Source organism: Emys orbicularis, chromosome 14, assembly GCF_028017835.1.
Source record: "Emys orbicularis isolate rEmyOrb1 chromosome 14, rEmyOrb1.hap1, whole genome shotgun sequence".
Classification (NCBI taxonomy): domain Eukaryota; kingdom Metazoa; phylum Chordata; order Testudines; family Emydidae; genus Emys; species Emys orbicularis.
The window spans coordinates 16,683,825-16,755,913 of NC_088696.1; the positions used below are offsets into that span (position 1 = coordinate 16,683,825).

The 72,089-nt window shown below is 39.1% G+C and overlaps 1 protein-coding gene across 1 annotated transcript; it reads right to left on the bottom strand.

Annotated features, from left to right (window-relative positions):
• Positions 1-7,784: 7,784 nt before the first annotated feature.
• On the bottom strand, positions 7,785-32,485 carry CDH11 (cadherin 11). Its single transcript, XM_065416663.1, has 11 exons — positions 32,258-32,485; positions 30,811-31,105; positions 28,223-28,342; positions 27,539-27,706; positions 24,645-24,832; positions 20,963-21,216; positions 19,816-19,952; positions 19,500-19,621; positions 18,549-18,666; positions 9,337-9,588; positions 7,785-8,281 (listed from the first exon to the last, which is right to left on the bottom strand). The coding sequence occupies exons 1-11, from the start codon at positions 32,483-32,485 to the stop codon at positions 7,785-7,787; spliced, it is 2,379 nt and encodes a 792-aa protein (XP_065272735.1).
• Between the last annotated feature and the right edge of the window lie 39,604 nt (positions 32,486-72,089).

A 72,089-nucleotide genomic window follows, 5' to 3' on the forward strand; every position in this document is an offset into this window, starting at 1 on the left:
TCCACACACCGCACAGTCAACCTGTGGAACTCTTTGTCAGAGGATGTTGCAAAGGCCAAGAATATAATAGGGTTCAAAGAGGAACTAGATAAGTTCATGGAGGAAACGTCCATCAATGGCTATTAGCCAAGATGGACAAGAGTGCAAAAACCACGCTGTGAAGTGTCCCTAGCCTCTGTTTGCCAGAAGCTGGGAATGGGTGACAGGGGATGGAGCACTTGATCATTAGCTGTTCTGTTCATTCTTTCTGAAACACCTAGCATTGGCCACTGTTGGAAGACAGGATATTGGGCTAGATGGACCTTTGGTCTGACCCAAAAGTATGGCTGTTTTTATATTCTTATGTCATAGCTTGTTACAGGAAGGGGGTTCTAAGTTTTACATAAGCTTTGGAATCTAGTTGTTGTCTGCCTCCTGTTTGATGAATTGGTTTCAAGGCTATGTACCATGAGGAAGAATCAGAAGAAGCCATACTGCAAACCCCAAGTAGTCACAAATCATGCCAAGCCTCTAAAAATCATCAGTGGCTTAAAAATCATGCAATTATTTTTTTAATTTTTTAATTTTTAATGCTGTTTTGGGTTCCTTTTTTGGAGAATTCTGGTTTTTGAGATTTTTTTTAGGGTGACTGTTTTCACGCTCATCTCTGCCCCTATGAAGGCTAGAAACCTACTTTAAAAAAAGAATGAACACTGAGATTCTCCTGAAATCACACAAATGCAGGTGTGATGGCTTTAAAAAACAATCAAATAGTGTTCAACTGTGATAAAATCATGAGTGTTGGCAACACTGAAGAAGTTGGATGCTCTCTCTTCTCAAAATGTATGTCCTCTAATCATAAGGGTCCCCTGGCTCATGTTGTGCTGTAACAGCTTGTCTGGCTGCTGCTCCTCGGCAGGAATGCACGTTGTAGTTCTGGCAGGGTGGCAAGCATGGTATGCTAGCACCGGGCTGGAGGCCTTGTAAAAATTAGTACATGATGATGATAATTCTCTTTGCCTGGGTTCTACCTGCATGTCCTAATTGAAGCTTGATGAAGCAGTTGTTCTGATGGCAACATGCGGTATGGCAGAGCAGACAGGCAGAGTTTGCAGACAGTGACTGAATTGCTAGATTTTGTAACATATTAAAGTACAACTGATGGGTTTAATTTCTACCAATGATCAAATTGGGGTGGGCTGAGGAGAGGACTTAAATCACGCTTGTGGGCTGGTTGGTGAAGAGGCACTGATGTTCACATTGATGGTGGTGGAAGGTAGTCTCTCCCCGTGTGTGAATCAGCACTCCTTACCCAAGGACCTTTCAGAAGGCACAGGAGTCTAGATTCACAGAGGTACTCAGGGAAGTCATAGTTCCACAGGAAAATACAATACACAGGAAAAGTTAGGTGCCTAAGCAAGTGATTGGCAGAAGCCAGCAAGCTGAGCAGTGAGCTGTCTAAGCTAGCCAGCAGAGAAATGCAGAGGAAAGGTCTGGGGCTTAGGGCCCAGATCCACTACTGGCTGTAGGTATCTGACTAACAGGCCAGAGGGAGGTACCTAACTGCACAGAGATCGCCCCCCATCAATAGCCCAGTGGTCAGGGCACATACCTGGGATGGCAGAGAGATTCTCTTTCTGATTTGTTGGAGGGACCTAACCACCAGCTTATTTGGAATTCTGGGTGGGGCTCTCTCTGCTGAAGATGTTCCACTTTGTATAAATAATTAAATAGTCATTGAGCCAGAGAAAGAGACAAAGTGAGAGGCTGACTCTGTAGCCCAGTGCTCAGGGCACTCACTTGGGATAGTGGAAAGCCAGGTACAAGTCGCTATTCCAACAGATATTTAATTAGTTATATACAAAGTGGTGCAGCATCAACAGGGGAGGTTGAGAGATGGCCATGTTGGAGTACCTGATAGTTTGTTGGTTAGGGCACTCTGCTGGAATGTGGGAGAGCTGGCTTCAAGTCTCTGCTCCAAATCAGGCAGAAGGACTCAAAGCTGGGTCTCTCGCAGGAGAGGGCCCAAATTACTGGGCAGACTGGGACACATGCATGCCACCCTCACCGCCCAAATTCTGGTTCTGCTTACCCCTGCCTGTCTCCTGTACCCTGTACCACAGCTGGCCCTGCAGGCAACATAGGTGGGACAGTGCCTACTCTGAGAATCATGGTGGGGCCTGCGTGTGAGTTAGGGCTCCAAGTTTGGTTGGATCAGGACTTTAGGCACCTTTGCAGATGCCTACTGGTGAAAACGTAGGCACCTACTGCATTAGATGGCAGCTGAGCAGGAGCTTTGTGAATGTCAGTAGCACTTGGACACCTCAATCTTCTTTGTGAATCGAGCCCAGGGCACCCGATTCTTTCCATGGCGGGGAAAAGGTTCAAAGCAGTCACAGTGTGGGCTGGCAGCACTGCAGGGGCTGATGCCTTCCCTCAGCAACAGCATTACCTCTCACCAGCTCCTCTCCTCTGTTCTGGTGACCTAAGGCAGCGACAATGGAGAGAACAGAGATGCTGCTGCCATACACATGCTTCTTGGAGCACTGGCAACTCAGGAAGGGATCGGCAGATGCATTATGTTCTCTCCTTAGTAGGGGCAGAGAAGGAGGTTCCCTGCCTCTCCTAAAAATCTTTTTCTGTCGGGGGGGTTTGCTTTTGGTTAAATGGTTAAAGCCTGTGATTAACTCCACTGCCAGTAGGACAGATGTTTCAGGAATCCCATAGCATCAGGAAGCTTTCAGGTAGCCTGATGGGTCTCCTGACTTCCTTTCAGCGTGTGGCTGTCCCTCCCGCTCCTTCACACCAATTGCAGAATTCTGTTTCTCTCAACAGACCCCTGTGCCCTGGCAGAGTGATGGGAATGTGTTACCTTTTATAGTCTCCCTAATACTACCCCGGGAATATTTTCTATCTGTTCTGGGTTTTTCTAGCGCGGAGAGAATAACTCCAATGAATCTAACCCAGTGTTTCTCAAATTGGGGTCGCCGCTTGTGTAGGGAAAGCCCCTGGCGGGCTGGGCTGGTTTGTTTACCTGCCCCGTCAGCAGGTCCGGCCGATCGTGGCTCCCACTGGCCACGGTTCACCGCTGCAGGCCAATGGGAGCTGCTGGAAGCAGCGGCCAGTAAGTCCCTCAGCCCGTGCCGCTTCCAGCAGCTCCCATTGGCCTGGAGCAGCGAACAGCGACCAGAGGGAGCCGCGATCGGCCGGACCTGTGGACGGAGCAGGTAAACAAACCGGCCCAGCCCACCAGGGGCTTTCCCTACACAAGCGGTGACCCAAGTTTGAGAAACACTGATCTAACCTGTTTCTCTTCTAAAACAATCTGCTGGAGACGTTATACTACATGGCAAAAGAGCAATATGTGAGGGGAAGTACAAAGAATGATTAATCACATAGGAGTTAGGGCCTTCTGTTTAAGTGAACTTATTAGGCCTTGGACAGTTGAGATGCTTTGAACAAGTGGCAAGTTTGGGAAGAGACTAAGGTGGGTGTCATTTCCCCATTTTTACTCCAGCCAAGATATGTTGCCTTTTGGAGTTTGTTTTGGTTGTTGAAGCTGTAATAAAGTTTTGGACACACAGACAAAATTATAACAGTAGTGTCCCTCAGTGGATCCCTGCCATTTCAATTGAGTTTATAAAGATCAGTGGGAATATAATAAACTGTTAGCACCACCCCTCATGGCCCAGTTATATATTTTATCCCATAAATCACACTGAAATCAATGGCAAAACTCCTATTGACTGTAATGGGAAGAGTATTAATAGCACTAGAAACTTAGAAAGATTCAGCTCCAGTAAATTCAAATTCGTTACTCTAGCAACCAAGGTTTCTGAACATTCAAGTCATTCATTCAAATTTAAGTGATTTTTTTCTTCAGCTCTGATTGTGTCCCTTTTGCATTCATTTGCTGAGAGCATTTGAATAATCTCACTTAAATGTGCCCAGAAAGCAAATATTTAGGCACGTGCAAGTTTGAGTATTCACATCTGAAGTAGTATCCTTTACATGGTAACAGGAGGTCAGGGCTCCCAAATCCACTCACCAGAACCCTGACATGAAGCAATTAAAGCAAGCAGCCTAGGGTCTCACAGCTCCCTTAGCAACTAGCACTATCCTGGCATACACAATTACTTTGTGCTGTTGGTGACAGGAGGGGACAGACCTCTGCATGGAATGCACTATGGATATTTTATAATCAGAATAATACCTGACATAGCTGGCATTCAGTTTTTCTGAAAGGCCTCATCAGAACCTTGGCACAAGCACAATCATAGCAGCCAGACAAAGATCTGGCTGCACCCTTTGCCAACAGGAGAACACATGCATGTGCTTAGGTGACTGCGATGAAGGAAAATTAAATGTAAACACTGCACGTGGCTAATTGATGTCACAGTAGCCTGTTTTTCTAGGAATGATGGGTCAGGCAAGGTTTGTGTGAATTAAAGGGTTAACATTTTCTAAAATGACCGAATCCAGTATATCTGCTATGCTTCCTGCATCACTCACTCTCTCTAAAATACTCACAGCCACACTGATTTCTTCAATCCCTCTTCTAGACTGAGACTCCAATCCAATGCTCATGGAAGTCAATGGGAATCTTTCCACTGACTTCGATGGATGTTGGGTTGGGCCCTCTGAGAATGTATACCAGGGGTCGGCAACGTTTGGCACACGGCTCGCCAGGGTAAGCACCCTGGTGGGCCGGGCCAGTTTTATTTACCTGCTGACGCGGCAGGTTCGGCCAATCGCGGCCCCCACTGGCCGCGGTTCGCCGTCCCGGGCCAATGGGGGCGGCGAGAAGCCGCGGCCAGCACATCGCTCGCCCGTGCCGCTTCCCGCCGCCCCCATTGGCCCGGGACGGCGAACCGCGGCCAGTGGGGGCCGCGATCGGCCGAACCTTCCGTGTCAGCAGGTAAATAAAACTGGCCCGGCCCGCCAGGGTGCTTATCCTGGCGAGCCGCGTGCCAAACGTTGCCGACCCCTGATGTATACACACCACACTGTGCATATCATGTAAGTAACTACAACTAATGCCCATGTTCCTCAGCTCCTTACGGCCATTGTCACAAATTGCAGTAGCCCACAGTCTGCTCCAGCACATCAGGAACTCCAACCCAATCTACAGTCACCTCAGGACTGAGGAAACCGATAGGCATGAGCTGCACAAGCTCTAAGACACAGCCAACAAAGATCTGGGCTTTAGAGTCCAGAGAACAGCAGCATAGACTGTCACAAAAATGCCACTTTTCCCCCCCGACAAATGAACCATTTGTGGGAGTTCTGCAATTGTTAGCTAATTAAACACCATTCCCAGAATTGTATAGGTAGCATCAGTTAACCAATAAAGAACTATGCTAATTTCATATTCACTCAGAGGGGTGGGGGAAGAGGCCAAATGAAAAAGGACAAAAATCAGCAGGGAAAGAAAATTTATTTCCAAGCTTCTAAGAGAGAGCTACAAACAACAGAGACTAAAAACCAAACACTTAAAACTATTTTTTTAAAAATTAGTTGACAATGTCCTTTTAAAAAAAATTAAACATAAATGTAGAAAATGCAGTTATTAATTCTAAAACTTGCCCAATAGTGAAATAAAAATACCAATGATAAGGATGGAAACTTACCAATAGTTTTATTTTTTTCTATGTTAATTTGTAAATTGCTATTTATTATTAATTATTATTATTATTATTTAAATTTATGTTGGAGAAATGTGCAAATCTAGCAAAATATTCTTTGGATTATAAACATAGAAAAAATCAACAAAAAAGGAAATTTGAACCAAGTTAAGAAGTAATAAACTATGTAATTATATAGAATGCATATGCATATAATAAAGTGAAATATTACAATAAAACATTTTATAGTGAATTTGCTCCTTCAGCAAACTAAAATAGGGTTATAATGGGAAAAGTGAATATTTTATGAATATATGCCTGAAAATATATATATTTTTAATTTTTAATAGTTAGATTTAAATTTAACTACATATGGGGATTTCAGTTAAGGAGTACATCAAAAAAATAAGATTTCCTCTAAGGTTATGCAGTTTGGTACCTGACTGCAATTCAAGGATGGGATTTCTAAAATTAAAGATGGAAAAATTTATATCATTGCTATTTATTGCCTCTTCTCATATTGCAGTTGCTGATCGCTGACCCTTACCAGCAAACTATATTAAATTTAGCAGAATTACAGCTGCACACAGATGTTGAAAATGTTGATGCACAGAACATATTTTTGTCCCTTGCCCATTCCAAACTAATATAAAAAAGGTTATAGATCAATTTTATTAGATTAAAAACATACATTACAAAGACCAACTCTGAAAATACTCAATATTTCGCTTATTAAAAATTAAAATATCTTGTTAGCTGTAGATGAGGCAATTCTACTGAAGTAAACTAAAAACATTTCTAAGTACCAGAACCATAATTAATGCTCAGGTAAGGTAATTGTCAGGTAGAACAGTGTTTAGGGAATTACTAACTAAAGTGGGTCAGATTTAAGTCTTTAGCAACTCGCAGAGCTTAGTAAAGATATTATAATTAACAAGTGTGGAGTATACTGTAAGTACAGTGCACTCCTGTTCATGTATGAAGTTGTTTCTGAGATCCATGGACTTTCTAGGCTATAAGATAAATGCATATTACATGGGAAATATTTAAAAGGATTAAATTTAATTTACTCCCAGAGTACAATAATTTTGTATGAAAGGTATTACTGTACTCTGGGAGCAGCCACAAACTGTAGATAGAGAGGGTACAAAATGTTCACCAGACACTACAGATTCTTATCTAAAAACATTTGTAAAACATCTTTGATTTTAAATAATCACTTAACAAGGCAATAAACCAACTACAAACACATAATAAATAGGGCTATTAAAAGGTCACAATTGTAGTAAATTAGTTAGAACTATAAATGGAACATTAGAAACACTACATGTTTTCTTAAATGCTTAATAACCAAAACAAGAATTAAAAAAAGAATCATTTTATTTCGAAGTCTGCTTCTTATATTGAAGCACATATTAAAGCAACAGTACAATGTTCATAAAATATAAGTGTGATGTTGTAACATTTCTTACATGTCAGAATACTGATATTTGTATGTATACTAAAATAAGAACTTTAAAATTGTACAAATAGATACATTAAAAATGACATAGAAATAGGGCGCCTCCCACTGCAACAAGACAGAGTTTTATATCTGGCACGTATTAGTTCAAGATGAAAGTATAAGCAAAAAGATTTACAAGAATCAGCAGTAACAAGTTTGATGCTCAAGAGACATTATAATTGTACATTGTACTGTACATACATCATATGGGTTTAAGCTGGCTGAATATTATATATTTCAAGTTTAAAAATGCACTACATATACGAGTGTCCATAGTTTAAGGCGAAATTACAGCTCAGAACTGTTATCTTTTTCTAACGTGTGGAAGCTTCTTTGACATAAAAGATTTAGATGTTCATAATACATAAAAGATTTCCCTCATTTGTAGGTTCACTTTTAGAATTTTCCTTCCCTTAAATATTTTGTACTTCACAAGTGGTTTTTTTCTCTAGTGAAGTTGATAACCAACTTCTATATTTGCCTTTTGTAAGAAAAGGTACTTCACAGTATTTACCACTTTTATGTCCTTTTCATTATTATTAAAGGAATCCTCTTTGTCAAACTTAAATGTTTTAATGAGCCTTTTCTTGATTTTTAAAAAAATACCTGCTTACATTTCTTCTGGATTCTTCAAAACATCAGACACAGTTCTTAAGGCCAAATTTGTAACTTTATTGTTAAGAATCATCATCAAAAGTGTCTTTGGACCCATACAAGTCTGCTAGTTTCTTAAAACGAGGTCCCCAGTTTTGTAGATAGTCATAGTCCAAATCAGAATCTGTTGTTGCCGACTCTAACGAGCTAAGTGAACCAGCCACTGAGCCTCTTCCTTCATAGCCATAGATCTGAATAGAGTCATAAGGAGGAGCAGTTGGATCATTATCAGCCTCTTGTATTCTTGTGTTGATGAAATCATCAACATCAACGCTGTTAGGAGCTGGCCGAAGCCCTGGTCTTGGCATATACTGATACTCGGGTTTTATGTCTTTACGAGGAATAAACCCATTGATGCCATCAGGGTTCTGCAAAGTAGCAATGTCAAAGGCTTCAGTGTCTTCCTCTCCACCACCTTCATCATCATAAGTTATAATGTTCTCTCTGACATCTTCTTCTTCAAAAACAATTAAAGGTTCTTTCTTCTGCCTTTTCAGTGTTACAAATAACACTACAATGACTACAGAAAAAATAAGAAAGAATGTAAGTTAGGTTAATTTCCAAACAAAGTCTATGTTTATAAATGATTTTTCTCTAAAGAGAAAGATCATGCAGTGACTAAAGCATATCACATTCTTGTCATAATTATTGCATTTACTATTAGCTACTCTTGATGGCTGTGAGACACAAAGTTTGGATACAGATGGGATATTTCCCTAGTTCTGAGGGGTTTCAGATCCAAGGTTTTGGACCGGGCCCATTTGTTGCTGGATACCAGTGCTTATTACGTGATTACTTTAAGGCTCTGATTTGGGTACCACACTGATGGACTCCTAGTCTGCACAGATCTCAGATCGCAGATCTGTGACTGTATGGGAAGCCAACTATTCAGAAGAAAGGTGTACCTGCTTGAGATATGAAGCCCAATCAGCTGCATGACTGCAAGGTAGAAATGAACCTTTGCTGTCCTGCAACATCCAACACTGAATTCTAATTCTACACCCTGCTGCCACAATGAAATAGGAATTATTCTAGCTCCAGATTTCAATAACTTTTCTTTGATGACATGAATAGGTGAAGGGGCAAAGGCAAACGTGACCTGTTCTTTGTCACTCATTTTTTTTTAAATAAATGTTGCCTTGTAGAGTCATCTAGTGATTTATATAGCTACTTTTAAATACTCAGGACATTTATGATGCTTTACAGCTCTTCTCTCAATGGCAGGTCTTCTAAGTCATCAGTTTGTCTTTATTTCTCCTTCAACAGTAGGGAAGTTAAAGGCAAAGAGCTGGCAAGAATTATTATTCCAGGCTGACCTCAATAAGCAATGTGTCATCCAGCGAAGGGCACAAAACCAAAAACTTTGTGTCATGGAATTAGTATCACTCTCTCAAGCTGTTATATAGAGTACTTTACCTGGGCTTACTCAGGGTCTCAGCTCTAGTGAAAGGGAAGTGAAGAATACTAAATAAATTCATCTTTATGAGGGAACATATAGTATGTCAAATGTGGCCAGGTCAGGGTTAACATTGCAATATAATCAAAAGCAGATAAATAGGTAGGGAATTTCCTTACCTAACAAAATCACAATGCAAGCGAGAATGGCAATTAAAGCTCCAGTGCTAAGTCCAGCATTGAGGATGTAAGCTTCAGCATTACATGAGAGCATGGAACCATTGCTGTCACAGCCACAGACTCTAATAGTGAGGGTATTGGTGCTGCTCATTGGAGGGATTCCACCATCACTTATTACAATAGGAAGAAGGTATAAATCCTGCTTTTGTCGACTAAAGCCACCACGTCTAGCATAAATACCCGCTGTATTATCTGTTTAAACAAACAAGACAATCTTTAATCATCCAATTTCTTCTCAGACTCATCTTCTTCATAAATATTGAGAAACTACATTTTGCTACAATTGCTTTCACTGTTTTAATGCTGTATTTATATACAGTAAATTGATTGTCCCATTTCTAATGACATGAGAAATTAAATATCATAGTTCCTATATACAGTAGTGCCCTATTTATTTAAATTATTCCAGGGCGGGATATGGAATACAAGGAGTACAATACACCCCTGGCCTTTTTTGGTTGCATTTCACATTTCTTTTCCTGCATAAATTACTCTCATTTACAATTTCTGTATATTTCTGTTCACCTTTTAATTGTCTACCATAAGGGAATACAGCACCACAAGGAAAATCAAAGCATTTATTTATAAGGCAAGAGTATTTATGACAGTTTTAAAAGAGGTTGCAGATACTGCTGAATGCTTAGATTATTAGGAACATATAAACCAGCAATTCACGTTTTCTGCAACAGTGGGTACTTGCTAAAAACAGTGTTTGTGACAAAAAAAAAAAAAAAAAGAGGATCCGATCATGCAAACAATTACTGCTGGTTGTGGTGCTCAGTATAAAGAGAAGCCATAATGGACCCCATTGGGCAATTCACAGTACTAAGCACTATGCCAAGTAGTAAACATCTCTAGAATTAGGCCTTGACATTGTACCTATGCTGATTCTGGGCCTGACCCAAAACCAATGGAGTCAGTGGAAAGCAAATTGACTTCCATGACCTTAGGATCAGGTCCTTTGTACTCAGACTATCCCCTTAAAAAATTATAAGGATTAGATTTTATATAGATATTGCCCAAAGATATTCTTATAAGAGTGCAATTCCCACTGAAATCAAAGGAAAATGCACACAATATATCATGGCAGAATTTGTCCCTGATATTCCACATGGCCATTTCACTAGCACATATTTAAGTAAACAATATTCTGACAATCAATATCTCCTCAGCACTCTTTGATCCCAGAAACCAGAAAGCTTGAAAGTGTATATTGATATAAGATGCTTCTTAGTGTATGTGCAATGTGCCTTGGGTGGCACATGATCAAGGTTCACCACTGAATTTGGTCTGCTGCTTGGATCATTAGTTTCCCCGCTTGGGTCGGGTACTGATGGGGAGTGCAACTTGACCACTGAGCCGTGCCCCCTTATAAGATGCCTGAACACACACAATGAATTACACAATGATGCTCAAAAATTAACAATTTTAAGTGGGTTTGGAGCTATACTTTACACTGAAAACTTGCTCTTTATCCAAGTTTCAGTTTGAATAAGTACCCCAGCGTTTGGATATTTATTAAAATTCCTTACGACAAAAAAATTAGGCAGGAGAGTATGTAAAAGGAGACCTCCTGATGAGATTTCCAGTGTTTCCTGTTTCTGGTCAGACAGGAAATACTAAGAAAAACAAGAACAGTGCTTCTTTGTGGCATTTCTTGTGCTTCCAGACCCAGGACACTCAAAACTCAAAAACACTGCGGTGAGTGGAAGAAGCAATTTTATCCAGCTTTTTCAGATCCTCAGAAAAGTTTAGTTTGGTTAATGTTCAGCTCAGATCTCACTTTACCCAAACCTCTTCGCTTTCTGTTTCTTACTTTTCCAAAAGGAAAGAAAAATGAAAATAGGATGATTCTTTTAGTCTTCTTTCTTAATCAGGACAGGTTAGTCACCTTCTGTGACATCCATTTTGCTGCTGCTTTGGGATACAGCAGAACGGAACAAAGACTAATCCTTTTCCTATTGAAAACTCAGCATAAATTCCAGAATAATGCCATTCATAAAACTTCTTTTAATGATCTGACCAATGTTATTTCCAGAGAAACCTGTGAATAAATTAGACCTAATGGGGCAGAATCTTGCTTCCTACATTCAAAGCCCATGCAGAGGGAATTTTTGGAGGAAAATCTTCATGAGGACTTCCTTGTGGAAATCACCCCACATTGTCCCATGTGTTGGACAATGTTTGCTGCAACCCCAAACCTGGTAGATATGTAGGGATCTGTGGGAGATTAGGAACATATCTGGACCTGATATGGACCTCACCCCAGCTCTCTGGAAGTCTGACTGCATTACAAAACAGCATGATACGTTTGAATTTTGACAGTAACTGGGTGGTAATGTTTTGCTTGAGATGGAGAATATCATAGAATCATAGTCACATAGGGATAGAAGGGACCACAAGGGTCATATAGTTTAACCTCCTGCCAAGATGCAGGATTTGTTGTGTCAAAACCCTCCAAGAAAATGGCTATCCAGCCTCCTTTTGAAAACCATCAGTGAAGGAGATTCCATAACTTCCCTAGGCAGTCTTTTCCACTGTCCTACTGTTCTTACTTTTAGGAAGCTTTTCCTGAGATTTAATCTAAATCTCCTATGCAGTAGTTTGAAACCATTGCCTCTTGTTCTGCCCTCTGTGGCAAGGGAAAACAATTTTCATCCATCTTTTTTATGGCAGTCTTTAAAGTATTTGAAGACCACTATCATGTCCCCCTTAATCTCCTCTTTTCCAAACTAAACATAAAGAGCTCCTTCAGTCTATGCTCATGCGGCTTGCATTCCATCCCTCTGATCACCTTTGTCACTCGCCCCTGGATCCTTTCCAGTTTCTCGACATCCTTTCTATCCATTGGTGACCAAAATTGGACACAGTACTCCAGCTGAGTCCTAACCAGCACTGAACAGAGTGGTATTACCACCTCCCATGACTTGCACACTATGCCTCTGTTAATGTAATTCAACATTGCATTTGCCCTTTTTGCAACAGCATCACACTGTTGACTCATGTTGAGGTTGTGATCCACCACAACTCCCAAAGCCTTCTCAGCTGTGCTGCTGCCAAGTCAGCTATCCCCCATTCTGTATTTATGCATTTTTCTTCCCAAAGTGTAGCACCTTACATTTGTCTGTAGCCCAGTTCTCCAATTTATCAAGATCCCTTTGAATTTTAGCTCTAGCATCCAAAATGTTGGCAACCCCATCTAGCCTTGTGTCATCTGCAAATCTGATCAGTATGCTCTCTAGTCTTACATCCAGGACACTAACAAAGACACTAAACAACACCAGACCCAGAATAGATCCCTGTGGAACCCCACTCAAGACCGCCTTCCAATCTGCTATCATTCCATTAATAGTTACTCCTTGCTTATGGTTGTTTATCCAATTATGTATCCACTTAATGGTAGTTCCACCGAGCCCACATTTCTCCAGCTTTCTTATCAGACTGTCCTGTGGGACTGTGTCAAAAGCCTTACTAAAGTCCAGGTATATTATGTCCACCATATTCCCCCTATCCACGGTTACCCTGTCAATGAAGAAAATCATGAACAAAAATGTACAAATACAGGGTCTGATTTTTTTAGTATTTGTAGCTTTGGCAGATACTGTTTAATCCATTTCAAAACCCATTTGTGCTGCTAAATATTTACACTTTTATCATTTTATAGGTGGCAGTGTCTGTGTAATAGTCTTCAAATTTCAGGGGGTTAGAATGTAGTCATAACAATTTGCTGTCAGTTGAAATGTGGCATCCAATGTGTATCAGCCTTGTTTAACTCCTTTTCACATTTTTTAGTCTAAAAAAGTATCCACTAATATTAGTCTAATGTACAGTATTTTCCACACTAGGAATAATAGTCCATTTCTTCTCAAACAACCAAATAAAAGCTCACAAGATATCAGATCATCTTTATGGTGAAAGAGCTTGCAGACTGATGGATGCAGGGCTACCTCTCCTGCAGTGGACGCAGTTGCCTGGAGATTCCAGAAACAGGACAGAAGAGACTTTAAGAGCCCTGCTTCCAACCCCAGCAAATGCCAAAATGGTACTCTGTAGACAATCAAAACTCTGACAACTGATAACACCCGACTGTCCCGTTACTTTTCTGATTTGATTATCTTATGCCAAGATCACAACAATTTAATTACCAAACAGATCTGCCTAACCCCAAACAAGCCTAAATCTCCTTTCCCTAGTATGTCATAATGTGAACTGTTTAGACTTGTTTGCTTGTTTTCTGCTAAGTAAGAAGTAACTAAGTTTCAGACAATTTAGGCAATCTTGTATGTTTTTCCATATTTGACCAGTGATCAAAGGCAAAGATTTGGAATTTGCAAGTTTCATAAAAGAATTGGGTGAATGCTTAAAATAACTCAAAGATACAGTAATGCCTTAGCAAAATAGTTTTCAAAACTATACTGGAAGCCACACAGTAGGGATTTAGGAAAACTCTGATGCTCATTTAAATGACAGATAAAAAGGGAAGCTACTCAAAAACACCATGTGAAATATTATTAAGTCCACTACCTGTCACTGCTTCCTCTGCTCTAGTTGTGACCAACTCTCATATCCAGTATATAATGTCTTGGAGACAACAAAACCTTAACCTCTTAGGATAAAGGTAACATGTAATCCAGGGTAATATTTTCATCCTTGCTTTTTCATCATTTTCATGCCCTTTGATTCCAAAACAGAGCCTAACTGTAATCCGGGTACACGGTATTAGGACAAGAAACAGACGTTAAATATCCATGCCAGGTTAAAGTTGGATTCTTTACTCATTCCGCAAGAACCATACTGCAGCTGCTTGGCTGGCAATTTCAAGGACTACAATGTGCCACAACACGTTACAGAAGGAGGAAAACATCTATCCCAAATACCTTTGCAGTCCGTTCTGGAATATACATGTTTTCATTTTCCCAGTTGCTATTCCCTGGAGAATCCCTCTAGCTAGATATTACTTCAGGTGACTAGATCACCAATGCTTTTTGTGAAATGGCTGTGATAAAATTGTATCATATCCACCAATATTTATTTTTCCATTTTTGATTTTCTTCTTTGCTTCTTGCAGTCTTACCAAAGCTTTCCAAATTTCTTTCTCCATGAAGGTAGCTGTTGATTATTTTCTATTATGTTGTTTATATGCACACGCAGAAAAGCAAATAGTTGTTTGACAACAGAAGCTTATTGCAGAGTGAACATTACGAGCTGCTGCACCAGAGGTGAAAGTGTTGACAGAGCAGGGAAGACCAAACAGACTTCTGGTTGTAATTGCCTAGAATCTGCATCAGGCAGTGATTATTACTGGGTAAAATTCCATGGTAAGAAAAAGGAGAATTGCACTGGAGCCCATGTCTTTTACTGAGGGCCTCAAAAATCATTGATCAGACATGTGGCACTGAAGATCAGAACATGTTGCCATTGAAATAAAAGCAGCAGAACTGGACCATGAGTCTTCCAAAAGTCATCTCTTATATTTGGGCATTCCAGAACATTATATTCCATCAGTGACAAGCATTAAGAGGAAATTCCCCCACGTGTAAAGGGCCCAACATAAGGCCAATGAACCAGTTTCAGACCAACTAGCTTTGTGCTTGACTCTGCACAGGGTGAATCTCTGCCTAACAGTACCTCAGTGCAGGATGGAGCGGGGATGAAAATAAGGAAACATGTCTATTAATAATCTGTCACTCTTTTCTTTTTTTAAATATTGTGGACTGGCTACTGCTCTTTTTGAAGTCAATTTCAAAACACACACTGACTTCAGCAGAAGTAGGATTGGACACCAAACGTATACATAGTCTGGGAAAATAAAGTACTGTTTATTTACATGGTATAATGTAAGTAAAGACTCAAAGCAAAAGTAATTTGATGCTTTATCACAGCATGAGATACCCCATTATCTCATGTTTTCTATGGAAAATACCCTGAGCTGAAAAACTTGGTAACACAGAAGGCGTTTAATAGGATGTAGAATGTGATTACTTTTTCTGGATTACTGCAATATGTAATTACTTTTAGGAGTCAGGAGAAAGAAACTCTATTAAATGATAATTATAGGACTGTATTCACTTTAAAGTTCTGTAATAGACCTAAACATTGGAGTTTTCATTAACAGTTCTCCAAAAGTTAATAAAGCCATTTTTTCTTGAAACTAGCAATTCCCTGTGAAAGAGGTGGCATGATACAAAGATTACTCTGATTTACAAATGAAAAAAGAAACTTTAAATGATTACATAAGTTATTTGACTTGCAAATTGTAACACACTCTGAAAAGGTTTACTATCTAGAACAGGGGTCGGCAACGTTTGGCACGCGGCTCGCCAGGGTAAGCACCCTGACGGGACGGGCCAGTTTATTTATCTGCTGACGCGGCAGGTTCGGCCAATCGCGGCCCCCACTGGCCACGGTTCACCGTCCCGGGCCAATGGGGGTGGCGAGAAGCCGCGGCCAGCACATCCCTCGCCCGCGCAGCTTCCCGCCGCCCCCATTGGGCCAGGACGGCGAACCGCGGCCAGTGAGGGCCGCGATCGGCCGAACCTGCCACGTCAGCAGGTAAATAAACTGGCCCGCCCCGCCAGGGTGCTTACCCTGGCGAGCCGCGTGCCAAACGTTGCCGACCTCTGATCTAGAAGTACCTACAATTTTAACCTTTTCACTTTCATCTCTAACTCCACCTTTTTTAATCAGAAAAGAGTTAAATTAACCACTCTGTTCAATTTGTCTTATAAAATGTACATGAATATATTAAGGAATGTACGAAAATGATGGAGAGACAGTAAAGTATGAAAAAGAAAAAATGAAGGAAGGATTGCATTATACTATGTATCCTTTCTAAAAGAAAATTATATGGACAGAGATTCAAGTGACCTAAAACAACATTGTCTTGTTGAAATAATGTATTGCAGTGGTGTCATATAAAAGCACTGTATTCAGTGGACTATCTGCATTTCCATTATAAAACCCTTTTTTATCTGGGTTAACTTTTTCATTAAAAGACAAAAAAAGAAAGAAAGATTACTTTGATGCTTGTAGAAATGAAGGACTAATAGAACTGGCTCAAACCAGAGACTACGCTAGCTTCGCCCTGAAGCTGTTTCAATGTATCTCAGTTCTGACATGGGATGCCCATGCTATATTAGTCCTGAACCTCTCTTGAATAGACTGCAAGTTATGCCAAATGGTGCCAAACTCTGTGGTGGGTTTCTGATGCACACTAATATCCATTAGAGATTTAGCTGATATTACTAAACTCACTGCTAATCTCAGTTTGCAGCTAGGTCTCCAAAGGTGAAAGGCTAGTCCAGGGGTCGGCAACATTCGGCACGCGGCTCGCCAGGGTAAGCACCCTAGCGGGCCGGGCCAGTTTATTTACCTGCTGACGCGGCAGGTTTGGCCGATCGCGGCCCCCACTTGCCGCGGTTCACCGTCCCGGGCCAATGGGGGCGTCGGGAAGCGGCGCGGGCCGAGGGATGTGCTGGCCGCGGCTTCCCGCCGCCCCCATTGGCCCGGGACGGCGAACCGCGGCCAGTGGGGGCCGCGATCGGCCGAACCTGCCGCGTCAGCAGGTAAATAAACTGGCCCGGCCCGCTAGGGTGCTTACCCTGGCGAGCCGCGTGCCGAACGTTGCCGACCCCTGGGCTAGTCCATTATCTTTCTATGCACTATAGCCTCTGTTGATATACTGCCCCTAGAATATCTTTCAAGGTGAAACACAGCCTAGAAGGAAAAGAGCACATTTTCATTTTCTTTTTATTGATTTGCTTATTTTTCTTTAAAATATATGCTTCAAACTAATTTTACGTTCCTTTTTTTTCTTTCCTTTTTTAAATAAAGGAAAGTAAATACATACTTTCTATGGGGTCCTTTACTCACTTCGTTTGAGTGTACAATTGCTATGTTGAGGAACCTTGCTGTAGATATCCATATTACTTTTTTTTTAATGCATCAGAAATTTGGCCAGGGAGTTCTGATAGTTCTGATAATTTTCTTCAGTGTTCAGAAAGGAAAAAATCATGCCAAAATAATACAGGAAGTTTTGTAAATGTTATAATGTTTGAGATAAAAAGTTCATGTTGGATGTAAGTAATCAGATCCTGTTCTCTTTTATCCTGATGTCAATCTGGAGTAATTCCATTGGCTTCATGATTTAAACCAGTGCAACTGAGATCAGAATTTGGGATACAAGCAAGTTTCTTCTCAAGTATTAAAGCTCATTTTTAATAAACAGTTTCCTATAAATTGGAACAATTTTGCTTTTACAGGGAAATTACCATGTTAAAATGAATTTGCTAAATACTTATTATTACAAATGTATTATGCTCTATGCACTATTGTAATTAAGGAATTAGCATAGAGATATTTATAAAGACTGGATATGCCTTTGTTCTGTTTCTCTCCCCCCTCCATCCACAACCTTCCCATGGAGTTTTTGCTAGGGGACACATTGCTAGTCCAGGATTGATGGTGTCACACTCGGAGATTAAGTGGGATTGTGGAAAGACTGGTCCTGAGGATTTCTCTCATCTTATTGTGGCTAATGTGGATACAAGAACATCCCACATTTTGTGCATTGGAGGTTGGAAGTAAAAGGTGGATTTTTGTGACTGGTCCTCATCTAGATAATGGATCAGACTGAAAATCTGGATCTGCACTCCCCTCCCCTCAGACAACCTTGCAGTGGCAGGCTTTTTACTCCAGATTTAAATCCCAGGAAATCCACAAATTGACAAACATAACTGAATCAAAAACATCATCCCATACCTTCCCCCACAACTGAGCCTAGGGTCCATGCCAAGCCCAGTATGGGTCATAGTGAACTCCTAAAGTTGTGGTCTACCTATTACCTTTAACTAAGTAGAATTGTGAATCTTCGGTTTATTGCCTGTTCTTGTGGCTGTAATGCCAATGCATTTATCATATAGAGTATCATGTAATTTACAAAATATATTTATGAATCTGAAGGCCAGTGAACATGCACTAAATTATTCCAAAGAATGTCTCCGACTGTCAGTTTTATTTACTGCTTTTTTTGCAAAACTCAAAAGCAATCAATCAGTCAAGGTTAATGAAAATACTGTATGAAATTATAATACCCATATGTTTTCTACTTTCGCTGCTCTGAACACTAATATATGGTGAACCTTGATACAAACCTCTGTTGTCTATGAGCGTAAAATTTGGATTGTGAATAATTTCAGGTGGTAAACTGAAGATAAATCTCGGTCCATTGGCTGCATCATCCTTGTCATCAGCAGTAATTGTAATAAATGCCTGTAAAAAAAAGGTAGCTTGTAAACAAATAGTGCCTTTGTTGGGTACATAATATTGCATTCAAATAGGGTTTTTTTCAATATTGTGATTTTTGAGAGCCAAAGGGAAAAGAAAGAAAAAACATCATTTACTCTTATAAATATACTATGGGTATAAAGCTCAAATAGACAACTATTTCTGTTACTATATTTAGTCAATACAAATGTTTTTATAATATTATATAATAATATAATATTGTATATAATATTGAACTTAAACGTGGGTAGGTCTGAGGAAATAGCATAACCTCGCCCCTCCCTTCCCCCCAAACTGGCAAACTTATAGGCAACAAAAGTAGTGTTAATCAAATAATTTAAACTCCCAATTGGAAGTACTCCTTTGCTCCAGCTACTCCTAGCAGTAGGAATATCTGCACTAGGATAATACATACACAGGGTATGATTGGATACATTTGTGGGCTACACCCTGTAAGCCCCATTCTATGCTTCTTGTTATAGAAGGCAGAGTGTCTCTCCAATATTTGATGTGTGCCCATGATTGTGAAAACTAACTCCTACCCTTGCTTCTACTGTAAATTTGCTGGTATACACCTATGGCCATGGCCAGCCAAAACTCAAACCTTGAAATATTGTGTGTGCATGTGCGTGCACCCACACATTAATTTAGTTCAATTTTGATGTCAAATTAAAAAAAAAGTGCCTCTCTATTTGCTCTAGACACCTTTGCCAAAACTTAAAAATAGCAACCCAGCTTCCAACTTCCAAACAAAACTGAACTCCAACCCAGGAATAAGGAACTTCCCCCATCGGGGGAATGTAACAGATAGAAGATACCTTGTTGCTCTGACCATTTTCACAAATAAATGCTTCATAGGTTGATGCAAATTTTGGAGCATTGTCATTGACATCAAGGACCTTAATTGCTACAGGAACTTTGGCTTCCTGATGTCGGTTGTCTATAAGAATAAATGAAAAACAAAACAAAAGGGAGACAAAACAAAGCTATAATACTTTTATTAAAGTTAAAAAAGAAACAACCAAAAACAAAGTATTCCTGCTATGTATTATTCCAGCTGTTATACCCCACATAAACAATGTGAGGAGTATAGTATTTATATCACTGAGTTGTAATCCTCTGTGGAATACTTACAGACTTCAGTTGCAAAGACAGAGATGTTATGCCAAGCAATTTCTTCCCTATCCAGAGTTTTTATGGTCTTAATGTAACCATCTTCTGGACTGATACTAAAATATCTTTCAAGGTCAGTGTGACGATCAATTGAATACCTTGAAGGAGATGAAAATTGAGTATTAGACAAAAGAATTACATTGCAGCCTGATGTTTCAGTGTTTGTTCAACAGTATATTTCATATTATTTTAATATAGTTTTTCAGTAGCATGCTTGCAAGATGGACATATTAATGGAATTTATCAAGCAACTTTTTAATGGAAATGTATTTCCATTATTTATTAATGTCTATGTATCAGAGGCATTTTGCACTGTCAAGTTCTTATATAGTATATATAATAAAAACATTTATTCTTTGAAGACCTTAAATGATAACCTTTGAAAAGTGTCTAAATTCCTTTAATTTGTATGGAATATTTTGAGATATTTATATTTTCCACCTGTTCCATATTTATTTCTTTTAATTTTCAGAACACTCATAACATTATAAAATTTATCATTTCCTAGATTATTTAAAATTATTAATTGATTTACTAAACATCTCTGTATTCTTATACAACAGTATGTTTTACTATGGCTTTCAGACATTCACTTTGCAACTCTTTGGAGCATATGTTATGACAACAAAGCATTTTAAATAGCTTCATATCTTAATTAATAGTAGCAAGATGACACCAGAAAACACACATAGCAAATGCTACTTTATACCTCTCTCACTGTATGTGTGTGTATGTTTGTGTGTGTATATGCAAAGACACATAGTGGTTGTCATAAAAAGTTAACAGTTGACAATAGTAACCACACAATAGTATCTGAGCTATTGCAGTTATTTCTATTCTAACTTTATTGAAAAATTGATGTCTTTGATAATATTGTAGTAAATATACCTTGTAATAGTGACCAATATGAGTTGCTATGCAGACATAGCTATAACAAATTGTACATGAAATATGTCCTAAATATGAGAAAATGTGCAAAACGAATAGCTACAAAAAGACACTTGCAAATAAAAGAAGATAACTGACTAGGTACCATTACATCATATTAACTAAAATGTTATCTTGATTAGTTCTATATAAACAATAGGACTAGATTAATAAAGCGTACCTTATAGCACTATTTGCAGCATCAGGGTCTTTGGCATGTACTCTCCCAACAACAGCACCAGCTGCCGCGTTCTCTTGTACTTCAAGAATATAACTTGGTGCTAAAAATATGGGGGGCTCATCAGCATCCTCAACTGCTACCTTTACAGTTACAGTATCCTTGAATGGTCCATTGCTGATGAACTTAGGATCAATATGTACATTGGCTGCCTCTACCTTCAGACTGTAGGACTTTTTGGTTTCATAATCTAGGAGCTGTAAGAAATAAGAGGATGATGCATCAGTTGGACAGTGCCAACAACATTGAAATGTAAAAGCTAGTTCCTTAGACTATGATAGCAGAATCCCTATAAACCAGATGTTTGCATAGCACTTAATATGCAAAGACTCAAAAGTCCGAGACCTTTAAAACATGTGCTAAATAGTCAAAGTGAGGAGCTACCCACTCCATCTACAGTAGAGAAAAAAACTCAACATACTGGGCCAGATTCCCTACCATGCCCTGTGTCTGTTGTACTGCTTAGGAAACCACCCACATCTCATCAGCTGGGGATTTCTCCAGCAGCAGGAGTCCCTGCTGCTACTCCAACTAGAGCCCCAACACAGAGAGCATGTTGGGGCAAGGAGCAGTAAGGAAGGGATGTGTCTGGAGCATGCTGCGCTCTGTCTATCCCCAGCTAGCAGACAGTCCCTTGGGGATAGTTGGAAGGGAGCCTACTTTAGGGCAGGGGTAATCAATTATTTTTTGTCAAGGTCCAAATTTCTCAGTCAAGGTATAGTCAAGGTCCAGACTCAAGAGAAAATAATATAGTAATAATAATGATGATGATTATAATAAGTAAATAAAAGGATTTTTGGTCCATTCAAAATCCCACTTTGGCCCGTGATCCACCTATTGACTATCCCTGCACAAGGGGCTGAATCAAAGATACAGAAGTGACCCTTTTACTTGAGACATGCCTTCTATGGTCATACATTATGGTCAGGTGGTAGCGTAGGAGGTGCTATAGTGGCCCTACACGAACTAGGAATTTCCCCACTGGAAGAATTCTCCAGAAGTTGGATCTGTCTGCTTTATGGACACGGTGTGGTGGTCAGCTGGCACCCAATGGCCATAGCAAGGGTCAAGATCTGGCCCATAGGAAGGAAAGAGAGGTTGATGTGAGTCATATGACATAGTGAATAAATTATATGAGTTCAAGTTGATGACAAATATTGTACTAGAATTACACTTGTATTTGGCATAGTGTCTTTCTAACTCATCTACTGAACAACCACTTTTCAAAAAGTAAATAGAAATAACAATTAATGAATAAATATCATAAACATAATGGTGGGGAAAGTGTGAAGATTATTCTTTGCACTTCTATAGCTCTTCCATCCAAGGATCTCTGAGCACTTTAGAAATATGAAGGGAATAAGCCTCACCACAGCCTGTGAGGTAGGAATTCTCCTCCATGTTTCAGATGACTGATCCTAACTATGGTGTACCTGCAATGTCTCACTGACACAAGAGAGATTGCAATGTTTCAGTACCGTAATCCACAATATGGTTATGTCCTTAAATGTCTGAGAGGCAGGTGCCAACTATGGCTATCAAACTATGCTAACAGCATAGAATGGACTGTAGGCCATACCAGCTACATAACAGCTACAGCTAAAAAAACAGTGCAGACTCAGTAATCGAAGAGCTATTAAAACAATGAGCAATCAAAAAACATCACAGTAGTGCAATCACTACCAGTATTCTGAGCAGTGACTGCCTCACCATCTCAAAAGTAAAGCACCATCGCCAAGAAATATTTTTGTATTAGCTTGAGAGACAGGAAATTCTATGTTACATACATAAAACAGGGTGTTGATTTATTTGCGTTTTGTGTGTGTGTGCTTGTTTGTTTGATTACAAGTATGCACTTTGTGATGCAGTATTATGACAGTTTTGCTATACTAGAGGTTAACTGATTTTCTAACAATTGCATACTCTTTTTATAGTTGAGACTTTATTGTGCTGGCAGTTCTGTGTCATGGCAATATTTACAAGATCCCCTTCTCCCTGATCAATGTACCGATTTTGGGAAAAGTTCTGGGGTGAACTAATGTTACTCAAGTCCCTTATGAAATTGACCTAGGATTGGGGCAGAGGTAAGAAATACTCTGAGGATAACTGCTCAATTCCTCCTACACAGAGCAGACATTTGGCGTTTGATCTAGCATAGCATAGGTGCATGGTGAAGAAAGCAAAAGGTGAAAAGCAAAACAGGGAGTTCATGGAATATGATCCCCCACTAATGAGATGCTGCTTCTTGCCTGCACCCCCTCCCCCCACAAGTAAAGTAGCAAAGTGCCACATGAATGCAGAGTATCACACTTAAGCCCATGTTGCCTCAAAGATGCCCATTGTCCACCCACACCACACCCCAATTTTACCCTTTGTTTTGAGAATAAAGGAGTGAGTACATAAGGGACTTCAAACTTCATACACTAGAGCGAAGAGGAATACTAGTATTGTTGAAGCCATGTAGGTCCCAGGATGTTAGAGAGACAAGGTGGGTGAGGGTAATATCTTTTAGTGGACCAACTTCTGTTGGTGAGAGACAGAGGCTTTCGAGCTTACACAGACTCTGACCTGAAGAAGAGCTCTGCGTAAGCGCGAAAGCCTCTCTCTCTCACCAACAGAAGTTGGTCCAATAAAAGATATTACCTCACCCACCTTTTGTCCCTAGTGTTTAACCTCACTTGTGCACATGCACAGCCTCCTCTTACCCATGTGTTGGAGGAGGGCAATGATGCCATGGTCCATATTTGAGACCTCACTCTCGTTGGTAATGTAATGGGCACAGAAAATGACCTGGGGTCATGAAGGTATAAATTAAAACTACAGGAAGTGTTTGCTAGGTTTCAGTGTTGTGCAAGACTTTGTTACTAATGAAGTTGAGGCTGTTGCATTTCATCATGATTTGCTATCAGGTGTTCATTGTGCTATGTGCAGTGGCTTCAGCAATGTAATACAAGGAAACTGTTTTTGAATTGTGGGCACAAACCATTTGAAATGATCTTAGCTAGTCAAATGGCAGAATCCTTTGATGGGACTATAACATTGTTCTACGTGACTTTCTATTCTTACTTGCACACTACTTCATCCTTTTCTTTCTATCTACGTAGAATGTGGGGGAAGCAATGTTGATATTTAAAATGATTTCTTTTATCAGAAATGCAGACAAATCCTCAATACTTTGCACTTTATCCTAAAACTCTTATGACTCTGCCAACTTGAAAATGAATGCTTGGTTAAAACAACTAAAGCAAACCCATCATTTATTTCTGCGGTAATTCTCAGTGTGCTTCGAAGAGTGAAAGGTGTTGATTTCTCTAGTGGTAGATCAGTACAGAATGCTGTTAAAGAATATATAATAGTTTCTTCACTTTATATTAATAAACCCACTATAGAGCTTTTTTGTAGTACTGCTTTCCATTCAGTTACTTCCTTCCATTTTGGCTCTAGGCATTATCAGAGAACAGTAAAATGGGAGCTCAGAGGTCATCACAGCTTCATAAACAAACTTATACACAAATTTTTCATAATTTTAACATGGACACTAATCTATTGCTATTGTATCGTCTGTGAGAAAGAAAATAAAGTATGTTGTGTATATTAATAGGCTTGAAACGAGAGGATTGCTCACCTTCTTAAGCTTTACAACACCTTCCTGAGTCTCATAATCTGTAGTAATTTCAAACATCTCCACACCATCTCCATCAATGATGCTGTAAGTCACTAAGCCATTTTCTCCAATATCTGGATCTTTGGCCTTTAGTCGTCCTACTTCTTCCCCTGGTATGGATGCTTCTGATATTGACATCTGGTACACACCTAGGCAAAAAACATTCAGTTGTAATTGCACAGTTTGCTTCTTCAAGTATTTGTATTTTTACCTGTTTCATTCATATATGCAAATATAGCACAGCAAATTTTAAAACTTTCAAATTATCCACATGTACTAACGGAGTTATTCACTGAAGGAATGGTTATATTATAAAAGTCTAGGTTACTTTGAGATTGAGGTCATTTGTGAAATCTGAGGTCATGTTGCTAATCTGTATAAAATTACCTTCCCAATTACTACCTTCACCTCTAGTGTTCTAGCAGGAGTTAAAAGGCCAACTGATCATACAATCAGAATGCAGAAATTATTGTGACATCAAGGTTATAATTCATATTGGAGATGTTATTACAAAAATCTAGAGAAAATTACATTTCAAATGATTCATGGTATGAACTTCAACAGCGAGAAGCCTAGGAGGGTAACTGACATTCATTCAAAAGCCACAAATTATATAACAGGAACTGGATAAAATCTTACTGCTGTGACACCTAAAAGAATAAATCTGCTGCTTTCCATGGTTCTCACCTGAAATGTCAAATTGCATTCACTGCAAAGTAGTGAAATTTAGCACCATTCAGTACATGTCGGATTATGTAGGGCCCCAGTACAGATCCATAGAGGGGAGAATAACAGGAAACTTTCCCACCCTAACTCAGGGACTACACCCTCTGTGGGGCCCAGTGGCACAAATCTCTGGAAAGGGCGAGGATGGTGCAGTGTAAGCAATGCTCCTGTGCATCAGGAGGCTCCAAGCAGTATACTGTGTCCTGAGGCACAATTCTCCTGCGGCTCTTTCTACAGTGATGCAAATCTCTGGGTGCCTTCCAACCCAAGCCAGAGTTTAAATAGCACCACCTGCCCCTAAATACCGATTAACCAGTTTGGAATTCTTTACATTTCCCATAGCATCAACGTTGACCTGAACAAACCCAGGAAAGCATACAGCCAGCAAGATAAAATATAATGGGCTAAATCTAACCCCCGCCCTCAAGTATCATTTGAGGAACATCAGTGGAGATATACCAGGTGTGGACTTGCTTCATTCACTGTAAACACAATAGACATATATGATAGAAACAAAACACTAACTCCAGGTACAATCAAGCCTAAATTAAAGCAGGTTGCACAATAACAGTTTGATCTATTGACAGAAAGTCACTTAGACCTCAAATGAATGCAATGTGTTAAACTGGTAGACTTCTGCAAATTTAACATCTTTCTTTTCTTGCTGGGCAAGTGAAACTTTTTTTTTTAAATACAATTCAGCGCAATTTGTCCTACATGGTAGACAATCCCCTCCAAGATAGGGGTAATTTTAAGGCTCCATGCTTGGACTTCCATCCAGACCCAACGTTTGAATGAGCTAAAATAAACAACTAAACAAGATGAAAATACATGTGAAAACCAAATAGCCACCCTGGCAACTAAAAACTCATGCACTTTACTTGTAGTAACTAGCATTATTTGTCACCAATCTGAAAATTTAATTGAGCTAAATTTTATTTGATCTGCTATCTGTGGATATTACTATTCACAAGGGAGTAAAGGTCCAATCCTACAATCTTTAGCCACATGAACAGTCCTTGACTTCAGTGGGACTATGCATACAAGTGAAGGATGCAGCATCAGGCCCTTAAATTGAAAGAATACATGAAATAGAAAGTGATGCTCACTCAGCTACAGGGCTGTCAAAGAGCTGAAAGAGCATAACTATGAGTTGTTAGCAGGATGTGCAATGCTCTTTCATCTGTGGCCAAGGAAAGCACCTCTTGCCTGAGAAACACCTTAGACAGCGTAGGTGCAGCTGAGGTAAAAAGATCAAATAGATCATCTGCCATTCACTCATATTTATCAATAGACAGAAGTGGATTTGCACAGTTAGAAATGACTATCATAAGCTACAACTTGGAAATAGCTATGAATAGAAAGAACTGTATAAGGGAAAGCCATTTTGGCTCTTCTTTAGAACAGTGTTAGTCTCACTGCAAGAGCCTACTGGCGTATGTAGACCAAGTTACTGTGGGAACCCCATATATATTGTACATCTCCAAAAATAGAATAAACTGCTGACATGCAGTGGAGGTGAGAATTAGAAGATCCATTCTTTTAACTCCTTCTGGTTCTCCATCAGATTTTTGACAGAATCTCAAAGATGTTTTTTCTGGTAATGTTATAGTCTGAACAGAATGCAAAATGGAGCCTGCTTTTTCTGAGCAGGCTTTTGTACATCTGCAGCGTTAAAAACTAGAGTTGGAAAACACTTATTAAGTAATTTTAATCCATTATTGCCGCAGTGCAAGTCTTTCCCCTAAAGTATATTTTCAAGGGCTTTCTCCAGCCTAGTTTTAACTGTCTCAATTACAGGGGCTTCACTTCCATAAAAGTCTAGACGACATCACATTGATCTCACCATAGGTACGTTTATAATACAACATGGTTCGATGGTTTTCAAAATGAAGCATGGAGCCAGGAATCCCCTGCCTTCTAATCCTGGCTCTGAAAATGACTCACTCTGTAGCACTAGACAAATCATTTAAGGACTCTGCATAAAATAATACTTACCTATCTCACATTTCTGTTGTGGTACTCCATTCGTTACTTTTAGTTACTATTTGTTTGAATATACAAGGCACTACACAAGTGTTAAGTATAATTAGTAGTAACCGTTATGTATTAAGGGACTTGTCACTTACTCTGTGGGAACTTTGGTGGGTTGTCATTGACATCAGTAAGTGTAATTGTCACTTTGGTTGTCCCTGAGAGTCCTCCCATGTGTCCTCCCATATCTTTTGCCTGTATTACAACATGATATTCTTCCTTAGCTTCTCTGTCCATGTTGGGAAGAGCAGTTCTAATAATACCTGTACATTCAAAGGAAAAATGTTATATACATATTTGTAGTTATTCAAAACTGGTACCTGCATATTATACAGTGTATTTAAGATGTATCATACATGGTGTGTAGAGCAACAATGGCCCAGAGTCTCCCCTGGGTTCTAGCCACTATGCACCATACCATGAAGGGAAAGCGGCCCTAAAATCAACACAGCTGACCACAAAAGTATCACCAGGGTAATTCTTCAGCAGCATAGAGCCTGCATATCAGCTTCTACACCATTTCTCTGCAACTCATCCAGGGGAATAGTCCTGTCTCAGGGATACCTCTCTTAAATGCCACAGGACCACCCTACTGAACAGCTTGGGCAGAAGAAGGAGAGAATGAAGGTGGCTTAAAGCTATCTGTATGCACACCCCAAGATGAACTGCATTGCCCCTCAGCTGCTATTGAGGTTCTGGGCCAAAATATTTAGTTATTCATATTGATGTACTCGAAAAAGTGATGGTGTTCCAAACAAATAAGTCTGGCTCAGTTATACCTGTTTGTGCTTCCACGGAGAAGTACGGCTGACCTTCAAGAATACTGTAAACCAGTTTGGCACTGTTCCCATAGGTAGGATCATCAGCATCCGAAGCGGTTACCTGAATAACTGATGTACCTAAAAAAGAAGAGGAAGGACATTTAAAAAGTAAATGTGTTTGCTAAAGCCACACAGAGCTGCTTTCAGTCAAACCATAGAGAAGCCTGTTCTATGTGACTATTTCCACTCCAAAAAAACAAAACAAACACATTTCAACAATTACTGAGATCTATTTAGCAATTTGTGCTTTAGAAAATACAAGCCGTAGGAAGTCACCAATAATGATAGGGATTATGGGTCATCTCCATCCAATAAATTATACGGCCTAATATACACTATTCCCACAGGTTTTATGTTTTCCTTGGCATTATACTACTTTGGCATTATACAGCCACCCAAGACTACGTCCGTCATATGGATAGCTACACTCTCCACAAGTAAACTCACAGAAACGCTGCTTGTAGTGATCCCCAAGGCAGGGGTGAGCTCTTCTCTGGCTGGCTGATTTCAACCCTGGAAAAATGTAAAGTGGCACCATGCCCTAGCTCACAGCTATATTACATAGCTCAGCCCAAATGAAGAGTACTATACACCCTGTAGATCATTGCACCTCTTGCACCACAGACCTTGGTTTGAACCCTCTCAATTGGGGGATCCCCCCCCCACTCCTCGACCCTCATACAGGCTTGCAGAGACTCCACAACCATCAGTCTTGTAGCATTGCCAACTCTCATGATTTTATCTCAAGTGATTTCAGAGGGTTTTGGAGCTCGTCTTGTGATGCTCCAGCCCCCTCAAGAAGTTCACCCCTTCTGGAAGCCAGCAGAGTCTCTCATCTTGGCTCATCATGCTCAGAGGAGGGGTGGGGGGCAGAGGGAGCAAAGAGCCCAGCAGCCCTGTGTGGCTCAACTCTCTTCTCCCTCTCCCCTCTGTGAGAAACACAGACAGGACGGTGCTTCTTCTCCTCCCCCCTGCAACATCCAGCCTAGGAATGGGCAGAGGGGTGTGAAGAGCCCCCTGGAGCTTCCCGTCCCCCCACCAGCCTGGGAAAGGGGAGATGAGAGGGGACACTGCTGCTGCCCCCCAGGCCTGGGCATGAAGAACTGTAGGAGGAGCAGAGGTGAGACTGGGGGTGCTGAACTGGGCTGGGAGGCTAGAGGATGCTGCCAGGTTCGGGGAAGGGGAGAAGCCCAGGGGCTGCGGGAAGGAAGAATAATTAAAATAAAATGAGTTATTTTTAGCTCTGAACTATTAATTAGGAGGGGTTTTTTTTTAAATAAATGTATTGTGATTGTGGGATAGTGTAGATATTTACATGGTTATCAAATTATACAAAGAAAGAAGAATGACAAAGTTATTTTTGACATATTTTGAATATAACTGTATTGATTATTTAAAAAAAAATATTTAGGGCCTAAACATAATTACTGCACTGAAAAACAGAAAGGTGGTTGATGTTGTAAAGGTATTCTTGCATGTACACGTCTACAGCTCAAATAAATCTTTACTGAAAAATAACTGGAAAACTTGATACATAGAGGGAGTGCTGTGTGTGATGAGGCTGTTCATTGTTCATTTCTCAGTTCCATTTTATAGGCCTTCTACAGTATGTTGCTGGGATAGCTCAGTGGTTTGAGCATTGGCCTGCTTAAACCCAGGGTTGTGAGTTCAATCCTTGAGGGGGCCACTTAGGGATCTGGGGCAAAATCAGTACTTGGTCCTGCTAGTGAAGGCAGGGGGCTGGACTTGATGACCTTTCAAGGTCCCTTCTAGGAGATAGGATATCTCCATTAATCTTAAATATGTGTGATTTAGGTTTTTCCATCATATTTTAATTTTATCACACCATTGAGCTCTCCACTGAGCGTTATCTTGGGTATAACCACTTAATACAAGTGCTCCCTGTTTTTCCAACCAGCAGGGTTGCCTTCTTTCTGCCCTAGCTCTCCATTTTTGAAGGGATACTTTTGAGATACCAATAACAGAAGTATCACAAAATTATATTGAAATGAGTCGTTGCTTAGGACTAGTCCCCACCCCCCCAAAAAACACCCAAAACAACCATTCTGCATCTTCTCTATTCTAATGCTCCTTCAATATGCATACACTGAGTCTTCATTTGAGCTGCCATAGAAAGGTATGTGTGCATTAAAGGTTGACTTTTCAATCTGAAATTATCACACACACATTTCCAAAAGAGTAGAGGCAGTGTTAAAAAATCAAAAGACAGATTAAAATACATGGTTTGATGGTGGTTTTTAAATCTCATGATTTCTGAGACCAGTCTCATGATTTTGATCTTGTGAGGGGTCTGACTCAAGATTTTTGATCTCTTGTGGTTGGCAATACTGGATTTACTGTAGCAGAGTTTGAATCCTTCAGCTAATTAGAGCAAATGACAGAGAATGTTTAATTGATTAATAGAGGAACTGAATACATTTTATCTTCCAGACGTTGGGAAGATGTTAATTAGATTTACCTAAGATTCACTGTCAATGTAATTTACTCCGAAAAATGTAAACTGGCATGCATTTATCTGTACCTACCCACGTTGGACCTCTCTGGCACATTCGCATGATAGTTTTCGTGTAGGAACTCAGGTGGGTTGTCATTTATATCTTGAACTTTCACAATGAATTCAGAGGGTGGTTCCAAAGGTCTGTTAGTGTTTCTGTCTACAGCTTGTGCCGTTAGAATATACTGAGCTCTCTCTTCTCGGTCCAGTGTCTTTGTTGCATGGATGTTCCCTGATTTGTCATCAATAACAAAAATGATTCCTGCGCCTTCACCTGAGAGAATGTATTTAATGTTTCCATCTCCAGAATCGATATCTGAATGAAGCTATAAAACGATAAACATACATATTGTAACAAACCAGTATACACTGTACTTCCAGCCATTAAAATGGTAATTGAATTACTGTACATTACTGTCTAGCCACTGCTGACTCAACTTTCTTAACTTTCATGACTAATGCAGACTTCAATTTCATGAGTCAGGTGCACAATGGACCAGATTTGTTTTTGCTTACACGTGTCTAACTTACATTTAAATCAACAAACTGATAACAGAATTTGGCTCAGTGAGTCTGACTCTCCACTCTATTACACCGGTCTTAAACTAAAATAACCCAAATGACTTTGGAGGCGGTAAAATAAGTGTAACAGAGGGGAGAGTCAGGCCCAGAATATCTAATGCAGTCTAACATATTTAATCTTACTGAGTAATGTCTTAAAATCTAGATATACAATTAGAGTATGTGTTCACTGCAGCTAGGAGCTGTAATACTCAGAGCAGGTAGACAGACTTGCATTAGCTCTCCTCTAAAGCTAGCAGCATGGCCACGTGGCACAAGTGCTGGTTCAGGATAGCCGCCCAAGTCCAAGCCAGTTGGCCCAAGCTGTTGCTTGTGCCACATAGCTATTTTTAGTGAGCTCACTAATTTTAGTGAGCTAGTCAGTCTAAATGCCCTGGGATTCACATCTCCCAGCTGCTTTGTAGACATACACTTACATTTTTCTTTTACTTTAGCGTGTCAGGTCAAATCGATTTTTAACCACTATTGTAGAACTTTTACGCAAATTGGTATTTTCTAGGCTAGTCTTACAACAGTGAGAGCTATGCTCTACTGACTGGACACCAAAATTAAGAATGGTATGATGATTTACTGGGACACAGTGGCCAGTTTGGGGATCAGGCTTGTTGTGCAAATGATCCTTTTGGTCCTAGCACTGAAGGTTTCGACCTACTGCTCTTAGGCCTCAAGTCAAAGTGTACTGAAGTCAATGGAAAGACTCCCCTTGATTTCAATACACTTTGGATCAGATTCTTATTGAGCGACAGATGAAATGATTAATACCAGAAGTTTCAGAGGGTGCTGATTAGGCAGCTGGTATGAAAAAAGTACTGGAGGAAAAAAGCAGCTCACACCGCAATGAGGCAGGGAATAGTACCTATTAAAATACAAATGAAAACATAGAATACATTTCTTACCTTGCCAACTAGTACAGGATCTGGTCCTGTGTACTCCTCTATTACAAAGAACTGATTCCACACCCAGCCTCTTTTTGAACGATGCAGAACTTGCCCTTCTTTTCCTTTTTCATGGTGACCATGGAGTGACGGCCTTAAATGGTTAAGTTTTTCTGTAGACATGGCATGGCTGTAATATAGCATGCCCAGGCAGATAAGAGCAGCATGTAAACAACTGTCCTCCTTCATTTTTGGTTAATTTATAGGCACAGGAGTATTCGAGAATCTACTCCTTCCACCCAGAGCCACCTCTGAAATAAGAACCTTGGAGCTACTGGAAAACTTCAGATGTAATGTTCTGCATATAGGATGCCACCTCTCATTAAGTGCATCACTTTAATGCTCTGCAGGTTCCCAGCTTAATTGCTGAAAGAAAGAAGAGTGTAGAAAAGTGTCAGTCTTTCCCCTGTCTTTGAGAAGTGACAATTATAAGCCAACTGCAATTTCTAAAATGAAACTATTACCAACATAGCACAGGTGTAATAGCCATTGTCCACTTAAAGAAAATAATAGCATTCAAAAACTAATGATTTCGTAGGAAAATAATACTTTGATATAATTACTACCAACTATGAATATTCTAGATAAGGGTTTTTTTCTGGTGCTTTTCCAGTAAAACTCCTTGCTGAAGAGTCTGTCAGTTATAATTTCCCCCTTCTCCTAATTCAGTAGAAAATGATGCACATGATCGCAGCTTGCATTCAGTACTCTAATAAAATATTGTCAGTGAGTGCTTAGAAGCATTCCCAAACCTCAGTGCTTCCCTTGTCACTCCCATCTCTACCAACCTTCACCATCATGAATGAGTAAAAACACCTAAAGACTCTTTGATAATGTGACCTTTGGCAGTAGCACCCATTCCAGGTGTCTCTAAGGGTACGTCTACAATGTAATAAAAGACCCATGGCTGCAAATGGCCTGCGTCAGCTGATTCAGGCTTAGGCTGCTGGCTAAAAATTGCAATGTAGACATTTGGGTTCAGGCTGGAACCCAGGCTCTGAAACCCCAGGAGAGAGGTGAGTTTCAGAGCCCAGTCCTGAGTCTAGCCCAATCCTGAATCGCTAGACTGCAACGTTTAGCCCCACAAGCCAAAGTCAATTGACCCGGGCTCTGAGACTCAGAGCCACGGGGGTTTTGTATTGCAGTATATACAAACCCCTACGATTTTAGTTGCTCAAATGACATTGCCTCTTTCTTTATATCTGATCACTTCTATGTATAATAGGTCAGGGTCAAAGTTTGACCATGAGATTGTCCAATACAGTGAAACTTGCGCTAAGGACTACATCTCCAGTACTAGCAACCCATCTTAAAGAACCACTTGGATATATATACCCCTGGGGCTTCCCATACAAAGTTTTTCAGCCTTTATTTAAAGAACACCTGTACTCTGTGGTGCTGGAACAATTTGTATAGTCGGGGTGCTGAGAGCCATTGAACCAAACTGTAAACCCTGTATGTGATGGAAACCAGCATCCCTAGTTCCAGCACCTATACCTGTACTGAGCAACCAACTTTTACTGTTCCCGGAATGTTTATTTTAGGTTTCTCAGTAATTCACTTTGTATCTGCTACAGAATACTAACAAAATACTAACTTAAGGCTATATTCTATTCTCAGAGGTATATATACACACACATACGACATTTGCCACTTCTCTCTCTCACACACACACACACACACACACACACACACACACACACACACACTGTTCTGTGTTAGTTAAGGATGCTCTATAATAATATATGTAACACAGAAAGACAAGGAACTGAAAAGTTAATGCTGCCCACACTCTACTCCTTCACCCAAAGACACACAGCTCACTATTAACAGAGCCACACCACAGAGAATGCACCCCACTCTTAACTCTCTCCCACTAGAAATGCCACACATTCAGCACCCCCTTCCCCAAACCCTATTTATACCCTCCCCTCACTGTACTCTTTGCACAGTTCTGTTCAAACACATACATTCAGGTTTGAGGAACAGGGTGTGCTAAACATTTGGGGCAGACGCACTGTGTTTTTCGTATAAAACAAAGACGTTGATCTTCCATTTTTAGTGTAAACCAGAAACAATCGTAACTATGACATTGCAATGGCTCCAGCCTAATATATTCAATGAGGCTTATGCATATATTTTGAGAACAGAATCTGGTGCAGAAGAATTTGACTTTTCTTTCTCAGGCATATTTAATAAGACCATTTTAAAGTAACGATTTGAATTCTTTTCAATATTATTTTCTCTATGCCATATTATGGAAGAGTCATAAAAGGATGGGAGACGGGAAAGCCGAGAACACTATTCATCCTTTAAAGGAAAACCCCACAATTTGACTCTGAAAAATGCTTTAAAATTTCAGAAATCTATGTTAGGTATAAACTGTGGATTGTATCAAGGAACAAAGGATTTAGTCAGAGCTGTCCTTTCTGAGCTTACTTATGTTTGCTGCCATTTTGCTGATAAGTGAAATTATTTTTGACACCAGAAGCACTGGAGCCTGAAATAAGAGACTGAAAACTAGTTTTGATTCTGTTTTATTAGTGGTTTATTCATGAAAAAAGAAAAAAAACCTTCATCATGGAACGATCATTTCACATCTTTCTCTGATAATAACTCATTCTTAGAGAAAATAGAAACAGATTATTTCTCACTTTTGTGTAGAAAAGTCAAATTGCAGCACCTATTACTTGATGATTACTGGCTAAGCGTCACTACCATTTAAGTAAATATCCATTAAACTTAGCTCAAAGTTTAGAAATGTCATCATAAATATATAGCCAAATTCTTCTCCAGTTACACAGGTGTAACTCCAGAGTCACTCCAATACACTCAATGGTATGACTTTGGATTTACAGCAGAGTTGAGAGCTGAATTTAACCCACCCTCTAAAGTCACCTCTGTACATGGGGATATTTTTGTCCGCATTCATCTGTTTTGGGCACAACCAAAACTCTAAATACTGTAGCTGGCTCAGCTTGATGCATAACTGCATTCACTTAACCTAAAATATGGATGTGTTTCAGGAGCAGTTTCCTATGGAGTGTCCTTTCAAATGAATGGAGCACCATGATGTGCAAGTTATAGCCAGTTATACTGGTCACGTACACTTGCTGGAAGCATGCTATTCTGAAGTGCAGCAGTTAATAGCACTGGCACATTTTTATAATAAGGCCCCAAATCTCCAATAAGATGAATGGAGATAGTTGCCCAGTTTTGCTGCTGGTGCATTGTTTCACCTTATTTTACAGCAGGCTTAGCAAGTGAACAGTTTGCATTAATAGAATTTCAAAACAAGTTTAGAAAGAAAAAATATAAAACAACTGTATATTTGAATCCTGTTCTCCAGATCGTTAATTTCAAATCATGCCACCAACAATTAAAGTAAGTAAACAACCAAATATTCCATAATACCCAAAACATCGTATAACTTAATTACATAACAATACTGGTAATAATCAGCAAAGGCTTTATAAAAGATGCTTTAAAATAATGGAACAGACATTCAGATACATACACGTGTTTGCTATCAGTTATTGAAGTGTGAAGCACTAGATACAAAACATTAACCACACATCCATACTTAATTTACTAATTAGGATTTAAAATGGTAATTGCCTCCAATCCTTTATTTTTAAACCTCTTTGCGAGAGGAATAGGGTTATGTATTCCTAATACAAACGGAAGTATTGCATCTAAATGGGTCTTTTTCTAAGAGCCCAATTCTGTAAACACACAATGGGACTGATCATATCAGTATGGTCTTTGCACACTAGTAAGTAAGTTCCAAACCTATCTTAATAAAGAAAGTTAATAACTTTATATCAGATCCTCAGCTGGGTAAATTGACATAACACCAGTGAAGTCCATGAAGTTACTCTGATTTAAACCAGCTGAGTATTTGGTGCTTTATTTATAAAGTGCTTCCTACCAGCCAAGGTGTATGAAATGCTGCTAAATTAAGGTATAACAACAACAAATATAACTAAAAACCAAACTACAGTGGCATCTTTAAAAATAAAGGAGACTTGCTTCCAAAACAATTAACTCAAGTCATTTCAACCATTTAAAAGTAACTTCCAGGTTGAAAACAAACAGTTTATTTCTTCAACCAGCCAATATGGAAAAACAGCTAAACAATTTATAAACCAATTATTGTCTTTTGGCCAACACTGGAGGAAAAATACCTCATCACTCCCCAAGCATGGCATGCAGATCTGGGAACTCAATTTGCAGCAGATGATTGGAATGTGGCTCTGGTTAGTGTCCAGAAAGTCACAATTTGCAACAGATTGATTCAGATGCTGTACTACATCACATGTAGATAAAACAGTTAGAATAATTCATTGTGAATTTTGCCTTTCTTCAATCAATGATTAGTTGGGATCATGGGATTTAAAATGATTATGATTATTCAACTAACTCTACAGAAAGATTGTACCATTCCGAAACTAAGGCAAACAATATGGATGGCCATCTATCCAGATTGCCCCAAATACCATATCCTAATTTTTTCACTATTGTTCGGAATTTCATAATAAACAGTTTCTGATTTCAACACCATGTATTTCCCTTAGAAACTACTAGAAACCCAACCTTATTCTCCTTTTTTATACCTGAGTAGATATTGTAACAAGGTTTGGGACACGATGGATCTAAGAGGAGATAGTAAATTTTAACTGCTAACAAGCAAATTCTGATATTTTTTAGAGATTAAATGCTAGTCCCACCATGAATACATAGAAACAAGAATTAATCAGCTAGCTCACACTGTTAAATCAGAAAATAACCCTATGTCAACAAATGAACAGCATGGTTTGCTTTTAGGTGAGATAAAACTTAAAACTTGAAACAATATATATCCTGTATTGCAAATATCTAACACATAGTGAGGTCTCCCTGAGCCATGGAGAGGAACACTTCTCTAAAGGGCACTTCTAACAGCATGATCACAAAAGAAAAAAGAATCATATAGAGTTGCAAGTACTCTGCTTTGCATGTGCAATTTGTTTGTCAGATGTAAAAATGCAATGAAACGTGTACCTATAAAAATGGAGGCTGGGCTTCAGCCCTTTTGAAAATGCAAATAAAAATATATACTTTATTAGAAATATCTTTAAACAAAGCTCTCTGTTGAGCCTATTAGGCACTGATCCTCCTTAAGCCCTGAGTCACATTCTACCAGTGCAATGTACTCCCCTGTGTACCGCAGACCTACTCCATGGGCTGCTGCAAGGTTGGAATAGGGCCATGGTCCTTCCCCTTTTGGAGCAATATACTCCCCAGAATGCATAAACTGAGCAGTCCCTGTGCTCCCCAGAGTCCAGAATTGTAATTCTGATATGTTCTTGCAAACGGTGCTGAATGGAGAAGGGGTCTATTCTTTCTTTCTCCTGATCACCCAGTTTAGGGTCTGTCCAAATGCTACCCCAATATTGCTTACATCAATACCATTCTTAAATTGAATAGCCAATCTAAACAAATGTTAACTATATTGTAGATACTTTGAATACTACCAAACTGAAAACACTGCCCAATTTTTGCCCTCTTTTATAGCAGAGCAGTAAAATGTGTTTCAATGCAGTAAAATGTGTTATCCCAGAGTAACAAAGCACAATTTGGGTCCACCACACTAAAATGTTTTTCTCTCTAAAAAGACAGCTTTCCCCACAAAACTTCAGTTTTAAACTTTCTTGGACAAAAATTGTGCTGATTGTTTACACATGAATCATAGACAAAACTAAGGAGTCAGCAGAGATTATTTTGAAGACAAAGCCAGAGTCTCGGAAGTTATGTCTAGCCAACTTTAATTTTTTTTCTATATATAACAGAAATAATCCCAATAGAGTCAAACTTACTTCCTGTGTGTACCTCTATTAAATGACTATATGTCAAAGTATTATAGCCTAAACAATTCCTTTGATTTGTCTAGCCCAGAACTTCTGCATGACACACTAAACTAGTATTTGTTCCTCCGGGATACATTTGATAACGTATATTCAAGAGTACACTGTAGTGACAAAATGATGGATGATAGTATTTTGAGAAATTTTACAAGAACATTGAGTAAAATTTCACAAATTCCCAGTCTAAATGAGCTCTCTGTTTTAGTCAGAATTAGTGAAAAAGAGAAATGTTCTCTCAATCCCCAGGGAGTACTTTGACCATTTTATTAGCTTTGTTATAGCAGAATTTTAGTACTGTCAGATGAACAAATACATATGTTATTTCATGATTGAACAAGTACGGTATATTGCTCCAGATTATCTTCTGATGAGCTTAAGGGTTTCAGTTTATAAAATCTCAAGGGTTCAACTGTAAGTCACATTGTGAGTCGTGCACAAGAACGTGAGTTACCCCTTATATGAATGGGCTACACACATTGCGGGTTGGAGCACAAGCAAGAGAACTGCTGGTGGAACTGCTATGACTATGCTACACCCCTTACTGCTGAGGTAGGCAGGGAATGGCTGAGCACAGGTGGGGAATGGGTGGGGCCTTAATTCCACCTCCCCAAACACACCCATCAACATAGCTGAGCGGGCACACAGGGAGAAGTTGGACTCTCATCTTCTCCTGTGGCAGTGCAATTCTACACTGCCCCTTAGTCAGGACTCATGATGACTCCATGGTCTAACTCAAAACATTCTGAGGCCTGGATGCCTAAGAGATAGTCTCTGTCTTTGATTCATATAAGCACAGATGCACTCAAACTAATAGTCTCTCAGTTTAAATGGGATGGGGCTAGTGTCATGTTTGGATTTGGAAACCAAAGTGGTCAAACAGAGCCCAAATGTGTTCATCTTTAGGGAACATAATGAGTCTTTATGTTTTCTTGCAGGAGATTAGTTGAGGAATGCAGAATGGCCAGGTATATGTGGGCATGTTGGGGGGGGGGGGGTAATTTTATTTATACATACATACATAATCCATTCTGCATTCCTCAACTCATCTCCCTCAATAAAACATAACGACAAGTTAAGATTCATTATGTATATATCCTATATTGGTCTGGTGTGGTCAGTTCATTTTGTGATTTTTTTTTTGAGGGGAGGGGGAGGAGGTTGGCTTTTATTCTCGCTACTAATTCGATAACACAAATGATAAGCTCCTAGAGCTATTTTAAAAAGCATTTTAAAGATATTTAAACAAACAAACAAACAAACAAACAAAAATCCTGAAAACTGACAGGATTATCCATTCTTACTGCAGGAAAATGAAGTTGCAAGAGGAATAGCTGTAACCAGAAAGTATCACTGCACTTCGATTGATAGGTATTCAGTTTTAATTTAAGGTTTCTTCAGCAGAAAACATATTCTGTGCTCCTGCTTTTGTCTCAGTTAAAGAAAATGTCACATAAAAGTAGCTCAGTAAATCTGGTCTTGTGCTGAGAATTTTGATTAGGCAAAGTAAAATATACGGATTCAAGTAGCATAGCACAATGGCACGTTTAAATGTATTCTCTCTTTTCTAAAACATAGTTGCACTGTCAGACCAACTTATGAATCCTTGTTACTTTAGGAAACCTCACAACCATGAGTATGTTCTATTGTCTCAGATAGGATAGTGTTTGGGTAGCTGCCCTTTCCGGCCCCTCGTGGCTACCTGTCAATTTTTAATCAGAGCTAGCACAGGTATGTCTACTTGTGTTGGAATTCATACTTTCCCTAAGAGAGTTTAGTCCAAAACCTCCAATATTTCATATTTATTAGTAACTGGGAGATAAAAATGTCTATGAGGTCTTCAGCCCGTTCCAACTGAAGCAGTGGCAAAACTCCCATTGACTTCAATGGTTTCAGAATTAGACCATAAATGATTATTGCCTTAATCACAATATTGGGAGTCCAATCTTGCAAAGATTTATGCACTGTGAATAGTCTCATTGTCTTCAGTGAGACTACTCACTCTGTTCTGTATTTGTACCGCACCTAGCACAATAGGGTCCTGTTCCTTGAGTAGGGATCCTATATGCTTATGGTAATACAAATAAATAATAATACACATACGTCTTTGCAGTCTCATAGAATATTATTCCGTATAGATTTATGCAAGGAACCCGTATTTTTAAATTATGTTTTACAGCACTATATTGAATTACTGAGATGTTTAAAGCTAATAATCCCGAGGTTTTCCTAAAAATTGCTTTTGAAATGCAGCCATTTTTCCCTTTGGCAGTTTTGAGATTCAATATCAGGAAACCATAGACTAAAATGTATACCAGTGGCTCTTTAGAAATAAAAATTATTCAGTAGGAAGGAGGAGAAAAAGTAAGCATCCTGACTAACAGGATGTGATATTTCTTTTCAGTATCTACCTCTGAAATCAGCACAGAAGGAAATTATTTTCCTCTGAATTTAGTTTAATTTGTAGTCATTCAAGGAGAGTGAAATTGCCAAGCACTGTACCCAATACAAGCAGTGAAAGAGACAAGACAACTTAGTACATTACGAAGTGAATGACACAGCAATAGGCCTGAGAGACTGATATTAAAAGGCTTGGGAAATGAAAAATGGTTGTAAACAGAGTTTTACATTTACTTGCTGCCCTAGGGAGATCTGCTTGAGATAAATGTGACAGAGACTGTCTGTTTTTAAGCATAAACTCTGCAGGAAAACAACTAGCATAAGAAAGGTAGTCTTATTAAAGAACTCAGTGATTGATAGAGTCATTTGAAATAATGACTACACTCTTGGAAGAGTTTATTTTAAATAATAATTGTGTACTTGTGCATCTCAGAGTAAAGTGGAAGTCTCATCATTTACTATGTGCTCAAAATCCAATATAACCATAGCTTAGGTTCACTCTAGTTTCAGTATGGTTTGCTATTATATAAGTAAGTGATAATAGATGATGCCCAGTGGGGAAAATAACCAACAACTAAAGTCAAGTTACTTCCAATTATATGTTGTGTTCAGGTTTTAAACTAGCTCTGAGTATTTCTTTACTAAGCACTCATACCAACTAAAGGCAAAATTACACCAAATTTTTCTTGCTAGCTAATTTGATTTATGCAAAATAAAACATTGAGACAGAAAGTCAGAATCAAAGGCCAGATGAAGGATAATTCCGAATGCCTTCAAAAGCTAAATATTACAAGCAGACCCATCAAAACACACACTTTATATGATTCTATAGAAGTTTTCTATGATTCTACAGAAGTAACGGGCTTAAATTGCAGCAAGGGAGGTTTAGGTTGGACCTTAGGAAAAACTTCCTAACGGTCAGGGTAGTTAAACACTGGAACAAATTACCTAGGGAGGTTGTGGAATCTCTGTCATTGGAGGTCTTTACAAACAGGTTAGAAAAACACCTGTCGGATGGTCTAGAGAGTCCTTCCTCAGTGCAGGGCACTGGACGGGGTGACCTGTTAAGGTCCCTTCCAGTCCTACATTTCTATGATTCTGTATGCACTTTGGGCAAACTACTTTCCTTATTTCAACCTGCTGAAATGAATAGTTTTGAGGTACCTCCACTAGTTCATGAAGTGCTAATTGAAACTGAGCTAGCAGGTGTGCTGTTTGTAGCACTATCCTCTCTGAGATTCTGCCATTAGAGGGCAGTTTTAACATTGCTGTGGGGAGTCCATTCAGACCATGGCAGTTAGAGAGTAGCTAGGGATGTGCTGAATCAGTGCATAGCCTGCTATTCCCCAATTAGCGCCACCCACTTTGGGTCAGCTATAGGACTCTTAGTAGAGTAGAAGCCATGGGCACCTTGCCTCCCCACCACCATCCCTCCAGGAATCTTTCTGCTGTCAGGGCTCTTGGGTTACTATGGTGGAAGCATAACTCAGTGGTGAATCTAATACAATACACAATCTAATACAATACAAATGCCTTCCCATCAAAGAGATAGCACAAACTCATCATTTTACCTGCATTTACTGTTGTTTACCCTTTTGTCTTGTCTACATGGGGGAAATTCACCAGAATAGCTATTCTAGCATAATTTTGGGAGAATAATGCCACTGTGTGAACACTCTATTCCAGAATAAAAGTGACTTTATTCAGAATAAACACTCCACTTTCTGAGAGTTCAGTGAATTACTAGGAGTCCTTGTGATTCTCAGACATGTTTGCAGGAAGGACAAAGGTGAGAGCTAAAACTCTAATGAAAGGACCTGTAGCTTTTCTCGACTTTCATTGAAAGAGTACTGGAACCCAAACTTTGATTTCAAATTATGGATAGTGATTTTATACAATATGTTCTAAAGAAATATAATGTCAGAACAGAGGAGTATGTGAAGAGTTATCTCAGAAGTGTACGAAATGGAATAAGCATGGATTTAGGAATTCCTGAGTTGTAATGGTGGCTTTGCCATTGACTTGCTGGATGTAATTTTCAAATCACTTAGTTTCTTTATGTCTCAGTTTATCTTCTTTTAGTAGTTGGACAGCTGTTTTAACTTACCTCACAAAGGTACTTGTGAAATTTGTTTCTCCTCAGTTGAGGAGAAAAAGCACTACAGAATTGCCAAATATAAGGTCCTGCTTATAAGTTAATGAAGACCATAAATTAAGTTTGTTCAAAAAGGTGTTTCAGGCCTTAAAGAGTATACAATGTACTCTACAGATGGTCAACTCTGCCCATTGGGATACAGAGGAAAACTGAGAAGCCTGTGTAAAAGAAGGAGCTTTGGGAGGGAGGAATTGGATACATTTAGAAGTATATAATCACATGGCAGACATGATGTAAAAGCTTAAATATATGGAAGATTACCCAGACAGCTTTCATCAGGTCAGTGCAAGACGTTAGGGTTTATTCTGATTTTTACTTAATTTGTCAACTGGAGTGTAAGTTTCTGTACTAAAAGACATAAGGACTGTCCTTAGAACTTTATGAACATGTGAAAATCAATAGTTAATTTTTCACAGAGATAAGACTGGCTGTAGATGGGAGTATTTTGGGGACTTGCAGAATAGTACCCATACAGTCAAATATTGTGCTAACTTAACGACAATATCCAAGACAAAGGAAGCCACCAATTGTTGGGGTACCCCATGGCAAACCAAAATAGAATGGCTTGCAACTTCAATAGAAAACAGCTACATTCCACCCAACCATTTGGACTCAAAACTGTCACTCTGGCAACATTTAGATGTGTATTGATATAGTTCTTTTAACCTGGCTTGTTCAGTGTAGTCTCCACTATCACACTTCACTTCCTCAATCCTTAAAGGTCTACATTTTAGCAACATTTGCTCTGGCTGAGAAATCCTGATATGGCTCTCTTCAGAGAGTGCCTGTCCTGCTCTGACATTAACCAGAAGGACTCAGCCCACTGCCTTTTCAGTGTTCCCAGCTCTTTGGACCCTAGGCAGGCAGGAACAAAATGTGGGTCCCACTCTTGTATCCTGGAGTGCTGCCAAAAAATCCAGTTAGGTGATAGACATGTAAATATCAGAAGACAGACCGACCATCCAACCACTTGGGCCCATCAACCTGTCAATAAAATTAATATTTTTCTTATGAATCACACACTTCCAAAAAAGGAAAAAATAATGAGGTATGTTTTTTTCACTGGTTCTAGTCTGACCTAATCCTATTTAATATATAATCCAACGGGGACACTATCATATCCCACATATCACTACTGTTTGGCTACTAGTTCCTGACCAATTACAGATGATTAAATCTCTCTTACTTGATGGAAATCTAGTCCAGATCAGATCTATTTGGGGTTTTGGTTGGCTATAGTCAGGACAATGCAAGTATTCTAGAATTTCACTGTGACTATATGAGTAACATTTAAATGCCTTCAAGCTCAAATTCCTCTTGTATAAATTTACCCAATTTACCAAGGTGATATCTCACACCCAGAGGGGCAAGATCAGAAATTATGCAGGGGAATTTGCAACAAAAGTCCATCCAATATTTCTAGTTCTTTAAAGAGACCATCATTATTTAGAGCAGAGGTCGGCAACGTTTGGCATGCAGCTCGCCAGGGTAAGCACCCTAGCGGGCCGGGCCAGTTTATTTACCTGCTGACGTGGCAGGTTCGGCCGATCGCGGCCCCCACTGGCTGCGGTTCGCCGTCCCGGGCCAATGTGGGCAGCGGGAAGCCGCGGCCAGCACATCCCTCGCCCGCGCCGCTTCCCGCTACCCCCATTGGCCCGGGACGGCGAACTGTGGCCAGTGGGTCCCGCGATTGGCCGAACCTGCCGCGTCAGCAGGTAAATAAACTGGCCCGGCCCACCAGGGTGCTTACCCTGGCGAGCCGCGTGCCAAACGTTGCCGACCCCTGATTTAGAGTAATTCCTGAAGCTCTAAGTCAACTAAAGTTAGACACCTTAAGGAGGTAATATTTTTGGATAAAATATTTTAGCTTTGGCCCCGATCTCAATGAATTCAAGGGTAAATCTCCTATGGTGCAGAATCATCCCTGTTGTCAACCTGGGCCAGAATCTCATTTCACTAAAGCCCCTTTACACTGCCAGAGATGGGAAAAGGCGAATAAGACTACCTTATTAGTGGAATACTATTGGTTCTGAAATGACAGTAGGTAAATTGCCTTCCAGCATATGTCAGCCTACTGTCATCAAAAGAAGGACGCTTGTGATGAAGAAGCACAAAAACAATCTAACACCTGAATGGTACATCACAACACTTTATGTCATTCCAGGTTTGAGACCAGATCAGCAAGAGGTTGTGTTATGCTTGTCCTATAACCCTGGGTACCTTGAAAATACTCCGCTGCTGTAGCTCCCAGACAGGATACAAGCATGCCCCCAGTGTCTGTGTGATAAACAGGTATGGTTCAGTGCTCTGACTCCAGAAGCCTGCTTGTTACACCACAGCCCCACTACCGATTTCCCCAAAACAGTCTGCCCTAAAGTGTCCAGCCCTCTCCTGGATCACTCAGAAATAATAAGGTCTGTTTGTATCTTTAAAGAGTCAATACCCAATAGCTTACCACATTAACTGGAGTCAAGAATTACTTCAATTCAAACACAGGACTGGCTTGGTTTAGATTAAACATAAAACATGTTTATTAACAACAGCTTAAGGGATGCCAACAAAAGTAATAAACGTAGAGATGATTACAAGGAAATAAAAGTGAAAACACAAATCTAAAAGTCTAAAAACTTAATCTGGCAAGGTACAGTCTTTGGTTAAGATGGCTTCTCTCACCAATTATTCTTTGTCCAGTATAGCTGACTGTGTCTCAGTCAGGACTTTCCACAGAAGTATGAGGAGCATGTTTCCCTTTTCATCGTACGTAAAAGATAAAGAGGAGTCTCTCTCTGTTCCATATATTCCAAAGAATTCCCAAAGAACCATCAAAGTTAGGAAGGCCTCCTGGGGATTCAGTCTCCTGTCTCTCTGTGGCATGCAGAAGCCAAGTTTCTTCTCTGTCTCTTGAGTTCAAGCTCAAGACAACCACCACTGGTTTGCTTGAAAACTTTGTTTATGGCTAATATGTAAATCGAGGTAAACCCAAATTCCTTTGTCTAGGACAGACTTGTTTATCACCTTTACCGATGCTAGGCTGTCTTCTTAAACATGTTCGAAGAACATCATACAGAGGGATTTTATAACTTCACAAATAAGGATTAATACATGTATTTTACAATGATATTAATGACTAATGTGTTATTAGTTTTCAAATGAAATCTTACAAGGCATATTTTGCACAAACATCATTGCAGTAGTGCATGGGGTATGAACACAGAGGCTGCTTAATATCACAACCTCCTTACACCAAGCCTACAGTCTCTTCTTTGTGCAATCACTGTGCTGCTGGGAATCAAATGGCTAAGGAAGGGATACAGTGTAGGCCAGTGGTGGGCAACCTGCGGCCCACGGGCCACATGCGGCCCATCAGGGTAATCTGCTGGCAGGCTGCGAGACAGTGTTTACATTGACCATCCGCAGGCATGGCCACCCACAGCTCCCAGTGGCCACGGTTCACCGTTCCCGGCCAAAGGGAGCTGCGGGAAGGCCAACTGCGGCTACTGGGAGCTACGGGCGGCTGTGCCTGCGGATGGTCAATGTAAACACTGTCTCGCAGCCCGCCAGTGGATTACCCTGACAGGCCGCAGGTTGCCTACCACTGGTGTAGGCAGTATGAAAGGCTGGATCTGAGGATTTTTCTAAGACCATGGGAGCATCTGCGTGACTAGTTGGCCACATTTCTTGCTTGACAGCAAAGTCTTTTGGAGTGGGCACTGCCTCGAAAACTTCACATGGAGTTATTGAGGCAGTTTTCCCATCCCAGGGATTTTCCTTTAGAAAGTGGTGGTGATAAGCTTTTCAGCTTGAATTATAAATGGATAAGTGAGCTCAGAATTAGCCCAAAGAGGAGAAATGTATATTTTAAAACAAGCAAGAATTTTATCCCATAGTTTCTATGTAGGTAAGATATTCATTTATATTTATACATTCACATTTCCCATACTATATATGCATATATTAGATATACAAGGTATAACTTCTTCTTCAGGTAGGAGCTCTGTGTAGCTCGAAAGCCTGTATCTTGCATTACAAGATAAAAGGTATTATCTCACCTATCTAGCTAAAATATACAGATTTATACAGCTATATAACTTCACACTTCACCTGGACTGGTCTCTTGCAATGTGTTAACTCCTTATCTGTTCCAACTTGTATTTAGCTATGAAACCCTTGTACCTTTCCCAGACCTGAAGAAGAGCTCTGTGCAAGCTCAAAAGCTTGTCTCTTTCACCACCAGAAGTTGGTCCAAAAAAAAAAAAAAGATAAAAAGATTTCCTCACCCATCTTATCTTTTTAATAGCCTGGGACCAACATGGCTGCAACATCACTACTATCTATATTTTAGATAGACTTAATATACACATATGTATATGCACCTCATACAACCTTCTTTATCTAGGAGATACATAGACCAAGATATTGTTTTCATCTTGTAAAACAAATTGACTCAAATGTATGATGTTGGAACAATGAGGATGCACAAGTAAGTGTTCACTTGCCCACCCATTAAGCAGAGTTTAATTAAACAGTGTAAAAATTAATTGTTTTTCCACCAGCAAATTATGAAATCTTGTTAAAATTTCACAGCTTACAGTTTTATATCTTAAGGTACGTCTATACTTACCCGCTGGTTCGGCGGCAAGCAATCGATCTTCTGGGATCGATTTATCACGTCTTGTCTAGACGCGATAAATCGATCCCGGAAGTGCTCGCCGTCGACGCCGGTAATCCTGCTCTGCGAGAGGAGTAGGCGGAGTCGACGGGGGAGCCTGCCTGCCGCGTGTGGACCCCCAGTAAGTACCTTTAAGTTCGAACTAAGATACTTCGACTTCAGCTACGTTATTCACGTAGCTGAAGTTGCGTATCTTAGTTCGAACTGGGGGCTTAGTGTGGACCAGCCCTAAGAGATACAATAGTAATTCTATGTCATCAGAACAAACGACATTGCTGTAGACTGTCCACAATCTCATGTACTTTAGAGAAAGCAGATTCTGTATTTGAACGCAATAAGTGAATGTGAAGGATGCAAATAAAGGGAATAGTATATCTTATATTTATGCTTTTGATGTTTTCTCATTTACCCAGATTCTGAAACCCACTGTCTTCAATGGGACTCCTCATAGAATTCTATTCATGAGTAAGTTTATCAGAGTCTGTCTCCTCAGTGACTTTATTTCCCCCCAAAGCAATACATTGAAATATTTTAATGAAGTAACTGTTAGTAAAATGACCCACACTGCAGGTTCATAACAATTATACATGCTAATTCTGCAGTAAAGAATCTTTCTTAGGACCCAGTTCTGCAGCCCCTCAACATTTAAATGAGAGTTTAACCTGAGTAAGAAATGGGCCACCAAAGAGCCACATATGAAGATATCCTAACAGCATTAGGCATTTTCTACACTTTTTTTAATACAGTGTTAAAAGAAATATTAATTGTTCTATTCTCTACTGATAAGTTTCTCTATTAAAATATTTTTGTATTTCTTCTACATTTATTAAACAGCAACCCATCTTTTAAATAACTATAACTTGCTAAAGGGATATAATTGAATAAGAGAGGGACTCAGCAGCTAAAGTAAAGTCCATTGCAGGCCCCTTGAATACTGGATTGTTTTATTTATGCTGCAAGAATGCAGCAGAGCAGCACTAACTGCTGGGCTATTGGCTATGCAGTGATAGAGCCTAACAAAGACTCTGTTGTGCTGTCCTTGGAACAATTTGTGCATTGTGATTCATCAAAAGAAAGGCAGCTTCCTGGGATAGTGTTTTTCTCTCCTGTGTTTTTAGGTAGGAGAGAAGGGAGCAGTAGCCCCTGTGAAAATTTAAATAAAACAAGAAAGTAGCAAGATTTGCAGTTAGCATCTAACCCCTGAACGTGGAAACCAACAAAAGAACAGTCTGCCCCAAATGAGATTATTTCCACAACATTAACAATCTGACAAATATAGAGATTTTTTTTTCTTTTTTCCAAGTTAATTCAGTTCTACTAATCTTAGGTGACATCTGTAACTATAGTAGGCAAAACTCAGAGAGAAGAGTAACTTTTACATTTTTTTTTAAGCTGGCAGTATATCTATGTTTGGTTCACTATAACCCCAAACAACTTACACAATTAATAGATAATAAGCATAATTATAGTAAAGGTTGATCTTATCCCATTCAAACAAGTCAGGTTGGCTAGGAGGCCTCTCAGACTGAGTAATCCTTCTTGTTGGAGCCTGTGCGCAGTCATGGTACCAGACACAAGAGAGGAGAAGCAGAAATACATGGCTTTCCACCAGAAATCATTTGTCTCCAGTAACAGAGAGTGGGGTTACAAATGATCTCTTCTGATAATTACGTTGTCTTTGTAAGGGTGGGGGTGGCAGTGGTTCCAGCCAATACTCATGGCAGAGCCCACCAGCCATCTGCCCCACACAGAAGACACACACCATCTCATGGATAATTTGTTAATCTCACTTAGCAACCTTTTTATAGATTACACATTCCTATATTTCATTTTCAACACAAATGAGGCTCGATTTCTTGGGCCCTTCCAAAATCCAACTGTCTTCAGTAGAAGATTATGTCCCTTAACCTAAAATGACAGTCAACGTATCATAGAATCTATATTGTGTGAAATTTCCTTTGAAAATGGAGTTCATAGCATTGCTGTAACAACACTCGTACATTCCTATTGCAATATATTTCTACTGCACTGGCCAATGAGTGAGGGGATGGAGCCATGACTGTGCCTATTCCCTTCCCACTTGCTCTGGGTATTCGCAGGGGATCATCCAATTAACAGTTTAGCTCTTCTTGGTTAATATATTCTCTTCCAACATATATTATGTTTATTATTGTGTTTTCAAAGTTTAATGAAACATGTAATTTCTATTATGGTAAAAGCTACATACTAGTCTTTTGTAGAAGTTTCAAAATACTACTTTTATGGACCTTTCAGGTATCTCAGACATACAGCTTTTTCTTGCAAAGGACTAGATGGACAGGCTTTGCCTAAAACCTTGGAACAAACCTCCATTTATGAGCCAGGGGAATCATTTTTATCCCACTACATGCATTCAGTGGGCTGCCATAGGCCAGTCATCATCTGTTATTGTTTCCCTGCAACCCTTGTGCTATTAATTTTTCTTTTTAATGAACTGTCCAGTCTAGTTTAGCTATGGGAACTATGATGGAGTTGCAGTATAAATGGTTTATGTCGTGCCTTTGTCAAAAACCTTTTCCCTACAGCACTAGAATATAATTGAAAAGCCGTTTCAAAATAAAATAGCTGAATGGTTGCAAATGCAGGTTGTCAAGAATCAACTGGGAAAATCCTATTTCAGAAATGCATTCTATTAGATTTTACCAATCCCTGATCTGAGTAATTTACAGATTAGTAAAACTGCAAAAATCACTAGGTTTGTAAGTTCTATTAGTGTGTATTTCTGAAAGATTCCTGAATATATTTTAAAGAAGTTGTTCTTTAAACTATGACTAACAATGCAATAATTGGTCTTGGTAAATGTCTCAAGTGAATTAAATGTACATGCTGTACAGTGTGTAGTGTTCTTTCTAATATGCAGCAAAGCTCCATGCTTGAGGCAGCAAATTAGCTTCTAGGAGCAATTCAAGGTATTGTTTATTATCTATGAAGCCCTAAATGGCCGAGGACATGGCAGACTCTGAGAAATCATACATCTCTATGCCCTATGAGCAGTTATGATTGGATGGGACATATTTCTGCTGAGAGTCCCTGGGATTGAGCTTTTGGGGACTAAGTGCAATCTTGGTGATAAGGAGGGGCTACTCTATGCTTTAGAAATCACTTCTAGCAGTCTCTTAGATCACATGACTTCCTCCCTTTAGGACATGGTGCAAGATACATAGCTTTCATTTCATTTTTCTTTGATCATATTTTTCTAGTTCATGGATGGCTTGGAGCAGTATTTCTTTATTATCTAGTCTTGGGTAATATTAATAGTATCAGTATATCATGCATGTGTTTCACTATATAATGACATCATTTATTTCTTGAAACTATCCATTGTGGAAATCTGAAAGGGACCATTATGGAGACATTAGTTTGCCAATAGTAAAGACTGAAGCTAGCTTTTTCTAATAAGCTATGTAATGAAATAAGTAGGCTTGGTTGAAAATTTTCCATAGAAATATTTTTGACAGAAAATTTGATTTTTGATTAAACAAGGTTTGGGTTTTTTTATAAAAAGTGTTTGCTTTCGGTACACATTTTGATTTTTTTGTCAAAAATAAAATAAATGCCCCAGAAAGAGTTTTCATTTTTTTTTTGTCTGAAAAACAAATATTTTGACTTGGATATGCTGCTGTGCAGCCTGATGGGCAGTATAGTTTAGTTGCCCCATGTCCCCATCCTCCTTGAGGGGTCAGGCTCCTTACCTGGACTTCATTTCCTATGAAGCATTGTGGGTTCCCTCTTTGACTCAGCCACTGCAATGCATCATGGTAGTTCATAATGGGAGATGATGTCCAATCAGGGATCCCAGCCCAGAAGAGACTGGGAACATGACACATGCAACACTATAACTCACAGCAGGCACTGCGGCTGCTTAGGCAGATGTAGAGATCAGTTTTGAAATGACTTGAAACAAAATGTTTAGTTTCTGGTCAACGTGACCTGAAATTAAATATTTTTGATTTAATTTTTTCAACAGAAAATCTAAAAATGTGGGGGGAAATCAACATTTCACTATGGAAAATATCAATTTAACAGAAATAACATTTTCCATCAAAAAAAAAGAAAAAAATATTCACAGAAAAATCTCACACAGCTCTACTAGGAGTCAACATGATTTGTGAGAAACAGTGTAATGTGAACATATTTTCTTCTCACCATGTTTTTCGTGGTTTCGCTACACATAGAAAAAATTATGCTACTGATATTTTCTTTCCTAATGCTTCGAACAAGATAAATAAATTGTCCCACATCCCTTTTAGCTGTATTTCCAAAGACGTTACTTTAGCCCAAGCAATGCCTGATGTCAGTGTTTACACATTTAGACCCCAACTTGTCAAACTATGCATGCACACTGGAATTGGCATAAACTAATTCATGCTTTTGAAAAACTGGCCAATTTACATATGTGTTGAACGGGGGGGGGGGGGGGGGGGTGTTAGGATCAGCATTCATATCACACTCCCAGTCAATACCAAGACCAGCGGATTAAATTTGGTGATGAATGCTGATCACGTGCCACCTGAGGCATGTTGCGCATATGCTAAGAAGCATGTGAGCAGTTCCAATGAAGTCAACTGGACTATCTGCATGACTTACGTTACTAATGTCCTTCAATGTTTTGTTGGATCATACCCTTAATATACAACTGAAGTCACCTAATTCTGCCTAAATGACAAGTGTTTATTTATGTAATTGAGATTTTCTTTATATACTGAATATAGAAGACTACATTTGGACAGTGTGAATATGTGCTGGACACATATTAATGGACATGTTTTTGCCTTTGTGTTACAAGGTTCTGTAGACTCTTACTTAAATACTCCAAACATGGCAGCCCAGAATATTGAACTAGACTCCCTTAACGTGACTGTGGAAAGGCTGTTTTAACTGACTGATGAGAATTCATAAACAAAGGTTTATGAAAACTATGTAAATTACTGTTACATTAAAAAACAGAAGGGTAAACATGGGGTTTTTGTGTGTGTAATGTGAAACAGATTGTGAGAGGCACAGTGCATTGTGTATGAATATATTAGTCCACATTCAAATTTGCTAACACTTATGAGAGGATGAACGTTTTAAATATCTGAAATCTGGCCTTTTTACCACGTGGCATTTGTACAAAAAAGATGTGAAACTATTTCCTGACAAGATCATACGTTTGGGACCCTCTGTCACAGTCTACGGTTTACAATACATATGAGCACTAAAAAGATGTATATATGACCTGCCTGCTTTATATTATAACAGTGAATTCATAAATATAGTGGGGGTACTGAATTTTTTTCTATCAGTTTGAGAGATACTATTGGTTTTACCAATATTCTCCATTTGGGGCATGAAAGAATCCCAGTGAATTCAGTGAGTTCAGGTTAGGGCCTTTAATTTCAGGAAATGATTCTCAAACTAATTTAATCTTCCCTTCAAAAGGAAAGGAACATTTCAAGTGTGTCCACTGCCTTCTCCCCTTGAAATGTGAGTGCATAATTCCAATTAATGACATGCAAAAATGAACGGGAAAATCTATAGACCAGGGGTCGGCAACGTTTGGCACGTGGCTCGCCAGGGTAAGCACCCTGGCGGGCCGGGCCAGTTTATTTACCTGCTGACGCGGTAGGTTTGGCCGATCGCGGCCCCCACTCACTGCGGTTCACCGTCCCGGGCCAATGGGGGCGGCGGGAAGCCGTGGCCAGCACATCCCTTGCCCGCACCTCTTCCCGCCGCCCCCATTGGCCCGGGACGGCGAACCGCGGTGAGTGGGGGCCGCGATCGGCCAAACCTACCACGTCAGCAGGTAAATAAACTGGCCCGGCCCACCAGGGTGCTTACCCTGGCGAGCCGCGTGCCAAACGTTGCCGACCCCTGCTATAGACAATAGACCCAAACCTAGCAACACCAATGGCAACTACTCAGGACCCTGGAAGATGCATCTAAATTACACACAGATTTACATAACCACAAGATACGTGCATAGCCATAATGAATGTGGCACAGAAGACTCTACAGTTTCTCAATACGTGCAGAGGAGTCCACTATACTAGAAAAATACTCCAGTGCCATGTATGATGGCTTTAGGGCAGCTTTCTGACGGAAGACTGACACAAAACTGCCCTAAGAAATCAGATAATTTGGTACAAGATATAGACATACAGTAGAATCCCATTTATCCGACCCTCCATTATCTGGCTCTGTGTATTAACCGAACAACCAGTATACAGAGGTCCAAAAGCAGGTGATCTCGCCTGTGGCCACTAGACAGCGCTGCAGTCCCATTCTCTGGACTATCTGAATTTTTGGTTATCCAATCTGTCCCCGGTCCCAATTAGATTGGATAAGTGGGATTCCGTAGTATATAAAATGATGGCATAAACATAATGAGACTCCCTACCTCACAATAGAGTTGTGAAGATTAATTAGTTCATTTTTGTATGGTGTTCGTGGGGGGAGGGATAGCTCAGTGGTTTGAGCATTGGCCTGCTAAACCCAGGGTTGTGAGTTCAATTCTTGAGGGGGCCACTTAGGGATCTGGGGCAAAATCAGTATTTAGTCCTGCTAGTGAAGGCAGGGGGCTGGACTCGACTCGACTCAATGACCTTTCAAGGTCCCTTCCAGTTCTAGGAGATAGGATATCTCCATTAATTTGCGGGGGGGGGAATAGCTCAGTGGTTTGAGCATGGGCCTGCTAAACCCAGGGTTGTGAGTTCAATCCTTGAGGGGGCCATTTGGGGATTTAGTTGGGGATTGGTCCTGCTTTGAGCAGGGGGTTGGACTAGATGACTTCCTGAGGTCCCTTCCAACCCTGATAGTCTATGATTCTATGATATGCTGTGCCCTGGGCAGCTCTTACCACTGCCTGGCTCTGGCTTCTGGTCTGCCTAGGGGGCTGGGCCTCATGGGGAAGAGGAGGAGCAGGGAGCAGGGCCTCCTGCATATGTCCTGATTTTGCATTTTTAAAAGGTGGTCACCCTAGCTGATTTGCAGAGCAGAAGAGGAAAGCCAGTCCTCAGGCAGAGTGGGCCAGGTCTGTATTATGGGAATACACTGATTACAGCTCCAGTTTTGCTGCTTTGTTTCAATAATCATAATTGTACATGCATATTTTACCTTGATTACTGTTGATGATTTAGATACTGAAACAGAAAATGTGCATTTCTGAATAGACGCAGCAGGAGCGAAATTATTGAAGAAAAAAATCCTCCAAAATGAAACAGAGAATTTAAGAACTATCTGGACACACAGGTTTACAAGACAATCAACAAAAGCTGTGTTTGTTCATTCTCTTTGCAGCTCCCTTTACAGAGAGACAATGCAAATACCTTACAGTGGACATCCTAAAATCACTGTGCAGGAAGTCTTACAGAAATGATTACATCTCTAACTTCCCCTAACTCTGAAATGGAAAAGCACTTAGCAAAACCAATGGGGCAGCTTTCAGTGTAAGATATTGCTTAATTTGAGTTAATTTAGATTTGGGCCCCACATTCGCAGTTTTAAGTTTCTTCTTTACTTTTCCCAAGCACATGTAGTTGGCGTTTTGTCCCCATCCAAGATTGTCATTAAAATACAATCTGCTTGTGAGTGTAGCTCTGAGCCAAGAATGAAAAGAGCAGGAGTAGACCTAGACTAGTCTAAGAAGCCAGAAATCAGAAGGGGTACCAAATTGAAAAGAAAGCAGATTAGGCTTTATTCAGAACCTTAGTGATGTGAACACTAAAGTTCAGCTACTGGCGTAAATGTGCATAGAGAGCCCAATCTGCCTTCCCATTAAATCAGTGGCCTAACTCCCACTGATGAGCAGGGGAGCAGATTCGGGTCTGTAATTAAGACAAGGTGGGGGGGGGGGTTGTTTGTTTGGTGGTGTTGTTTTTGCATGCATGCAAATCATGCGGCCCTTACTCAGGCTAAACTCTAACTTCACTGGGAATTTTGCCTGACCAAGGACTGAATCTGGATGGCAACATTTGGCCATTGAGTTTTAATGAATAACAAAATAAGAAGCACTGTTAGACACAAATATATAGAACAGCTTCTTCCTAGTTTGAAGGTGAAGAGGCCTATAGATTTCCTAAAGAAATTAAGAGGAGTGGTGTCAGTTTAACGGTTGAAACCATTCTATTGCAACTTGATACTAATTGCTGCAGTCTACACCTTAACGACTCAGAGAATATTGGACAGGCACATCCATGTAGCTGTTCATAAGGATGTTGTAGTGTTTTGCCCATTTGGCTGCCAGAAATGAGATCATCATCATTCAAGGACATTTCCACAGAAATGAAGCATCTGTCAAGCAGGACTTTAGTGTACTGAATATAAAAAGATGTTAATGAATCAGATAGCTTCAGAGCTTTAATGTCACAGTCTTGTAGACTTTTTATAAACATCACAATTCAAAAGGGATCTTACATCTGATGCTGCTATAAATGACCCTACTTATCTATTATTTATTACAGATTTGATAATTGATCCATTACAGAAGATAGTGGATATTTCTGTCTAAGAATTCTCACCTCTGAGGAATCCCTTGTTTCATTGGTAGATCAGAAAAGCACAGAATGTGAGAGGTTAAAGGCTGATAATAAAATTATGGAGGAAGAATAATAGAACCATTGTTTGGAGTCTGAGGTTTACCCCTATCACCGTCTCCACATTTTCAGCAGCATTTTTCAGTTAAGCCTCACATTGAACAACAAAACCTTTTGCAGCACAAATATGAATGGCTGTTTCAAGATTAGTGACATTACATGAAATGGTACAGGTGAAAAATAAATACAAAAGTTGCTCATCCATGCAGACTTACAAAAACAGCAACACAGAGCCCATTTTTGGATTAATGTAATATGGTTACTCTAATTGTTTTGGAAAATTCCTGACTACAGCTTACCATCACCCCAACCCCTTCAGTGCTAAATTCCTTTTTGTGTGTCCTTAATAAGAGCTATGATGTTATAAATGTAAATGAGCATGATCTGAATAGTGCAGCTTGTCAAACAGTGTGTTACAGGATAGTCACAGCAAGATGCTCAATGTCCTAAGGCACCAGCTCTCTGAGTGGCACTGAAGACCAGTGGACCCACCCTATGAAAACTCTGAGAAAATCTGGCAACAAATTGGCTTAAACAAGAGGTTACTAATCGTTGACATGCCACAGTGTACATATGGCATGTCATATAGAGCAACAAAAAGAGAGCAACATATACCTAAATTGTCAATTATAAGCTCATGAAGTCAGACATCTTACTCACCTTTACCCACTGGAAACTTGTTGCCAATTTATGTAACATATTCCACCCATTTGAATGGCCACTTAATGAGTCCGTGTTGACAATGCAGATTTAAGTTTTGTGCTGCCACTTATCCGATATATCAGCTCTTGCTGCAAAGAATGAAAAGTTCATTTGAAATCAAAAGCAACATTACAGTCACAATAACAGGGGGGAAACAAACAAGCAAACAAAAAACGCTAACTTTTAAGTTACCCCAACAGCCCAATGGGATTTTGGAGACAGAAAAATATCTATAGGCCGGGATAGAATTTACAAGTAACTTTTACTCATATAGACCTATTATTGGAAGACTGTTCCCATAATTAAAGTGCTGGAGGCCATGTCAATATCCCTTCACATCTTTCTCTCTACCTCCTAGACAAATAGAATCTCATGAAAGAAAATATGCTCTGGGAACATTATCCAGAGCAAGAGACACTTGTAGGGGGGGAAAAAACAACAACCCAGCTACAGTCACATGTCAGGTATCATCAGCCAAACAAGATGTGCTTCCAGCATTTCTAAGTGCTCTAAGACATATTACAAATCAGATAGCTTAGTATCATGACAGAATAAGGAAAAGAGGAAACTGCCTCTAGAGTAGTTATGCTATTATGGGAACTATATGCCCATAATAAGAGTTACAGTTGTATTGGGAATGTGAAAATTGGCAGGGAGCGGCTCTCCTGTTTTGCAGGTTTATGGAGCACATCTTTCCTTGGGTCAGTGGTCATGGGAGGTTCCTTCATACAACAAGAAAATTAACTTTATTTTCAGGCCTATAAACCATATTATTTTATAATGTGTACATTGCAAAATGTGCATTTTGTTTCCACTAAATTTCCAAGCCTACAGGTTGTCTTCTTGATGCTGCTATATACTTAGGCTTGGCAGAATTCCACTTTTTTAAAAATAAATTTGATAGAATATTTTGATGTTTATTTTAAGCATTTATTTATTTATTTAAATTTTCACAGTTGAAGGAAACTATGGGAAGGTCAGACCTTAATTATGTAATGACAGCAGACACTGAGATTCAAAAAGTTTTATAACTTAAAACACAAATTATGAACATCGCATGTCAAAATATATAAAGTAAATATCCTTAAATGAAACTAAGTTCTTAAGCTGCATTCTTCCTTCTTTGTCTATCTTTATATTCTGATTATTATTGAAGGAAATACTTTTCTCGCTGGTTTATGTGTGTGTACTTTGAAATTGACATTTACCAACATTTACCAATAACAAATTAATTCTTCCAAGCCTATACACACATACACACACACACACACATACACACACGTAGATGGAAGTATAGCCTGGTATTTAAATCCAGTTATTTTCAGCTACTTCCCTTACCACTTTACAGTTTACATTTATAAGGAACAATAATCACAAGGTGAAGGAAGGCACAAGTATTCCTGTTCTAACACTTAAAAACTAAATAGGGGCAATAAAAGTAGCTGGGAATTAAAAAACAAAGCCAAAACAGGTGTTTACAGACCTAAGCCATTCTAAAGGTGCTATAAAATTTATTCACAACAGACACATACAGTCTCAGGCACCTAAAAGAGCTCCTCGGGCTTTTTAGTTGAATAATTGAAGGATTCCACAATTGTCGCCCTTTTTTTTCTCTTGGAAGGCGATGCATCAGCCTTCTCCTAAGGGCACTCATCACACACAGTTTTTTCCTAACATTTCTTCTACTCCTTGGAGAGTTAAAATGCACCTCCCGAACTCAGTGAGCACAGCTTATGGAGTCTGTCTCTATACTCAGAGGTTTCACCCATTCATTCTAAAGTCCAATGCACAATTGGCTGGACTTTTGGGACCATTAAGCTGGTTACAATAAACAGAATTAAAATTGGGATTTGTGTTCCTGAAATATATCTGTAGGTCACCTTTCGAGCAGCCAGCTGGAACTGCCTTGCATTGTGGTGTTTATGTTGAAGGAGACACAATTTAATATTAAATGCAGTCATTGTTATGGTGCTTAATTTGTATGCACTCTGGAAAATTTCTCAGATTAGGCCCCATATCTTTCACGTACATTAAATGATGAAACTAACCAAGATGACGGAGGATGACTACATTAGTTTACAATGGAGAGCTACTCATCCAAGAAATATCTCAACATCCCTCAATAGAATCTGCCCTCAACAGAATATGAATGCTGCCTTTTTGTCCAGCAAGCACCTATAGTCTGATTCAGCAGTATTCTGGATATTTATGGCTGTGTGTATACACCTGTTGACTGATATCTGCAGTATGCTACTTACCATCTGCCTGGAACAGGAGAGAATAGCAGAGGTACCTTCCTCAAGTTTTCAATAAAATACCATACAATTCTAAACCTGTTTTGAATGTTTTTAAATATCTTGTTTACCTCTTTCAGTAAAATCAACATTAAAATTATCAAAGCCTCATGATAGCACTTTACAATTATTAAATATTAAACTAGTACTAAAGTAGGGCTCCATCTTTCAAAGGGATCCAACCAGGGCTTCCTTACACTCATGCAGAATCCCACTGAAGTCAGTGGGACTCCACCAGGAGCGGCGCCAGGGTTTTTGGTGCCCTAGGCGGGGGTCCTTCCGCGCTCCCAGTCGTTGTCGGCAATTCTGCGGCGGAGGAGTCCTTCCGCGCTCCTGGTCTTCGGGGCACTTCGGCGGCGGGTCCCGGAGCGAGTGAAGGACCCGCCGCAGAATTGCCGCCGAAGACCCGGAGTGCGGAAGGACCCCCCGCCGCCAAATTGCCGCCAAGGGCGGCAAAATGCGCCCCCCCCCAAATCCTGGTGCCCTAGGCAACCGTCTAGGTCACCTAAATGGAAGCGCCAGCCCTAGACTCCACACACGTATCAATGTCCAATCACACAGACAGGTTGGTTGCATCATCATCATCATCATGTTCCTATTACGCTAGGGCCTTAAACAGGAGTTAGATAAAATACCCACATTACAGAGAACGAGCACATGATTATTACTCTATTACCTAGTGACTATTACTAAGAGATGATCAAAGGGTGCTGCATCTTATATTCTCAGAGCTTCTGATATGCAGCTGATAATAATTATTAAGTATTTCAGTGTGAGATAATACCAGTGCAAGCTGACTGTAATCAATGGGATAGCACAGATATAATGTGGGGAGTAGAATGACCCTGTGTGTCCCCAACAAACTGAATTACTCAGAAGAAAACTAAGTTCCCATTTCTACAAGAATACAATTTTCTGCTTCTATGGTTCAAACCTTTTCTTTCCTTGTCTTTACAGACTTCAGTTTGCTAAACATTTAAATAATAAAATAAGTGTAATATAATTGTGATCCATTAATAGATGTTTCTCTTTTTTGTAAAGCAGTTGAAATATTTTGTGTAGAGGACTCAGCATTAAAACTAAATGAAATGAATTGCTCACATGCTGTTTTTCCTGTGAATATTTATATTTGTGGTGAAATTAATACATTGGCTCAGGAGCTGAATTTTACCCTAGGATTATGAGCACTGCTGAGGAAGATGGCCTCTGTGCTCTCCAGACCTGGCTGGCTAAATGCTGGGCCAGTCTCCTGACATACCTCAAGGAAGCCTAAAAGTTGCTCTAAATTACACTAGCTGCTAATGGCCTATGGTGGTGATAGGGCAGTCAGGGATCCATGGAGTTTAGCCTTCTGTGCCAGCAGTATGGAAGCAGATGGGGGGGAAGGCAGCAGGGTCCCTCTATAATGAAATAAGTCTTTGTGCCTCACTATTCTGGCTTTAAGTCCAGAATATGCAGCAAAGACCAGGCACACCACATCCCAGGTTCTGGGCAATTGTATTCCATCCATAGAATAGCCAGACTGTATTCACAACCGGTAAGAGTTTTGCCAATATTGTACTTGAATTAGTATTTCAAATATAGTGCATGTACATGGGGATTCCTTGTGATTATTAAAGGAGCCCATGCAAGTCTGCCAAGGGCCCAGCTCTGCAAGGAGTTGAACACTTTCCTGGAGATGCAGAGAGCCCTTAATTCTGAATGGTCAGCAGCTCATAGGATCAGGCCCTAAGCATGCTGTACTTTTCAAAAGATATGTTGCCACATAGAGCTACCAATGGATAAAAAAACATAGCTATTTGGATTCATGGCTAGGTGGTGATAGGAGACTATACTGAGGCTCATGCTTCTGATGCCCACCAGATACTTTAACAGCCCCTTGGGCTGCTACCAATGAACACTCCTAGGAAGTCAGACTAAATTGCATTCTATCTTCATTATCCAAGTACCCAAAAATTAAATGAAAACTTTTAGGGAAATCATTACAAAATACTCTATAATGTGTGTTGATATGATTACAAACATGTTTCTAAATATCAAGCTCGGTAAATAATGCAAAAACACTATGAATATTCATTTGGATTTTAAAATAAATTTGCTTCAGCTATGTTCGCATTCTCCTTTTGTGTGTGCTTTCCGACCGCAGTAGAGCAATCAAATTTTACTGGCAAAAAAATGTTCACAGACTGAGAGCTAATTTAAGTTGCATGCACGTGTTCATGGATAACAAATTTTGACTTGCATAAATATTCACACCAGAAATGCTTCTCGCTAATCCCATCAGAGAACAGAAATGAAAACATGCAACTCATCTGGCCAATCACAACTTTGGTAACCAACTCAACTTACAGTTTCATATATTTATGATCAATCTATAGATTTAAAAAAGTGGAAAACATGTTCACCAACTAAATTCAAATTATGACTAAGTCCTAGGAAAGAGCAATCTGCTCATGGATATTTTGCAAACAGAATAAGTTAAATTAATTAATTATTGTAAAATATTCACTAATGCTCTAAATAATTATATGATAGAAAACAAATGTAAGCTATGGATGATGATATATAGTGAGCAATCATTCAATAACTAATATGCTAAAAGCATGATTCATGAAAATACATTATGTAGACAAGCTGTGGATGCTGTTTACTGTGAAGTACATATCACACTCTTTAAATACGTGGCTTTTTTACAAATAAACTTGTTGTCTTTGCATTTGTGTTTGAAATTACACAAAAATGAAGCACAGAAAAGGAATAACATTGGAAAGGGACTAAATTATGCCATTTTGATAATTTGCTTATATGGCTCAAAATGTACACGGCTGCCTTTACAGGACCAAAGTAGTGCCCAGGTAAGGCTATCTTGCTTTTTGGAAGATCTGTATCCATGGAGTTGGAAGTGCATGGGTTTCAGTCTCGGCACACAGTTACACACCTGCATGTCATCAATTTTTAAAACCTAGTTTTAACTTTATGTGGGGTGAATAGAGTTGGGATTCAAAACCCTTATTCTTATTCCCAGTTCCCAGGTCTAGCCTCTGTACAGTGAAATTTTCTTATGTACATAAACGGAAGACAATGGACCCTCCTATATACACGATAGTTTAACTGTCAAACAAGAGCTCCATTACCAGTAACACGGCATTTATGCAGGGTACATGGGTTTCAAATCAATATTTCTTACTAATACCCATCATTCTGCGTAGCCAATAGCAAATAAATCTGCATTTTCACCTCAGGGAAGGAATGAGAAACGCTGTGATCAATGTTTTTCATGACAAACATGATGGAAAGCAACTGTAGAGTTCCCATCTAGTACATCAGTATAAAAAGCACAGAGCATAGCTTATTTTAGTAATCTGTATATGTATGCAATATATTTCCTGAGATATTTGTATTTGTTATTTTTTCCATTGTAAACATTTTTGCTACATTGAATATTCAAGATCTGCAGTTTATAGGAAAAACCTCAAACAAAAAAACAAAAACAACAACCCCAAATAAGTCAAGAAAAAGCCCCACTAATGCATTGAAAAAAATCTGCTGTATTTACAGAATATTGTGTTCCAAGTCCAATTATAATTACAAGAAAACTCCAATAAACAACCAATAAACAGTTCTTGTGCTTCAAATGGATTTGACATAGTGGCACTTTAAATAAAACTCCTAACAAGATTATTTTATTTTTTGTAAAGTAAGCCATGACTTAACAGTTGGGTTATACAAAGTGACAACCCTAGAAATTTTGAAAGTGTTGCTGGTTAGATGCAAAAATCCATTGTCACTATGGTAATTACTTCACAATGCCTGATGTTAAATGGGCAGTCCTGTGGCCCAAGAAGCAGCTGAATCCTGCATTGTCCTTGCATGATAAAAAGATTAGAGAGTCTGAAAAGCAGAGGAACGGAATCTCACAGCTTCTTAGACTTTGCACTGAAAGGGCCATTGTAACATCATCATAAATCCTGGGTTCCCTAGGCACTTGACAACTAAAGCAGTGGACAATAGAATTCTTGTGTTGAACAAAACACTCCTTGTCTGCCAAAGGGTTTATCTGCTTCATTTACAAATGTCTTTCATTGTACCAAAATAATTCCCTATTAGAAACACTATTAGGAGCAGAACTAAATAAATATTCACAGCTTTGGTATGTTTTCTAGAAATGAATAAACCAATACAATCAAGTAGCATGCAAAATATGAGTCTTTAAAAAAAAACTCCTTTGCTCCATTCTGTGAGTCCCTCTTCTCCTTACTGTATCTATGTATCCATTCATGCACCCTATCTATCTTTTGCTACAAGGAAAATGCCTATCATACACCACATTTACTAACAGAAGAGAAAAATATTGGTGAACTGGAAGGATTTCAAAGGAGAGCAGCAACTGTGATCAAGGCGCTATACGCACTGACTTCCACAGAAGGATTTTGAAAGCTAGGTACTTACAGCTTTGCTAAGAGATGATACCTACAGCTTGGCAATTAACAAAATAAGAGTATGTAAATGTCTGAGGGTTTATAAGACAGACAGAGAAAAATATTTATGACAATAAAAGGGGGTAAGGATTAAATTAAGAAAGGGAAAATATAGAGTAAATATCAGAAAAAAAATGTCCTGTTAGTGATGGATACCAATCTGTGACCAAGTCTCCCAAATGAAACAGTGCTAACCAGTTTCTTACTATATTTAAAATTAATCTGGTCAAAATAGTGGACTATTTAGAGTAGAAATGAGTAAGTAAATAAAAATAAATTATACAAAATATTAATTTGCATTTTTTTAAAAAATGCTTCTGCCATAGTTGCACCTCTTTTGTGTTTAGTATCTGCAAATATTTAATTAATGAAGTTTTACTAGCAAAATGCTCAGGGAAAGAGAATTTCTAATATGCACAAATGATTCATGATGAAAAAGTTAAAAAAAATATTGATCATATAAAATCAGTTAGTGAATGCATTCAAGAAAATCACAATAGTCAATGAGAGTAAATTCAAAGGCAAAATAGGTTAACATTTCTTGAACAAATTATTTATCCGGATATTCTGTCTAGCTGCTATTAGTTTATAAAAATACAACAACTATTTCCAGATGCTCACCCAGAATGTTAAAGATAGCTTCAGGAAATCAAAGATCAAATAGATTGCCAAATGAATGAAAAATAAAGTATTTGCAGAATTTCATGTGCACACAATATAAGGCACACATATTGCAATTAACACAAATGTGTGCACAATCTTGGTTCTTGTATGTGCCAAGTATGTGCCTGTCTAATTCTGAAAATCCAGACTTCATTATAAAAATAAATAAAATTAAATTAAATGCCCGGATTATAACAACTAGTTCATATTTACTATATGAATACGAATTAGCCAATTATATAGAAATACAAAATTAACAACAAGGTGGCTCAGTGGGTTAATGAACAAGTGGAAATATATTGGGTGGTTTCATCCTAGTCCCTGGCATACACACCTTGACATCACAAACCCACAGCACAATTTGACTGTTAGTAGTCTCTACCTCTGAGCCGCCTCTGACTAAAACAAAAAAGGTGCTTCTGACCAAAACAGAGGTGGCTTAATATAATCATCGTAGCATCTGACCACACTGTCCCCAGTATTATCAAGTGACAATAGTCCATCACTTTTATGGGTATTAAGGGCCTAATCCTGCAATGTGCTAAGTACTTTGTGTGTGTTCAGTGAGAACTGAGAGTGCATAGCATCTCCCAAGAGATGCTCCTCACAAGGGGAAATATATTCTTTAAAAATGGTAGAATACAAAATCAAAATTATATATAAGAAAGGACAAAATCTAAGAAGGACAACCAGGTAATCATCCCATCCCTGCCTTGAAGATAACTGTTTCTACATGATACCACACATTTATGCAATACCTAATATTTTGATGAAACAGAGAATACATTACATGTGAGGACAGAATGCAGACAGCAGCATAAATCATACACACAAATGCAAAGCACTTAACAAAACAAATAATAGGGCAAACACTGAACAAAAGAGGAATAAATATCACAAAGGAAAAGAAAATAATTATATGACACTTAAAGGAAGATTTCTGTATACGTATCCTCTCCTACCATCCAGCCTAATAAAACAACTACACCACCAGAAGAATGACAATTAACAATATGGTATAAATATAAAATAGTTCCTAGAAGTGGAGACTTTGTTTATTCTCCAACAGCTTAAATGGGAGTTGGGAATAAAGAGAAAGATCAACATCAGGAAAGAGTAAAAGCTCCACATTTGTTTTTGTTTTTTGCATTGAGAAATAATTTTTGCTCCAAATCCCAGCTGAATACAAATTCATTATTGTTCTTCTTTACAAGGGATAACAGAGCCAAAGGAACATAACACCCAAAGCAAAAATACAGGCAACCCCAAGTTGCGTAAATCAGGTACATACACATTAATTAACTTGTAAATACAACTACAGAGGGCCTAGAAACAACAGTCCTGCATTGGGAGTTCAGGACCATGGCCAGGAGGGTCAGCTGGGGACACTGTCCTGGGACTAGGCTTAAGGGGGGTCCAGGCCCATCAGCTGGTCTATGGTTTTGTGTACATGTGCATAGTAGAATCAGGACAACTGTGGCAGGACCACTCAAGAATAAGGGGACAGCACTGAGGCACACATAGCTCTTCCCCCACAATGAGACGGCTGAGTGGAGCGCCTGGCCACCGCAGTAAGAAGTGGGCCAGAACATAGGGGAAGGGAACAAAAACAAGAGAGGGAGGGGAATTAACAAACAAGAAGAAGGAGGGGTGGGAAATGGAAAGCAGAAGATTAAAAAAAAGAGGGAGCAAATTGGGAGGGGGGAGACCAGAGGACAATGAGAAAAGCAGCCAGAATCTGTCTGCTTTAAATCATGGTATTGGGAAAACTGGTTAATAGCAATGAAAATTAAGTGAAGTGAGAAATGAACACGAAAAATACATGATTGAAATTACAAACTGGATAGTGGAATAGGTACATTTTCATAGAGGGCTATAGTAGACCATGACTGGTTTTTACAATACCAATACTTAGTATGTACTGACGGCCAAATCCTCTGCACAGTTCAAAGTAAATGGGAATAAGCCAGGGTAGTTCCATAGGGCCCAGCAGGGGACAAACTAGCTGCACAACAAAAGAATCCTCCTCAGATCACAGCTCTGGTGTACAGAGATTGTGCCCCCTTCCCAACTTTCCCATTGCAGCAGGACTTCATCTGTTCCCCTCTCTTTTGGGTCATGTGGGCCCATGGGCAGGCTATGGGCCTTTGAGAATGAAGTCTATGTTAATTAAACCTGTGCTGCTCCAGCCTAATCCTGTTCAGGTATCAAGAATGAAAGTGGATTCAGAGATTTCAGGCTCAGTCCTATTAAATATCATAGATCAAATTTGTTTACATAAATCCAACCTCTCTGAGTTTTTTCTAAAAACTAAATGTTTGTGGCTATAGCAGACGTAATTCTCTGCAATCTGAAAGATTTTAAGTGTGTGCACTAAAACCCAGCTTTTCTATATGGAATTTTCTACTAGACTAACTGAAAAAAAGTCCTCAAATCCCCAGGGGCAAACCTCTCTTGTATATTTTCCCATCACGTAAATAAAATTGATATAAAATATACAAAACACACACTACTGATTATCATCCTTGCACAAACACACAATGGTACTCTCAACCCACTGAATCCTTTCCCTACTGAGTCACACTTAACCCAGGTTCTCCAACAGTACAAGCCATACACTACCAGGACGAGATTCTGATCCCAATGAAGTCATACTGTAGTTTTGCTGTTGACTTCAATGAAGCCAGGATTTCATGCTCAGTTTCCATAAAACTATTTCCTAAAAGTCAGAGCGTCTGAGACATCTCCCCCCAAAATCGAACATCTACCTACATTAAAGCATACATTTTAGCATCAAATTTCAGCACTGTTACTTATTTGGTTTCTTCACTCTTCTAATCTCTGTCCTTTCTTCCTTTCCTTCCATTGTATATCTAAGGGCCTGATCTGCTCCCATTGTGCTCAATGGCAGAATTCCCACTGACTTCACTGGGATTTGACCCCTATTGTATCTTTCTTTCCTGTTGTTTTCAGTGTCTGTTTTCTCTTCCTTTCTTCTGGCTTTCTTCTACTTCCTTTTATCAACCTCTCCTAGTGACCTGAAAACTAAACCTAAAAAAGTGAGAACCACTGAACTATGTGCTGAATGCCCCCATTAGTCAAGCTGTAGGGGACAGCCAGCACAGAAATAAACTTCAACTGACCTTTCAAAAACAAATCTTTATATAATGTCCCATAAAATCATCCTGCTAGTTCCAGGTCTGGTAGAGACACTCAAGAAAGTATAAGTCTGGGACATTCGAGATACCAGAAAGGACCTTTAGCTCAGAATTGGTCCAAGGTGAGCAAAGAGATGGGGTTCTTTTGTCTAAGGTACTTTTTTCCTCTGACCTTCACTCTATTATTAATAAAGAAAAGAGGAATTGTTTAAAATCTTTACAGATATCTGACGTTTCTGAATTCGTATATGCCCGATTCAACTAATTGAACATCTATATCATCACAGAAAGATACATGATTCGTTCTGGAGCTTATTGCAAACCAAGTGACTCTTCAGAAATTTTAAAGAATCTTTTTATAGTTTAAATTAAACTTATTTCTGTGTTTATCATGCCCACACCATAGTATATTTGGCATTTATTTGCATGGTAATCTTATTTTTAGGTAACCGTTAAGCTTCTCTCTCTCTCCTCTTTTCCTCCATCCCAATTTCTCTCTGTGTGTTCTCAACAGGGGAAAGTTGGCTCCCTAACCCAGAAGGGAAGAGGCGATGCAATATATATCTTGTTGATATATAAATAATAAAACTCTAGGAGTGGGAAAGAGAATATTATTGATCCTAGCAATAATCTCCTTTAAAATCTATGTTTCTTATTTAAAAAATTGAACAATGTTGATTGGTTGATACTCTGAAATCATTCTTAACACTATAACACATTTGGATTGCTATTTCCAGGACTAAAATTAAAGATATGGCAATATATCAATGGATAAGTACAGTATTTTGAACTATGTGAGAGCAGTAAGAGTTTTCAACGATATAAGAGTGTGCAATTTTCTCCAGAATTAATACAGCACCCAGATTTTCAGGAATGTTACAGTGGGGTGATATGATTTTCCATCTCCCATCAGTTGAAGATATTTTATCCTGGACATTACAATATACTTATATTTCTTATGAGCAGTTATTTCCCCAATATTTCATAACATGCCTACCTATCTAGTCTTGAGAGTTAAGGCATAAATAATAATAATCTACATTTGAGTTGCACAATGTAATTAAATGCTCATAACACTGAATTTCACAGCTAAAATTAACCAAAATGTCTACTATATTAATATTTAACATTTGTCTGCTGGCCATTATGTCTCCAAATACCACTGAGACTTTAAATTTCTATGCTACATTTACTATAAGCTATGAGTAAGTGTATTATGAGATTTGTTCAAAACAATGGTGGTGAAGTAGAAATATATATAATCAAATAATAACATAGCAAGCACATGGTATATACAAGGAGTCAACTGTGCATTACACACTTAAGCCCGCTGTGTATTACACACTTAAGCAAAACTCCCGCTGAAGGTAATTGGAGTTTTGCCTAAGTAAGAAATATCATATCAACCCTAAATAAATATATTAATTTTAATAGGTATCCCTGTAACAGGCCACTAAGCTCAAGACAACTATGAACTTCTCATTTTGCAAAGGTAGATGATAAGTTTCTGAAATGCTAAATCTTTTTTTTTTTTAAGTGAAAGAAATTGGACAGTCTGAAGCTGAGTCCTCATCAGTGCTGATCTTCAAGTTATTCCCTGGCAGTGGGACTATCTTTTAAACCTTCTAATTGCATAGCCCCAGAATGTTCTCTAAATACCCACCATACTTGGGCTACAACAAAGAAAGTCTGTTGTTAAAATGACAGCCTGGATAGCTGTGTGACTTGAAGAACAGTACCTGGGGACAAGCCTATGGCTAATAATAAGTTAATATAAGATCAAACTAATAAAAAGATCCCTTTTGGCAGCTGCCCAGCAAACTATCTCCCCAATGAGAGCAGGAAAATATATATTTGCAAGAAAGCTGAAATAAAAATAAAAGTTGGATGCAATCCATATATTAGTATTTTTTCCTCCCGTTTAAAATGTAATTGGCATACAGATGAGAGAATATTCTGCCTTAGAACTCCTGTGTGGCCTTGGCAAATCTGTATGTCTCCGTTTTTCCATCTGTAATTTAGGGATAAAAATAATTACCTACAGTACCTCATAAAGGGGCTGGGAGGTTGAGTTAATTCACACTTCCAAAGCAATATTAAGACCCTCCCATGATAGGACTATGTAAGTCCAAACTATTTATTAATAATTATTACTTTTTATGTGTTCTTGCTGGCCTTATTCCTAAATATATCTTAGGTTTTTCCCTACTTTAAATCACAGTTACATTGATAGAATGTTCACACATACTTAACATTAAATTTGATTGGCAGCAAACTGTTGGTAAAATAAATAAGGTTACTTTCATGCCTCCACTGTTATTTTGCAAATGAACCGAGATATCGGTAGCTCTACAGCTCATTATCTTGAATTGTGAAGGCACTAAACCAAAGGAGTTTCACTAAAAATAATTACCTAATAGGTTTCACTTGATAGTGGGTGGACATATTTACATCAACCAGTTGCTGAATTTCCATTCACTGTTCATGGTAATCATAATCATAATTACCATGTAGCCATGTTTAGTAGTTAGACAGTCATCTTAACCTGCAGTTATTCTTGCTAAATTACAGTTGTATGGTTTCTAAAACCACTATTAGAAATTGAAAATGTACATATGTGGTAGTTTGAGAATCTGTCAAATTATCAGTTAACTTTTTGCTGATTATCAATTATATCAAATAATTTGGACCTCAAGAAAAAGGATAATGTATTTGGTGACTATGTGTTATAATAATTGACACTGCATATCTTTGTGTGCATACATATGGAAGGTTGAGGGGGGAAATGAAAATGCAATAATCTGAAAGACAGTAGACACTTTCTCTGTGGTAGCTCACCTTGCAGAGAATCTGGGTTAATAAAAACCAATCATGTTTCTGAGCCAGACTTCCTATACTCAATATGTTGTTGGGTTTTGTTTAAAGTTTTTAATTAATGTGGTAGTTGAGTGCAGAGAAAAAAAGCCACTCCTAGTGGAATGACTAACCCACCAGAATCCTGAGAAATCCCCAATTAACTTAAGCAAGACAATAACATCTTCATTTATAAGTGGCATGAATTATCTTCTATAGAACTTTGTGATGCTTCCCAGCATATCTCTGTGACATCCTGTGGTAATGTATATGTCACACAGCAGCTCAAAAGATAATAAGTCACCACTTTATAATGTATATAAAAAGATTTTTTCATATACTCATGCTTGTGCATGGTATAGTATATCAAATAATAATCACAATTATATATAGTATCAGGCTGAACTGGACTGCACAGGGTGAGAAAGGGAGGAAGGAGGAGGGATGGTGCAGGGAACCCAAAGTATATGTCCATAAATCCAGGGCAGCATATCTGTTGGTATTTTCTTCAGCATTTGTGTAAGGACCCAAATGATATGCCCACAAAGAATTATGGTCTGCTAGTGTGGAAGCACAATCCCTTCTGCTACTTGTGCACAGTAAGCAGCAGCATTCCCTGGAGCTCAATGGCCTAGTCAAAATCTCCACAACCAACACCACTCTTCTCCCACCTATCATTTGCATGGATACAGGAAGGGCAGGATGCTGCTTTTAGTGTTACAAACTGCACTCACGGCTTAAGTACAGGTAGAGTAAAATGTGTAATTTTTTATATTATCCAAAATGTGTGAGTGTGTATGTATGTGTACATGCACACACACAGAGAAAGTGTTAGGTTAGCTTTTTCACCTGCAAAATTTCACGGTCTGATTGCTCCCCATGTAGTAAAATACAAGAAATGATTCTCTGTAGGCCCTCATGTCCCCATACCAGGAATATTTTTAACAATTAAATTTAACAAAACTAATAAGTTACTTAGCAAAACTAATAATAGTTATATTCTCATGGGCCCTACTTAACTATGCACATGAAATTTATAGGGGAGATTTTCAGAAATACCTAAGGGATTTAGGAGCACACATTCCATTGACAGTCATTGGGGCTTGTACTCCTAAATCCTTAAATTCTATTGATTTTTAGATGGAACCTGTGCTGCTAAAATACACAGGCACTTTCAAAAATCTTCTATAACTGTAATAAAATATATTTGAATGCCATAAACTCACCAATGTGCAATGAAAATAACTGCATATGCAATTGCCAGATATGTTTGAGCACATGTATTTTTTTCCATGTACAAAATGGATTCACTTGTAACATGTAAGGGCATGTTCCATGGTCCTGAGGAAAAATGACTATGAAAAATGAGGAAGATGACTAGCTTTGGTGAGCCAGTGTGTTCCCATGTTTGCCATATCTCTCTCACTGGCAACACTGCTCCTCCAGTTCTAGTTTTAAGAGAAAATATTAAATGGTCATAACACTCCCAAATATTTGTTATCATTTTATGATTCCTGCAAGAGTTTAGTCATAGGGTAATGTTTAGTTCCATGGAAGAATGTGTAATTTCAATGAAAAGCAGCATTTAGCTGCAAAACATCTTAGCCACAATTAACTTTTTTTTTCAAAAATCCAGAAATTTCTGTTGAAGTAGAAAAGCTGCATCTTAAGAGTTTAGTTGGCACTGTGAAATATTTTACACTGTCCTCCTCACAAATAATATTTAGGACTGGGATGTCAAATCAAAGAGATATGACTTGAATTTAGTTTTGGAGAGAAAGAGGCAGAAAGAGAAAGAATATGTGCACTGAATGGAAGCAGGAAAGTTATTTCACAGCCATGTCAAGTCACAAACAGCTGCCAGTATTTTGAAACTGAAACGAGGAACACTTTGGTGATAAATGTC

Bases quoted from the DNA above. Each gene is read 5' to 3' on its own strand.
- CDH11 (XM_065416663.1), bottom strand. From the start codon at position 32,485: ATGAAGGAGGACAGTTGTTTACATGCTGCTCTTATCTGCCTGGGCATG. The intron at 18,667-19,499 runs GTATCTTCTATC...TTTTTTTTACAG, and splicing joins AAAATGGTCAGAGCAACAAG to GCATTTATTACAATTACTGC. The intron at 9,589-18,548 runs GTTTGTATCAAG...TTGTTTAAACAG, and splicing joins TACGCTCATAGACAACAGAG to ATAATACAGCGGGTATTTAT.